Raw genomic sequence first — 72,089 nt, 5'->3', positions numbered from 1 at the left:
TAAAATGAATAGGCATCTAAATGTCAGGATCGGCAATATTCAGGAAATGTCTGGGTCAGTTTCGATCCTGCAGATGTGAAGCCTGCATAACAGCTGGCAGAAGGTCTTTTCAGCAATTTCTTTTAACATGTACACTGCACAAAAAAAGGAGGGGACAATTCTATATCTCCTGTTCTACTGGGCCGATTGACGAAATTCAAATTGCGTTTTTCATACCTTGAAAGCGCGACTTAGGATATAAATTAGATTTATATATAGCATTAATCTAACATAGGTATTTTGACACAAAATCGAACTTTTTCTGAAATGGCATGCCAATTTTTTCCCATATTTCGATTCTATGATTCAAATTATGCCTAAATGCTAAATTTACGGAGAAATTCAAAAATTTATCTTGGCGGATTTTTTTTTGTTTGTGCCAGGAATAATTTACTTGGCAAACTTCTTAATTTATAGCAACCTATTTTCTATTCTTTCTTTTCATTGCAGACAAGTGGAAAAAAAGTCTTCTTTCATACTTTCAATTAATATTAAAAAAGTGCATAAACCACATTTGGCATTATTATCGCTCAAAAAAAAAAAAGATGCCAAAATTCAAAACGCTCCAATATGTAAATTCATGTATAGCAAATTCATCTTAGCAAATTTTGAATAAAAATTTTTTGCAGGTGTGCCTAGAAATACATCTGCTTTAATGTTTAATGTTATGTTAAAAATGTTATTGGTTTTATAATCAATATAAATTTTTTCAAAAAATTTATAAAAAATATTTTAAAATACAAATTTTAAAAATAACTCATAAAAAATGTATGAATTATATTTGGATTAAGCCTAAATTTCGAATTCTGAAAGAAGTAATCAAGTAAATTTAATAAAGAAAGAGATGTTAATAAATATATAACAAATTCGATTAACATTGAGGAGCTAAAATTTTGAGAGCTAATTTTTTAAAAACTACTCGTGCAATTTTTACAAAAGTTGGCACTTTGGCATAATTTGAGTCGCAGAATCGAAATATAGAAAAAAAATTGGCATGTAATTTTTAAAAAAAAAGTCCGATTTTGTATCAATATACCTATATCAGAACAATGCTGTATAAAAATCTGATACATATCCCAAGTCATACTTTCAAGACATGAAAAACGCAAGTTGAATTTTGTCAATCGGCCCAGTAGAACAGGAGATATAGAACTGCCCCATTTCTTTTTTGTGTGTGCAGTGTACATTAATTATTATATTCTTGTTGAAATGTTTTTGAAGTATTCTTTAAATGTGACAGTAGAAAACTACCTTTTAACTCCTCATTGCTTGCGTTCCGACCATGCATTCCATGACGAATATTACTCATATAGCTGCGTTCTGTCACCCAGGGTTTGTACACATTTCTGCACATGGAAATTAAGTACTTTTAAGGTCCTATAAGCAAATCGGAACTGAATAAATTCAATTACAAATATTATCTATGCCTGAACTTCTTTTCTAATACCATCCTAAAAATAAAACTGTAAGTAGAATGCATTATTATTAAAGATAACTTAATTAACATAATTATTAATAAAATTGAGAATAAAATAAACTTTATAAGCCCACCAGTAGCTGAGCGGTAAAGTCGCTGAACACTGGTAGTTCGGTCCGAGGTTCGAATCCCACGAACAGGCTGGCTGCATGGGCGTTTTCGTGGTTTTCCCCATGTATAATATGTATACAAGCCAGTTTCCCTTAGAAAGTCCTCCACGAAGGCATCCTTCCACTTAGGCAGATAGCCCTCGAGGCTATCTGCCTAAGTGGAATATATATCATCCAAATATATATAATCCAAATATAATTCATACATTTGCCGTAATCACACACACACACAAAATAAACTTTATGAAATTTATCAAGTAGCATTAAATATTTTACACTTATAACAGTTGGACATATTTGAAAGAAAAGTGACATTTTATTTATGTGTTACTAACAGTTACCTTTATTTAGGTCTCGTTTTGCCACATACTTGCTCAGTCTAAGGTTTAGTAAATAGCAAGTATATACATTTTATGTCAAGCAGCATAGGTTAAAATGAGAAGTAAAATCATAATCAGCACAATTCATAACAAAAGACTGGCTGTTGTCACCGCTGCTGCTTAGAACAAACCTAAAAGGCCTGATGTTGTAGGCACGGTTGAGAAGTTTTGAAAGTTAGTTGGGCTCTGTCTAACGCAGTTAGTGTCTTAGCTTCATGTAGAGTTCTAGAGGTCTATGTCACGTACTGGGTACCAGAGACCCAATTAATATACACTCTATAACAACAATTATTAAAATTTCAGAACAATTGAATGATTTATTTCAGAGTTGTATAGTTACAAAGTAACAAGCTCAATAAGGTGTTGACCCACCTCTAGCCTGGACACAAGCTGTCACACGGCGTGGCATAGACTGATATGGTTTACTGCAGTATTTCTTGCCAAATTTGCTCCAACTGTAGGGCTAGGTCATCAACATTCCCTGGTAGATGCAGTCGCCTTTCCATCATATCTTAGACATGTTCGATGGGAGAGAGATCTGGCTATCTGGCTGGCCAAGGAAGCGTTTGACAAACTGTAAGACAGTTCATAGCAACACGTGCTGTATGTGATCTGGCGTTATCTTGCTAAATAATGCCAGGGTACTGCGAAAGAAGCGGTAGCAAAACAGGTCTCAGAACGTCGTCGACGTACCACTGTGCTGTAAGTTGATCTCTAATGGTGACCAAAGGGGTCCGGCTGTCAAAGGAAATGGCGTCCCAGACCATAACTCCTGGTTGAGGGCCTGGGGGTGCAATAATGAAAACATTATCGGCATGCTGCTCTGGCCATCTTCAGACACTAATCGATGATCGTCACAACACAGTAGAAAGTGAGATTCATTGATAAAGACTATACGTCCCCAGTCAGCATCATTTCAACCTGAGAGCCCGACAATGTGCAGGCATCAGTGGCAGGTGGCGTACCTGTCGGTACAAGTGTAGATTTCGCTCTATCAGCTGTCTGTAAATGGTCATGGTGGACACTCGTGTGCGGGTTGCGCGTCTGATAGTTGATAGCGATTATTCAGGCACTGTGACAGCTGATCCGACAATCACTCTGTCCTCCCAATCTGTTGTGGCCCTAGGTCGAGCGCTACCATTATGATGCCGAAATCTGCCATTGTCCACCATCTTCTAATCATCGTATCGCTTCCACTCATATAACGAGCGATTCTCAGATTTGCCCAACCTGCCTCTTTCAATCCCATGATACGACCTCTTTCAAACTCTGACAGTTGCTCGTAATGAGCTTGAATCCTGTGGCAAGACATTTTTTTCAATCGTTGAAAGGTTTCCTAAATCGCAATGCAACAGAAATTTTTAACAATAGTTGAAGAACAGCTCCTTCTATAGATCTGCTGGATTTGAAGTTCTGATGTGCTGGAGATCGCACTATTCATTCACTGGACACCAAATTTTAATCATTTGGTTATTTGGTCAAAACATTTATGCATACGAAATTTCAAAGCAATTAGATGGTTATTTCTTAATGCATCGATTTTTTTTAGTGTACTTTAAGGTCCTAATTAAGCCACTAAAGCACCAGAGGTGATAAGTTATTTTGTATTATTTTAAGTCTCACTAGATGCAAAGAATAAGTTTTACATGATTGTTTACATTTTTATGTTTTATCTTGTGACCACGGTAAGAATTAATGAAAGGCAATTACTCGCTTTAATTTTTAAGGGCAAGCAGCTAGTTATAAATAATTAAATTAAGTAGTTAGATAACCTTAGTCATTATGGATTTACAGAGCCACTATTTTGACGAATAGTGGCCCTGTAAATCCATAATGACTAAGGTTACGAATATTGTTGAAAAATACGAATATTGCCAATATTCATATTTTTTAACAAATAACCAAATGATTATTTGTTAAAAATCCGAATATTGCCGTAATACGAATATCACGAATACGAATATTGCCGTAATACGAATATTACGAATATTGCCATCACGAATATTGTTAAAAAATAAATAAAACCACCAGTTTTATTTATTTTTTAACAATATTTGTTAAAAGACCTATTAAAATCACAATATAATAAAATTTCAGTTTAAAATATATTTGATTTATGACATTGATTCTTAGTAGGACAATCACATATGTTTTGTAGCAACAACACTCGAAAAATATTTGTGTCTTCTTAATTTGAAGCTTTATTTTGGTTAATTTATATTGACTTCATTCTCTTTAAGCCTCATTTTTCTAACAATTAGAAACTTGTCAACCTCTCCACAATGTACCTATAAGGGTTATGATCTGGTAAAAGTTACATAGTCCAACCCCCCGGCAGACGTGAAGCAAATTATTCCTTCGTCTGAAAGTAACTACAAAGTCATAGGAAAAGCTGAAATTATATATAACTGAGTAATTTACATAATAACAATGGTACATATCTTTGAAGTACAATTTTCTTTCTCTTTGCGTATTCAGTTTAAACATGTTTCTAGTTCTTAAACATGTTTCCTTTTCATTTTAGAATTTTTGGATTTAATTAAAGATTTCTGTCATTATAAAAAAACTAAATGCATTTAGAATATACAGAAAAAGCTGCTAATTTTATTTCTTTAGTTATATGAACATTCAGAAGACATATGAAATATATATGGTAATGACTGGTTACAGAGCTGGTGTGGCAGAATTTTTAGAATTTAGTGACATATGGAGCAGCAAAATCTAGAAAGAGCAAAAATATTCTTTTAGAATTTAGAGAAGGCAATGGAAGCAGAATTTAGAAAGGCGCACAGCAGCAGGATTTAGGATCCACAGAGATTGCATCAGGTGGGAAAATGCCTAACGCCAGCCCTGTGTATGATGCATTAAGATATATTAGATGAATCTTTTAAATTGTCAGTTTTCAATTTCTTTATTAATAAAAAAATAATTTATAATGGCTGTCCATGTGATAAGATTAGAACCATTTTTGATATTTTCCATACTGTGTTTAGTAAAAAGTACGAAAATCAAGGAAAGATACACATGTTTAGAAAACGATTCTAGTGTCAGAAGTAAAACATTCAAATACTATGCTTTCATTGTTCTCCCAAAAGTAAGAAATTCCTTGCAAACTTTCTGTTAAATACATCTATTACATGTTAATACTATGGAGACATTTTTCATTCTTCTGGGAGCTTCTAGAATCGTGGGTCTGTAAGGCATTTCTCCAGCTTTCTTTGTGTGGTGGTCTGCATGCTGAATGCGTATTCCAGAAGTCTGCAGTTCAATTCCCGGCAAAGGCATTGCATATTTTTCATCTTACCTGCTTCCAAAATGTACCTAATGTCTCTACAGTGGCAACTGAACTAAAAGGGTGGTAAATGATGATTCTCCCCACCCAGGATTTGGCGATCAGGTCCCCTAAAAACCCCTTGTTGCCCTTTAAAAGGGGGAGTATTTAAAAAAGGGGTATTTCTCCTACATTCTTGGTGTGGTGGTCTGCACGCTGGGCACGTATTCCAGAGGTCCGTGGTCCGGGAAAGGCATTGCAATGACTCTACAATCTTGCCTTCAAATTCTTCTAAACTTTCCAAGCTGCAATGTCTAAAATCCTAAAAAACATTACCCCTACCAATTCTGTAACAGCAAAAGCCTGAAATATTTTGGGAAAAAAAAAATCAGAGAAAAAAGTATAAAATTAATTTTACAAAGAAAAGTGATGCACATTCTCAGATTCTGAGACAATTACATGGGAAAATCTCTTACCATGAAAAAATTAAAACGACATTTTTAATTCATTACATAGCTATTTTGCTTTAGCTAAGAACTGTTTCATACATTGTACTTTATCTCATTATACCTTGTTTATTTTTCAGATTCAATAAGTGACAAAAATTGAACTTTATGACAGGGAAAACTGAGAATGTTTTATTTTAATGTTATTTTTTATATATAATTTCAATATATTACCATTATTTTAATGAAATTTATCAATGTTACAATGTTTAAAAAAATCACCAAAAAATTCTCAGATCTTGGAATTAAAATCTTTTTAATAGAAACTGATCTTTAAATCAGCAAAATGTTGATGAGTCACCAAATTTAGAGTCTTTTAATAAAAGAATTCACATCCCAAAATAAAAACATTAAATAATTTTGAAATGCTTATGTTCCACTTCTTGCTCAGAAACTCGAGTATCGCACCATTTATATTAGAAATAGGAGCAAATTATAACTCATTCAAAAGTTAACCATATTTGTCAGTCGAAAAAACAGACAGTAATTTCAGATGGTTTAAGGACCCTTTACGCCGCCGTTTGAACGTAAACGTAGCCTAGACGTAAAGGGCATAAAATACGGGAATTCTGTTCACACTTGTGAGAACGGGTTGTAAGGCGTGGCCAATGAGAGAAGCTAAATTTGTGCATGCGTGGATGTGTCTACAACTTTCCCGTGCTGTTCTTCTGCTCAATTGATTTCGAGCGTTCGCTCTTCTTGTTTTGTGACAGCGAAATCTTCTGTAGAATGCCGCTTCGTTTTAGCTTCGCTCTGATTGGTCGACACTTATCCCAAACTCGGCGTAAAGTTGAAAATTTTGAACCCTATGCCACGAGCCCTAAACCAGATTTTGTGACGTAGCACAGACTGGTTGCCTTGGCAACGGAGCTCGGCTTTAACCACTTATGCCGTTTACGCCCACGTCTGAACGAAGCTTTAAGGACCATACAAACCCTGTCACCCCATTAAGTTTTACCCACTTTTTCAGATTCACCTTGTATACCTGCATACAACCATTTCTGAATCCACTAAAAAAAAAAAAAAAAAAAAGGAGTACCGAAATTTTTTTATGGAAGACATTTTAATTAGAACAGGGAAATTTGTAAGCGTTCTGTGCAGAGCTGAAAAATATATAGAACATTTTTATGAATTTAAAAACTTAGCTAAGTATGAAATCAAATCTTAGATTAAATGTGGACATCAGTGTCTTTATAGCATTGCAGTATTTAAAATTTTTTGAGCCAAAAATTCTCTCAAGAGACTCGTAGTAGAGGAAGAGAATGAGATCCTTGGATTCTATTTCCTGAAATGGAACTTAAGCAGATACCCTTTATATACTTTGCCTAAAGTACATAATCCAAACTAATCCCTATTATTAAAATTATTAATTTATAAATTTAAACAGCAATTTTCAAAAATATACTTAATTTCAGTGAATAAACTTAAAAGATTCTAGATTTAAGATAAATGTTAAACTGAATTAAAATATGATATAGGCAACTACAACAAAAAATGAGAACATGCCAGATTTATGTTTACTCAAAATATTAGATTTATTACAAATATATAAATTTCAATTGATCAAATATTGTTATAAACATACTAGTCTGCATTAAATTATGAGATACTTAATTTTTTGGGGTAAAGTGCAGAATCGCCCACTTATTTGTTTGGCGCTTTTTATAAGAGTAAGAAGAATTGGATTTTTGTCAATTTTCTTTGACTTTTTAAGTGAAAATAGGTCGATGTGTACATGGATAAAGTCAAGGGAGTGTGGAATGTCATTTTTATGCAATTCTGGGATTTTTTTTTGTAAGTGAAAATAGGTCGATGTGTACATAGATAGCGAGTATGTGCAATTCTTAAAAACGCACCAAGCAGTGGGCGAATCTGCACTTTCCCCCTTTTTTTCTAGTAAAAACGAACATGCAAATAAACAGAAAAAAGGGTCCCCCCCCCAAAAAAAAAAAACAATGGACATCAATTTCTAAAACCCAAACTGTATCATTACCTTGAAATTTATAATCATAAAAATATACTAAATAGGAACATTTTTTAAGCTCTTTATAAACATTATAACTCCAACATACATATAATATACATAAAATATTGTTATTTATTCGCATATTCCCTTTTAAAACCACTTCCCTCAATTGCATGCTGAAAGAAAGACAGTTTTGGGATAACCAGACTTTGGTGACTCGTGCACAAAGGATTTTCCTCAGCCTATTAAAATATCGTGGATATGTATGGAGCCTGCAAAAACCTTCAGTTCAAACTAATACTCAGAGAAATGTTCTCTGAAGTTTTCATACTGTTATTACATGTGATATCACTATTACTTTGCCACTGAAAATCAAGATATTCCTATCTTGATTTTAGGCTAAAGGACATGTATAATTAAAACACATTAATATTATTGTCAATTACCTTCAATACATTTCTTTGCATTTTATATTGTTACCCATAAAATGGACCATGATTTTCTTGTAAAAGCCAAGGATTGCTGTTACATGTAAAGACTCATAATAAAAAAAATTTAAAGGTTTGGTTTATTTGATAATGGCATAGCATGCTTGGATTATTTGCCTACAGAAAACTTCTTATCGAAATTACACATGGAAAGCTAGCTAACCCATTCATCTAGAATCGAACTCCCAGCCTTCAGTGGCTTTACTGCTCGGCCACTGGATAGCAGAAAAGGTACTCTTCTGTTATCAGGACCATATTCAGAAATGTATAAGTTCATATATGCATTTATATACACACACATACATTCCTGATAACAGAGTACCGAACAAAAACAAACCAAAGAGAAAAACTATATTTTATCTTTAATATCCATGTTTTCTAATAACTACAACTAATACTAATGGCTAATTATAAATCTACGCGAGTTTACTAAAAAAAGAGAAAGAAAAAGAAATTATAAACTTTTGAAGATAAGAAGCCATAATTATAATAATGACGACATAAAACTTCCATTTATGAACCATTTTTTTCTTACTTCTGAATATAACTAATTCAAAAAGAAATAACTTTACATTTTGAGCAGGTTTTCCATACTAATAATCTGACTAAGTTAAAAAACCTTTTTAGCTATAAATTTTGATAATTTTCTTACGCTCTGATTTGGTGTGTATTTTGAATTATGGCAAAGCACACTAGGGCTATCTGCCTTCGTGGAGGACTTTCTAAGGGAAACTGGCTCGTATACACGTTACACAAGGGGGAAACCACAAAAACACCCCTGCACCCCGTTCGTGGGATTCGAACCTCAGACAGAACTACCAGTGTTCAGCGGTTTTACCGCTTGGCCGCCACTCCGATTTGGAATTAAATTAAAAAGGAGATATTCCTTATACTGAAACAAAATATGAATGCACAAAGTGAAAAATTACGAAGATTTTCATGTTGAACATCATGAATAATTTGACATTAAGGTACAGCTTGAGTATAGGACATCATTGGCGATTTTTGGCTTAGCGCACTTTTTGGGCGGTTGTTTTTCTGGTAACCTAGTAAATTCTAGAATACTTCACTTCGGCAACCCTGTCGCAAGTATCATTGGTACTTACGTATTATCGCAACCAGGTTGACGCTATTCGTAAGTTTGAGTAAAAAAGTATGAATAGAAAGAAAACGTACATTTATTAATTACAGATAATTTTTCATACAGTTTTTTATATTATTTTCTTTTAAAATATAAAATAGCAATTAAACCCTTGCAGTTTCGAATTTGAATAAGTTGCAGAATTATTTTTTCGGCGGAAATCTTTTGGCTATTGCTTTTAGAACTGATTAAAAACGCCACGTACACGTCGACTTATTTTTACTTAAAAAAACATCCCAGAATTGCACAAAAATGGCATTGCGCACACTCTTCACTTTATCCATGTACACTGCTATTTTCTCATAAATTACAAAAATTTGCACAAAAATGCAGGAAAATTTTGTGAATCCCACACATGCTCTTTTTACAAAACTACATATAACACGTAGGGTTGCCAAATTTCGCAATTTATGCGAATTTTGACCTGGTTGCGATAATACGTTAAGTACCATGTCATTTTCTTCGAAGGAGCAAAATATTGATGTATTTAACAAATTTCTAGAAATTATAAGGGACATAAATTGAGCAGAGTATAGGATTTCATTATAAATTTACCATGATTTTGTAAACTTTACTAAATTTCCAGCATTTCTTTTATTTATTCTGAACTCCTGTTTTCAGTTTTATAACTTAAAACTTGCATTTTCAATATTGCTGCTTAAAATATGCCTCCATGTACTTGTGTATTTTCAAACTTTTTTTACTGTTCCTATTTTCAATTTTACAGCTTGTAATTTGTATTTTCAGTACGACTGATAAAAATATGCCTCCATTTATTTATTTATTTTCAGTTTCACTGTTTAAATATACATTCTAAATTTGTATTTAAAATTTTTCTTGCATTCTAACATCTATTTTCAATTTTAACTGCTTTTACAATATGCAATAAAATATAATAAATTTACAATTTAACTTGCCAATATATTTTTAAATATGCCCCTACTTACTTATGTACCTTCAAATTTGCTGTTTAAACATATATTCTAAAATTGTTTCTGGTTAAAACGTGCTTTCTAACTTGTGTTTTCAATTTTAACGGCTTTTCCATGGCTTGATGACGTTTATGGTCGCCAAACCAAAAAATCGCCAATGGGGTCCTATACTCAAGCTGTTCCGACATTAATTTCATGATTTTACAAAACAAAGCTATTAATAAGGTTTCAATGGACTTATGAAATATTAAAGAGTGCTTATGTAAAAATAAGTAAAAAAAATTATTTAAAGCTGATAACTAAATCATAATTATACATAATGAAAATTGTGTATTACTGCTAGAAATAAATATTTGCTGTTTTTAAAATAATGTTTATTTCATACATTATGATTTGAAATAACAATTGCAAAACATTTTGATATAATAAATACCATTCACAGAAACTCAAGAAATTCTTTTTCTAATTGGAATATATTGCAAGATAATTTATTTTTAACATGAATGTTTATTAATTTTCTAAACATAAAGTTTAACTTTTATTTTTCAAAGAAGCATTTCATTGTTATTTAAAACGATTACAAAATTATAAATAAGAAGCCAGATGTAATTTTATGACTTAAAATTAAGTAGTCTTAAGTCAAAAAATTATAATATTATATCTGGTTTCTCTTTTAATGATAGTCACATATTTAGTAATATTATTTCACTAAAATGTCAAAAGTCCGATTGAATTTGTAACACAATAACAATCTGTCAGAAAAATAAAAATTAAGATTCGTAATTATGAAATGTACACCATTATGCAGAGAATAGTATTTTGAGAAATCAATTTTAAAAAATTTCATGATGTTTCATGAAGTGTTCTGAATATTTATACGCAAAAGATGTTTAATCTAATTTCAGGACAAAAGTGTAACTTTCTGAAGAACAAAAATAAAAAGCAAAACTCAATTTTCAATGTTTTTCTGAAAACAATTTGCTTAAGAGCTACTGATTAGTAAATTAAGCTTTCATGTAAATATAGAACATTGAACAAAATGGCACAGCTTTAGTATTAGTCCTTTTGGCAAAAAAAATTTTTAGGGACATTTAGGCACAATACAGTCAAAAGTCGTTAATCCAGACTCGTCGGGACTTCGGCGATTCCGGATTATAGATCATCAGTTTAAATCTCGTAAGATGGCATGCAGAAATTCTAAAATTAAAAATATGAAACCGTAATTTATGAAATAAAGAACAATTATGATCTAAAGGGTATCAAAATTTACAAAAAAAAAAAGCTTAATATTTATTTGTTTACTTTATTAAACATTTCTTTCAATGCAAGTTGTTTAAGTTGCTTCGTTTTATGTGATAACACTTTTTTCTTTAATTCTATAAACAGACATAATTTCTTGTTCAGTTACAAAGTTCCGCAATTGCTGTGCCGAGAATACCGACTAACTTGTCAATGGAAATTTTTTCATTTTCACTAACCTCTCTGTCATATTCTTCATGTCTTTATCCATTTTTTGCAGCAATTCCACTTTTTGTTTGATGGACATCGAAACATACTTTCGTTTTGTACGATCCTTTGGGATCTCCAGAATCGGAAACTCTATTCGACATAATCGAAAGTTCAAGTTTACTTTTATAAAATTGCTCTTACAGTCTGCAAAAAATAATAAGCCGGATCCAATTCGAAGATTAAGGAACAACGCAATCATCATTAACTGAAATAGATAATTAGATAATTTTAGCTTATACCGTCCATTATATGTAAAACGTGCACGCGAAAACGTATTCTGCGCTTGCGCACACGCATATGCGCAGTCGTAAAAAGTCTTACGCGCACGCGTAAACGCCTATGAGCATGCGCAGAAAGTTTTTAGCTTTGAGGTCCGGATTATGGGTGTCGGAATTAACGACTTTTGACTGTATATGAAAAATTATGATAACCCTAAATACTGAGCTGAAAACATACTGCCATTTTTGTCCATGTAACTTTAATGAATTTGGTAGGTATCACAGCTTTGATGGCGGGAGGGATAAATTGCATATTTTTCTTAAAGTTACTTATGTGTTAGGAAAGCACTTAAAATATTTTTAAAAAAGCCAAAATTTGATAGTTAAAACTGATGCTTTTAATGTTACATGCAAGTCTTGACATTTTTTCATATGTCAGCTCTGCATATTATAAACTCTCCCCCCCCCCAAATAAACTCTTGTTGTTTCCTTTGCAAAGGAACCACATGTAAATTTAGACTTCTTGCATGTTTCTTAAAATGGGCAATGATCAAAATCACCATGGTCTAAAAATACTTTTTTTTTTTGCCTCATTTCGTAAATTAGAACTATAGGGATGTGTAATTGCATGAATTCAGACCAAAACCAGATTTCATTATAGCTTTTATAACATTTTTAGAATTTGTCTCGTTGTAAAAAATCTAATGTTGCTTAGATTATGGACTATTATAATTTAGTTATCAAATTTTGTAAATCTCACAATATATATAAGCTGTATATGAATAACCTTCACTGAGTATTATTACTTTTTATTAACAGTATGTTGACATAACAGTCGACTTTATTTTAAATTTTATGCAAATTTTCTACATTACTTAAACATTTAATCTAACAGAAATCTGAATTTTTTGTAATAAAAACTCTATAATAAAAGTAAGAGTACAATTTATATAAAAAATTTTGGTTGATCTTTACAATATGGTAACTGGTAGTTTGGCGACATTTTGGAGGCGATAAAGGTTACTACCTGGCACTTTGGTAATAATGTGAGCAGTACTCAGTTCCGATTACGCATTATTTTGTGTGAGGGAAATGAGAGATCATGGGATATGTCATGTGATATTAATGGACGAATTACGGTTCTTTAATCGGAAAATAACCTGGAAATTTTGTATTTGGTTTTATTCTGTGTTGTGTGAAACAGTGTTCGTGAATTTTTGGATCCCATGGCCGTAACTAAAGTGAATTCCAAATGGGTATTTATGTATGTGCTCATTTATATTTTAAGTAGTGTTTTTGAATTTAATTATATTTAATTAAATGATAGTTATTTTGTGAATTTTATGTTTGTAGGAATTTGGTATACGTTTTAGTTGAAGTAAACGTGCATGGAAATTATTTAAATATGTGACACTAAGTATTTGTAATGGTTGCGGTATGAACTCGTTGGTGACGTGTATAATGCAATAGATGATTTAGAGGTAAAAGTTTTTGGATATTGTATTTTTCGCGATCAGGTAATTTCATATATGTTCTTTTTACCGGGTTTAAAGATTGAGAAAATTATCATGTATTTTCGTGAAATTTTTCTAATTTATGAGAAAAATGCAGTGTACATGGATATAGTGAAGAGTGTGCGCAATGCCATTTTTGTGCAATTCTGGGATGTTTTTTTAAGTAAAAATAAGTCGGCTTGTACATGGTTTAGTGATATTTTAATTAAATGATAGTTATTTTGTGAATTTTATGTTTGTAGGAATTTGGTATACGTTTAAGTTGAAGTAAACGTGCATGGAAATAATTTAAATATTTGATACTAAGTATTTGTAATGCTTGCGGTATGAATTCATTGGTGACGTGTATAATGTAATAGATGATTTAGAGGTAAAAGTTTTTGGATATTTTATTTATTTTATATGTGGAAATGTTCATATTTGTAAAGGGTAAATACTTTTTCGCGATCAGGTAATTTCATATATGTTCTTTTTACCGGGTTTAAAGATTGAGAAAATTGTCATGTATTTTCATGAAATTTTTCTAATTTATGAGAAAAATGCAGTGTACATGGATAGAGTGAAGAGTGTGCGCAATGCCATTTTTGTGCAATTCTGGGATGTTTTTTTAAGTAAAAATAAGTCGGCTTGTACATGGTTTAGTGATATTTTAATTAAATGATAGTTATTTTGTGAATTTTATGTTTGTAGGAATTTGGTATACGTTTAAGTTGAAGTAAACGTGCATGGAAATAATTTAAATATTTGATACTAAGTATTTGTAATGCTTGCGGTATGAATTCATTGGTGACGTGTATAATGTAATAGATGATTTAGAGGTAAAAGTTTTTGGATATTTTATTTATTTTATATCTGGAAATGTTCATATTTGTAAAGGGTAAATACTTTTTCGCGATCAGGTAATTTCATATATGTTCTTTTTACCGGGTTTAAAGATTGAGAAAATTGTCATGTATTTTCGTGAAATTTTTCTAATTTATGAGAAAAATGCAGTGTACATGGATATAGTGAAGAGTGTGCACAATGCCATTTTTGTGCAATTCTGGGATGTTTTTTTAAGTAAAAATAAGTCGGCTTGTACATGGTTTAGTGATATTTTAATTAAATGATAGTTATTTTGTGAATTTTATGTTTGTAGGAATTTGGTATACGTTTAAGTTGAAGTAAACGTGCATGGAAATAATTTAAATATTTGATACTAAGTATTTGTAATGCTTGCGGTATGAATTCATTGGTGACGTGTATAATGTAATAGATGATTTAGAGGTAAAAGTTTTTGGATATTTTATTTATTTTATATGTGGAAATGTTCATATTTGGAAAGGGTAAATACTTTTTCGCGATCAGGTAATTTCTTATATGTTCTTTTTACCAGGTTTAAAGATTGAGAAAATTGTCATGTATTTTCATGAAATTTTTCTAATTTATGAGAAAAAAGCAGTGTACATGGATATAGTGAAGAGTGTGCGCAATGCCATTTTTGTGCAATTCTGGGATGTTTTTTTAAGTAAAAATAAGTCGGCGTGTACATGGTTTATGTGTATGTGTTATTTTGAAAAACGCATAAGGAGTATGGTATTGTGCACTTTTTCCCAATTTTGCAGTGAATATTTGTCATGATTAAGCAGTTTTGTTAGATAAAATTTGTAGCATAAGTGTAATTCGGCTAGTAGATTGTTGGAAGAAGTGTTCAGTAGATAAAAAGAAAAGAAATATGTTTTTACTTCGTGAACACAAAATGGCGGCGGGAAAAAGTAGAGGGTTGCTGTAGGAGAGTTGGTCGCCAAATTTTCGCCAAGCTACCATAATGTAAAGATCAACCAAAATTTTGACTATATGGCAAGAACTTACTGATTTCAATGTCTTTAAATGTAATTATTATAAAGTTTCGATATATTTTTATTAAGATATACTCTTATTCTGTTATAAAGTTTGGATGTAGAGAACAGTAAGCACACTTTGTGCTTACAACATTCTTTTAAAAACAGCATAAAGCAGTTATATTGCCACAGTAGTTAAATAAACTTGTAGCCAAAGGCTATACAAATCAATTTAATGCAAAGTTGGTTCAAAACTTGACCAGCATGGAATTCAATTATCAGCAATTATAATGCAAGACTGAAGACTACAAATCTTATCTTATTTAGCAACCTAGTAATGTGGCCTCGAAATGCAAAACACGGTTTGTTTTATAAACTAAAATCTTTATTTGGATTCTGGTGGGAACACAGATGGGGAAATTAACAGTAAAGATCCCAAACATAAAACAACTCTGGCTACATAATAAAGGAACATTACATTATACTTTGTTCTCTGATTAATTATTCACTACATGAAATAGTGTAATGCGTTTTTGTTTGCATCATATACGAATTATTTATTTTATTTAAATGCTGTCCAAAAGTGAACAGGATTTTGCAAACATATTGACCATATTCTTCAACCTACAGATGCAACACTTCTTCACTTCAGAAATAAGATTTAGAATTAAGAAAATAAGAAGAAAGAACAGTATTTATGAATAGAAAATAAATATATGTGTAGGCTAGCAGAAAAAGGATGCCTTCACAAAGGACTTTTTAAGAGAAACTGGCTCAGATTCACATTACATGTAAGGGAAACCACAAAAGCTCCCATACAGCCAGTCTGAACAACCAGCGTTCAGTGGCTTATCACTCCACAATTAGAGGATTCCAACAATTGTTTGAATCTTTCACAGAAATCATCAGTTATGATAACTGTTGTTGTGTATTATTACCATTGGTAAAAATTTACTCATTAATGACAATTTAATTTTAGCTTTTAAATTATAATCATAAATTATTTGTAATAAATTGAGTGATTAAAAAATACACACTTCTTAATATTTTTACGACTTACAAAATTTAATTCATAAAAAGTATTTCCGACACTGGTACAAAATTTACTCATTTAATTTGATTTCCTTCAATTTGAAATATTTTTTATTTCCTTTTAATAACAGAATCTAAGAAACTAAAGTAACATATACTAGTTTGAAATGCACTTAACCTTTTGTAAATTTCATTACTCATAACATAAAAATTAACCTTTTGTAAATTTAAAATATTAGCTAAACACTAATATAATATAACAAACAAACTACTTAAAATATTAATATTATATTTTGTAATTTAAAATATTAGCCGGCTCTAGTGTAGAATTGGGTGCCCCTTCGATTAGCGACAATTTTTTTCAAATTTCGGCAATGAAACCTCACTTCTGGTTACCATGATAGATTTAACTTTGTTTTAGCTGCCTGATTTTATTTAAATGAAAATAGATTGATGTGTACATGGACAATTTTAAGCCAGTGCGCAATGCCTAGTTTGTGCAATTCTAGGATGTTTTTTTAAGTGAAAACAGATCGATGTGTAAATGAACACAGAGTTTGTGTAATTCTTTGATTTCTTATTTTGATTTTGTATAGCGGCCATCTTGAATTGTGCCTTCCTGGCACCGATCTTAGCGTCAAAAAAGAATCGCCAAAAAACAAGGGGCACCCAATTGTAAACTTTTACCTATTAACCTTTTGTAAATATCATTACTCATAACACAATTACTGCCATAAATTCATTTACGGCAGCGTTTCCGACATTTTTTCCCGATCTTCAAAGCCGGGTCTACCTTGGCGACAGAAGTTTGTCGCCAAATCAAAAAATTGCCAAAAGGACCAATACTAAAGCTCTTCCAACAAAATAAATATGTTGCATTAAAAAACAACCTTGCTTTTTTTGGGGGAGGGGCAGTTAAATTTTCTCAGCAGTTTTTGTTTCAATTTCTTCTTTGGGTTTGACATTAGATTCTGGCTTCATAGCAGGAAAGCACAGAACTTCTTTTATATTGTTAGTGTCTGTAAGTAACATAACAAATCTATCAATACCCATTCCCCACCCACCTGTTGGAGGAAGTCCATATTCAAGGGCAGTGCAGAAGTTTTCATCAATTAGTTGTGCTTCATCATCTCCAGCAGCTTTGTCTTGTGCTTGCAGCTCAAATCTTTTACGTTGGACAACCGGATCATTTAATTCTGTGTAAGCATTAACAACCTCGGTCTTCATGACAAACATTTCAAACCTCTCAGTAAGGCCAGGGATTGATCTATGCCACTTTGACAGTGGGCTCATGATTTCTGGATGATCACAAAGAAAGGTAGGATTGACAAAATGTTCTTCAAGGAAATGTCCAACTAATTTATCCAATAGCCTAGCAGTAGTACGTGGTGGGGGACATTCAACTTCATGTTTCACACACAAATCTGACAACCTTTTATTAGATTCAGGTAAATGAAGATCTTCTGGTTTAGGTAATTTTTCTCCTATGGCTTCTTCCAGACCAGATAACATACTTACTCTTTTAAATGGTGGTGTAAAATCTATTTCATATTCTTCACCTTCAGGTCCATCTGGATGATATGTTATTTTATATGATCCTTTTAAAGACTTTACCATATTTGATATTAAAGACTCAGTTATATGCATCAAATCATTGTAATCTGCATATGCCATGTAAAACTCACAAGTTGTAAATTCAGGATTATGGGTCAAATCAATACCTTCATTTCTGAAAAGGCGACCTATCTCAAACACCCTGTCCAGACCACCTACAACAAGCATTTTCAAATATAATTCAGGTGCAACACGCATATATAAGTCCATGTCAAGTTCATTGTGATGAGTAATGAATGGTTTTGCTGTTGCACCACCTGGTATCATATTCATCATTGGTGTCTCAACTTCAAGAAATCCAAGCTGAGTAAAAAAATTACGAATATAATTTGTAACCTTAGCACGGAATATGAATCTCTGTCGAACAAAATCATTTAAGATCAAGTCTAAATATCTCTGCCTAAATCGGGTTTCTTTATCTTTCAAACCATAATGAAGATGAGGCAACATGTGAAGGCACGGTGCTAAAATTTGAAGTGATGTAGGTATAATGCTGAGTTCACCTTTTTTCGTTTTTCCTGGGTGGCCGATGCATCCAATAACATCTCCTCTTCGTATCCTTCCATTGATTTTTAAAAATTCTTCTTCGGAGGTGTAATGATTAGAATGAGCCATAACTTGGATTTTAACCCCTTCACCTCGGAGATCGTAAAATAAGAGTTTGGCTCCAGATTCTCTTTTTGCATGAACTCGACCGGCAACACTAACAGTAACATCTTTCAAAATTTCGCCCGCATCTAAACTATTATACTGCTCTATAAATTCAGTGAGTGAAATAGATACATGAAATTTATGAGGGTACGGTGATTCCCCAACTGCTTTTAACTGCTCCACAACTTGCGATCTGATCCTGAAGTATTCGGCGGCATCTGTCGGATCTTCTTGTTTTTCAACTTTCTCTTTCGTTTCCGAAGCTTTCAAAAGTTGCTGTTTCTCTTTCTCAGCTTTCTCCTTCGCCTTTTGTTCTGCTTTCAATTGCCTTTTTAATTCATTTTTCGAAATTGACATTTTTAAAGATGACTGTGCACTAACACTAGTGACACGAGTATAATTTAACAGCAATTTCGACCGGAAAAGCACACGGCATGCCATGAAAGAATCATAGTTGTAGTTTATAACAGTATTCGGCCACGTTATTATTAAGCCAGCTGCGCACCGTAAAAAGAAAAAAAAAAGACAGATTAACAACAAAAATTTCAAAGAAATGTTTAAAGCTGAGGAATGAGTATGCATAATAAATTTTTATCAGCTTGCTTAATGTCATCTATGTGTTCTGCTACTTTAAGCCCATTTTATTATAAATTATTTAGAAACATCATGATTTTCCCCCTAAAATATAAAAGGAAACTACTCGAATACAAATACTGTATATTTAGGATATTGCCTGGATTTTTTTTTTTTTAACCTATAGTTTAATTGTAATTTAACTTCAACTTCTTTTGTTGCGATGGATACCAAACTCGAAACCAAACTTTGTCACATGTGGTATTAGTAATCGTATTCAGCTTGCCAAGAACGTAAATAGTGTAGTAAATTATGGAAATAAAAGAGACTGCTGAAAACGACCTATTCGAACAGCTAACTGAATTATGTAGAAAACTAGCCTTTAGGGAAAAGAAGGATATTATTTTGCGCCGTAATGTATTGAAAGAAATAGAAAATATTATAAAGAAGGAAACGATTTCGTTTCAAGAAGATCAGAATGCATTTGAAAACATATTAAAATATATTGTTTCTTCCGTGAGTGATGACAACGAGAGGTGCCGTGAAATATCTGTTAACATTTTAAATGTAATAATTGATCATTCATGTTTATCTGAAAATTTGTTTTCCCTGATTATCGGTGCACTGGCCGCGCGTTTAGGAAAGACAGATGAAAGAGAACCTTCGGAAGAAGTTAGACTATTGGAAGTTCAGTTATTGCATACTCTTATAAAGAAATATGAAGGAGATATTTTGAAGTATTTAAATGATTTAATTAAAATTTTGTCATCTTGTATCGTTGACGATTGTCCTGAAATAAAGAGAAAAAGTTGTGAATGTACTTCTCTTTTAGCTTGTAAACAAAAAACACATTTTCATATGGTATCTTCTAGTCTGTTAAAACCTCTTTTACAAACTATATCTCACCAGCATTTTAAAACAAGGACATTGTGCATTTATGCAGTTGGTAAGATTTTATTGTTCTTTCTTCCTATCTTATTAGCCAAATTTAATCAGCAGAAGAAAAGGGAATTGCCTTGTCTTTTGACTCTCTTTCCCACTCCTTCATGCATATGTGTTTGCAACTGCAAAATCAGAGAAAAAAATAATTGATTGTTAAAAAAAGTATTTTGCTGTTTAGCTCTTATTCTAATGTATTTTTGTAACTTAATGTTAAATTAAAACTCTTTCTGGTAGTCTTCATTTTAAATACAGTGTAAATGGCATTAAAGATGTTAGCAGATAAAATTAAACTAGACTCACAGATCTTTAGATTTTGGGGATGTCCTCATAAACAAGGCAGCAGCTTGGCTGCTAGCTACATTTTTCTGCTTATGTACTTTATTTTTCTAATATTTGAAAAATATATTACATCTTTTCTCTTCATTAGCTAATCATATGTGCACTAATCAGATAATGTCTTGTTCATTTGACAAGGGAGTTAACAGACTGTAAAATCAGATTCTACCATTATGATATTTTCTTGTTGCCAAAGTTTTACAGGTTGATGATATTCCAACAGGATTAATTACTGAGGCCAATTCTCAATTAATAAATAAATAGTCATTTAACTCTCAGTGATCAATGAGTTGTTTCTCAAACTTAAACTCATTATAGTGGACTGGAATCAAAGTTATTCTGTTCCCCCTTTTGTTTTAACATTAAGTTACAAAGTTATTCTGTTCCTCCAATGTGCTCATACAAATATGACTGAACTTTTAAAGTTACCTGTTATTTTTTATTATTATTATTTTTAGATTCTTCCTGAGAAAACTTCTTGCAATGAACTCAGAGACATGGCTAGGATTTTTAGTGCATAAGGGCACCTGAAGATTTGGCACCTTCTCCCATTTGCCAAAATATAGTGGCTTATGGAAATAAAATTATATGGATACTTTACCCAAGAACATATGTCCCACTTTATCCCTCTCTATCTAAGCCATTAACTGAGCTTTAGTGCCATATCAAAATTTCATATAAAGCATTAAACACAGTGTCTTTTTTCTCTTCCTTCCCCTTCTGGTTGCTTTCTGATAGTTTAAACAAAAACAAAAAAAAAGTATTCAAATCTCAAAAGATAACATAGGTATCAGTATTTCTTTTGTGATGAATGCTTTGGTAAAAATCTATAAATATTAAAACATAATTTTATGATCTGTGCATAGAATTTACACATTCTTCTTTTTTATGCTTATATTTTTAAATTGGGTATTATTTTATTCTTAGATACTTTACTTTATATTTAATGTTATATATAATTTACTTTATACCTAGATGTCATTTATTTTTAGAAATTTGTGATTTCATTAGTAGTTTTTCCCTAAAAATTTTCAAATGGAATCTGAGTATTATGCAAAAATATGTTAGCTATATAGACTCGTGAACAATAAGATGCGTTATTCTACATAATTCGCATTATGTGATAATACTTTGGGACAAAAAATACAGCATAAAAACACATACACATGAAGCATTTATTGATCCATTTGCATAATAATTGTTTCTTTGTGACATCTATTGGAGAATAATGCAGTATTTTGTATTAAATCTCTCATTTATGTTACTGAAGACTATTCTAGACAACATGCAACTTCAAATTAAGTAAAAAAATAAATAACTTTTCCAGTTTAATTGGAAGAATACTTCTACTGGCATGTTAAGCACTATGTTTTATGTTTAATGTGGGGTTGAATGATAAGGTTAATAAGTCTTAAATTTAATTTAGGTTGTAATAGCATTTAAACTGAATTATTTCTCTTCTGTCATAGGTTCTGTAATTAGTTTTGGAAGTGCTCAAGATTTTGAAAATGCTGTTACTCATTTGGCGCAGAGACTATTTGATCAGTCTCCTATTGTACGAATGGCTGCCACAGAAGTCATTGGAGATTGGCTTTTGACATTTAAAGACCGATATTCTTTTTTTCATTATTTGATTCCTCTAATGTTGTCTGCCCTTCATGATGATGTGCCAGACATAAGGTATATTATCCACCTGAATGGCATGGCTTTTTGAATCTGCTTATGATGACCTGTATTTAAACAGCATTTACTAGCTAAATTTGAGTAATTACTGGGGAAAATGCAGAATCACCCACTTCTTGGCACGTTTTTAAGAATTGCACAAACTCGGTATCCAAGTACACATCGACCTATTTTCACTGAAAAATATCAGAATTGCACAAACTCGGCATTGTGCACTCCCTTGACTTTGTCCATGCACATGTCGATCTATTTTCACTTAAAAAGTTAAATGAAATTGACAAAAATCCAATTCTTCTTAATAAACGTGCCAAACAACGTTAAAAACGTTAAAATGCGCCAAACAAAACGTGCCAAATAAGTGGGCAATTCTGCACTTCATCCTAATTACTTACCTTAGTCCCTGTTTTCATAAACTTCCATTCATTGAGATAACACCTACATTATTAAAGAAAATTTTAAGTGATAAGCTAATACATACTAAATGATATATTATCATAATTTAAGTACATTATTATATTTAACTTTTATTGCATAGATAAGTTATCTGTGAAGAGTACCATGATACTGTCTCAGGTTGTTTTTTTTTTTTTTTTTTTTTTTAATGTATATATATATAGATCATACACATTCTGAAATGGTGCCACTAGTGGCCGAGTAATTAAAAACCTCACAATACTGGGAGTTCAATTTGGATTTGAACTCAGATAAATGGGCTGGCTAATGGTTAGTTTTAATGATTTTTCCCATGTGTTACATAAATATGATCTAGTTACCTTAGAAATTCCTCCACAAAGGCATCTCTTCCCTTAGGCAGATTGCTCTCATGAGCTTTGCCCTATTCAAATAACGTAATCTAATCCTTCTGAAATGAACAAAAGCATAAAAGCCCCCCCCATTTCAACAATATAAATGGATCCTGTGTCAAATTAAATAGTCTGAGTGCTTGCTTAAAAGATTTTAAACCAGTTTATGAAAAAAAAAAAAAAACAAATACTATCACTATATGAGAGAAAATACATTTTTATAACAAGACATATCTTGGCCAGAATTATAAAGAAAGACCTGCTAACAGAATTAGCTGTGGACATTAATGTACTTTTAATTCATATGTTTAAAAGTTTTCTTAAGTTTCCCCCCCGCCTTCCCTTGTTTGAAAGTTACTTTGACATCTAAAGTGCTTGTATATTTGATTTCTAAAATGAGCTGAATAAAATTAAAATTTTGTAACATAGGTAATATATCCTGATTATAAGACTGTGTGATAGTCATTTTTCTTTCCTTTTTTGTGTATTTTGAAGCAGCATGGTATGTTCTATGCTTCTTGTTTGAAAAAGATTTGCACCAATCATATTTTTAAAGTGAATGTACTTTAAATTTATATAATTTACTAGTGCCATACATTTAGAAATAATAATGCATAAATTCCTTATAATTCCTATTTTATTATATTGAGTGTTAATGTCAAAATTTACTGACCATTTATCAAGTTATACTGAAAGTTGTAGTTTTGTCAAAAGTTTGATTTCTTGCAATGAAATGAGGTGATTGTTAATGTAGTTTCCCACTTTTCCCCATAAAAAGTCAAATTTTTATAGCTCGTATTTTCCCATCTAAATATGAGCTAGTTTCTTGTCTAAAATCCTCTTTAAGTCATATCTCACTTAGATATCAATCATGTAATTTGCTAAAATAAATAAAAAATGACTATGTTCACTCTCCCTGCTTTGAGTAGATATTTTTGAGTAAGCATGTGTCAGGCCTTTTAAAAAATTCTTAAGCAGCTCATATAATCCTAGTCAGGTATATGCTTTATCTGCTTTGCTAAATTAAGTTATGCATATTTTAATTTACTTAATTAAGCTACTTTAAATACTTAAAAAGTGCCTAGATTTTTGGAGGTCAAACCTTTGTCAGATTGCCAGGGCCCCCGGCTTAGCCTAGTTGGGTCCCAGGGTGAAGATTTCTTTGGGGGCGCCCTCTGCTTCACTACTTCAGTAATGAAGAACTGGATTTTATGGAGGCATTTAAATTTGTATAATAATAAACTTTCTATTCAATTTTGGGGCCCGGGACAACTACCCCGTATGCCCCTGCGTTAGTCAGGCTCTGCATGTTGCAAAATATTTTAAATGCTGTGTAACTTCAGTGCATAAACTGACTAGGCATAAAACTGTCAGTTCTTTACAAAAAATCATGTATCCTTAATCTGATTTTTTTATGTGTTTTGCTGAATTAAGTTACTCATATTTCAATTAACTTCAAAATAAATTAATTAAAATGAGTAATGTAACTAAATGTAATAGAATGTTTAATTTCAAAAAGGACTTAGTTTTATGTCTGAATTTAGAGCCAAACTTACATTAGACTGCAATATATGCTGTGAAACTTCAGACAAACAAATGCTGTGCAGTGGCATAACTAGAACTCTTGGACCCCCATACAAAAAATTTTCCTGGGCCTCCCAATAAATTTACTGTGCTTTAAAAAAAATTAAAAGGGAAGAAAAAAAAAAGAAAGAAAGAAAGAAAGAAACGTTTAAAAGAAAAAAAAAAAAAAAGTTATAAGGTATTTTTCTTGCCTTCATAGCGTGCCTTTGTGGTGTAGTGGTCTGCATGCTGGACGCGTATTCCAGAGGTCCATGGTTCGATTCCCAGCGAAAGCGTTACTCATTTTTCACGTCTCCTGCTTCCAAAAAATTAGCTAATGGCTCTACAAAGTATTCCAGGTTAAATAATATCAGAGCTGATTTTAATCCCAAAACAATAACTTGTAGGGGGGAAAAAATGGAGAAATCACCAGAGACATGGAGGAGGTTTTGTTTTGTTGATGTAAGTATTTTAAGGGTCTGCTTCTAGGTAGAGATAGAGGAGATAACTACTTATGACATACTACCCACTATGAGTTGTGTAGGTGAGGTTAGGAAGCATAATCCACCAACTGTATATGATGTTGAACTGGTAATCAAAAAGTTAAATAATAATAAATCAGCTGGACTGGATTTCATCAAGGTGGAGCTTTTAAATATCAATGAAATTAATTTAAACAAAGCAGTCCATTATCCATTATTAAAAGTTAAATCCATTATTAAAAAGAAAAATTGCACTAATATATAGTGTTCTGTGATTCACTCAGTTTATGAACATGACTTATGCAGTAATATGCAAATAATAAATATGAACTTTTATAATGTAAATGATACATTTGTTAAATATAAAACATATTTATCATAAATTTCATAAAGAAAACTACTTGAACATACAATTTTTGTAGAAAATGTGCTTAGAAAGTTTTTTCTCCTTTCTCTTTTCAAAACATTTTTGATACACTAAACTAATTGAATACATGATTTTATAAAAAAAAAAAAAAAAAAAAAAATATATGAATGATAAATTTTTTTCTACTGATTTCTTTTAATTTTTTTGGTCCATACTGCTCTTCTTCTCTAATGTTTTTTCATAATTAAGTGTAATTATAACACTAGTAGCCAAAATTCGTCATTTATTAAAATTTTCTCCTTCTAACCTTCATTTTCACAAAGTTATTTATCAATACCTGGATGTTTATTTTCTCAGCCATGCAAATTTCAGTGCTCAGTAGTGATGGGTTTAGCAACTGATCTTGTCTTGTGTTTCTCAAATATTGTTTACTTATAGTTATGCTTTATTAGTTTCAGTTTTGAAAATGATCTCTCACTCGTAGCTATGGTTACAGGTAATGATTAATACAATATAAATGAATTGCATACTTCTGAATAACTGCTTGCCATGTCATAATATTTCGCCATCAATAATTTAGCTAAATCCTTAATGGATTTCAGTTCTGAAAATATTTATAAATAATAGCTGTTGTACTTCTAGTGCATTAGTAAAGTCTTCTTTATATGTTTTCTGTATTTTTGAAATGTTATTGATAATTTTTGCATTTTTTGCTTTCAGTTTTTTAATGCTGGCAGAGTTTTAGGTTCCAAAAAGGAAAATGTTATTGTGATTTTTGTTATTCCAGTTGTTCTATATTCTAAGAGTATTTAAAATATCAATAGCAGCATTAAAAAAACTGTTACTTTAAAAGATATTTTGGAATTTTCAAACCTGCTATCCTCACATAACTCATCAAAAAATGTTTTGTCTTTATTCTTTTTCATTTAGTTATTTATTATTATTATTATTATTATTATTTTTCTTCATTTTCAAATTTAGTTTCTGTGCCCCATTTATTTGCAATAAACTAAATTTCTTGAATAATATCTTGCTTGATTCTCATATCTTGCATACTGATAGATGCCTTTTAGATGTTGATGAGCGTCATTCAAGTCGATTGATTTCCATTGTAATACTTGAGTAACATTAGTAAAACGTTTTCCATAACAATTATTAAAAATAAAAATTCAAAAGATTCAATTTTTTTAACCCATTTGCAACATCTTTGTCTTGCACTTTCTTTGAAGTTAATATAATTTAATTTAATGTTTTCAGGATGTCAAAGTATCTCATTTTAATTGCTGTCAAAGAAATGATCGTCCAGCCCACCTTATAGGATTAAAATTTTGACAGTAATATCAGTCAGAAAGCAAACTCCATCTTTTTAAACATTTCTCTGAAATGCATGTAACTATTTTGAAGAATTTCAAAATATTTACGTAGCTCTCTTACACCTTGCACTTCATCACTATATATGCCCACCTCCAGAAATTTAGAACTTGTTTTCACAATAGGAAAGCAACAGCCTGGCCATGATTATCACTGATAACTTGAAAGCTGTCTTTTAGCTGAGGGGTTCGTTCTGAGGGGTATCAGAACGAAAGCATACAGCTTTTTTGTTTTGCTTTCAGTTGAAGTTCCGTTGTGTGCAATGAATAGAAGCAGTTTCATCTGCTTCTAAGGGCCTCCTATCTGCATTATATACAAAGAGGACCCTTAAAAACTTTAAAAAGACAGATTTTATTATATATAATCTATGTTTTAAGTCTTTTTAACAGAAAATTTATATTAAAAATTCTTTTTTTCTTTTTTTTTTTTTTTTTTTTTTTTTTTTTTTTTCCCCTCTCAGGAGAGATAATATCTCTCCTGATAAAAGAAAAAATTTTTTTCAATGTCTTAAGAGAAATATTTTTCAGATCGACCTAAGCATCGATATATGTATGTGTATACATATCCTCTTTACTGTGATTGACTTATTAGAGTAGCATAAATTAAAAATGGATTAGATAAGAGACATACTATCTCTCCTGATAAAAGAAAGAACTTTTTCAACATCTTAAGAGAAATATTTTTCAAATTGACCTATGCATTGATATATGGATGTGTATATATATCCTCTTTACTGTGATTGACTTATTAGAGTAGCGTAAATTAAAAATGGATTAGATAAGAGACATATTGCTGCATGGGCGATATCTTATGTGTTGCTTGTAGGAGGTATTGCTAATAGAAGCTTCATTAGAGAAAAAATTGTTATTATACAAATACTTGCTTATATATTGCATATTCAGTATTTCATTCATTTTAGCTTATTTTTTAGATTTTTCAAGGCTGTGAAATTTGATATAAATCAGATATAAGGTTGTACATATATAGACAATATTATTATTTTATTACATTTTTACAAATTTTTATTTTATATTTTTTCAATATTTTGTGGCTGCAGATTGAAAATTTCATAGGCTAAAGACCAAAAAACGGTAAACATTAAAAATTGTTAAAATTTATCAAACTTGACTATGTAGTTAAAAATAAAAGTGATATAACCAGGCTAATAATGTCCATTTCTCATAGAGATAGAAGTGAGCGTATCATAGCTACAGTGAGTGTGTCTTAGGTAAAAACTTAATTTTAATACAATTATTTCTAGAAAAAGTAGTTTATTCTGTAATTTGTTGATGTCATTTAACTGAAGTGCATATATTAGCGTAATATAATACAAGTGTGCATTACATAGGTAAATTAGTCATGAAGTACCATGATACACTATCGATATTTTTTGCTTATCTCATATACATTCTGAAATGAACCAAAACATAAAATACTATTTGATAGTTGTATTAAAAGACAAATTACCCCTTCCGACATACACACACACACACACACATCTTTCTCTTTTCAACAATATTAATGGATTGGATGTGATATCAAACCATATAGTTTAAACACTTGTCTGTTTAGAAGGTTTTAAACCAATTTATAAAGGGAAAGAAATATTAATCACTGTTTGAAAGATTTTTTTTTTTTTTTTTTTTTTTTTTTTTTTTTTTTTTGTTAGAGGCACATCTAGGTCAGATTTATAATAAAATAATTCACTGTAAGTGTCATTACGCTTTTAATGCATGTATTTAAGAGCTGAATATGTTTTAGTTTCCTACCTAGTTTCTGTATTACAAGTGTCTATGTATTTGTTTTTTTAATCATTAACAGAAATAAATTTTATAAATAGTTTAATTGAAATGTATTATATTAATAAGTCTTCTCTTTTGGAAATATATTTTTCCTAATTCTAGGATAAAAGCTTCTGATTTATGGAAAAAATGTGGCGAACAATATCTAAGTGAAAATGAAAATGATTATAAAGATCTCATAGATTTTCCAAGACCAGAACCTGAGAACTATCCAAATTCAGGTTGACACTATATCCAACTACTCAACTTCACTTTGTATTAAAACCATCTAAAATTTCTCATTTTATTTGCTTCTTAAATATATTTTTATAGTAGTAAAATTTTTATAAACTATATATGATATTAAAAAATCAATTATTCTAAAATTTATTCGTGTCATGAATATGAAATACTTCCGAGGTAATTATTTTTATTGTTATTCTTATTAGGAAACCGGCCTTTAGTGGGATGCCGTATTTTAGTTCAAAGGAATCTTCCTAAAATTCTTCCTGCATTGTTGAATGATCTTGCAGATTGGGTTGCAGAAACTCGAATCAAATCTTCAAAAGTTTTGTATTCCCTCATTTTACATTCTGAGGACAAAGCAACAATGCATTTGTCATCTATTATTGAAGGTATTATTTCCATTGCAAAGGATGAAGTTAAAGAAGCAGCTGAACAAGTATGCTTTAGTTACATTTTTATACTCTCATATACGCCCTCGCTTGGCAACAAATTTCTCACCAAATATTTTTGATTACGTTTTGAACCTAAAATATCTCCAAAAACGCGGTTTTCGCACAACCACATTTTGGACACACAATTTAAGCTAAAAATCCGAAACAAAAACAAAAAATTAGATAGCAAAAACATTAATTTTCTAACCAAAAATATTTGACAAGAATCCATGTACACAATGATATGTTTTAACTTAAAAAAACATCACAGAATTGTGCAATCGATGCAGCGAAGGAATCTACGAACTACGAAAATGTGGCTTAAATAAATTAACATAACAACAATACAGTTCAAGGAATACCATGTTAGAGCGTTCTGTTTAAACTTAAAAAAAATATACGAATTGCACAATCTAGGCAGCGAAGGAATATACAAACTATGCACACTTCGCCTTTAATAAATTAACATAACAACAATAAATTTCAAAGAATACCATGTACACAGCATTCTGTTTAAACTTTAAAAAAAAAAATCTACAAATTGTGCAATCTAGGAAGCGAAGGAATCTATGAACTACGCATACCTCGCTTTAAAAAATTAACAGCAATAAATTTCAAGAATTAACATAACAACAATAAATTTCAAGAATACCATGTACACAGCATTCTGTTTAAACTTTAAAAAAACATCTACAAATTGCACAATCTAGGCTTTTGCACTAATCAACAAAATAAACTAAAATAACTACAATAAATTTCAAACATTTCAAAAAAACAACAATAACGACAGAAATTCATACTAAAAAAACAATGAACATAACATTCTAAAAAATAAGAATAAAATAAAATGCACTTACCATGAATGAATGCTTCTTCGAACAGCAGAAATACCAATTTCAAACATCACCAAAAGCATCTTCTCCCATTTCAGAACAACAAATGAAAAATATATAAACCACCAAATAAAACACAAAATCTCATTTCCGATTATAAGTAGGCAACATAGCTTTAACATGTTGTGGCGTAATCTCCATCGTATTTATATGACAGCAAGATTCACTATCCACAAAATTGATAGTATCTTTCACAAATAAATGTTTAAAACCTTCTTCTCCTAAATACTTGTAGAATTTCCAGCCACCCGAAAAAATAGTTGTACCAGGCAAGTGACTAAAATTTTGCCAACACGTCTTTCATTGCATCATAAATCACTTAAATATCACACACCACATGAACCAACTAGCAACTAAAAACACTACAGTAAAATCCAAGTTTTCACTTAAAAAGGGTTGCCATAGAAACTGACATCACCCCCAAAACCATTGCACAACACATATTGCTGCATTTGGAGACCTGAAGACACATATAAGAATAGTACCTATTTTTATTCTATTGTTATTTTTTAAATAATAGCAAATAATTATGCTATTATCAATAGCATAATTATTTGCATAATGATATTTATATTGCATACTTAAAAATATAATGTCTACAGTTAAAAAATTAATAAGCTACTTGTAATAAAAACTCTTAGACTTTAATATTTCTAAAAAAATTAACTTTTCTTAAAATTGGAGTATTACTGGTGTAAATGTGTTTTTAAAACAATGATTGCAAATAGTTTATATATCTAATTTATTTGTTAAATTTTTGATTTGTTACTGTTTTTTGGTTTGTAAAATGTGCATGGAATTTATGCAAAATAAGTATTTGCAGCAGTCAGTTTTTAATGGTAAATGTTTTCTTTTAACATTGTCTTTTATTTGATTCAATTGTTGATTCTATTAATTATGCCGTTTTATGTTACAGTTTGGCTTTTAAATAGTTTATTAAAATATCAGTCTATTTTAAATATAAACTATTTCATTAAATTTTTTATGTGAGACATTTAGTGAAAATAGAATTGTAAATTATTCAACATTGAAATTTAAGACTTATACTACTGGATTCTGGACACTATTCAATGTCATCAAATGTAAATTGCTTCTCTTGCTGGTATGCCAGTGATAGGATTTATCTGGTTTGCACCAATTGGCTCAACTAGTTTTTAAATAATTTTTTTCAATAAAGCCAGTTATTACAACTGACTTATTATATTTTGGCACTTTATTGCTGCTATTTATAACTAACTTTATCTCTTATTTAGACAGTAAACCAGTTCTTACTTTTTTTTTTTTTTTTTTTTTTTTTTTTGTCATTTTACTGTTCTATAGTCTTTTTTTTTTTTTTTTCCTGAGATGACAAAGATGTTAAAAAAAAAAAAAAAAAGAGACAGAGAGAGAGAGAGAGAAAGATATACCAGTCCATCTTCTGTATTCTTCTACTTTATAAATGATTCAACACATTCCTTGCAGAGGGAATTTTTTTAGAATACACTATCTATAGATTTGTTTACTATGCATATTATAGGTATTTTAAGTTTATTGTGCAAAAGCCCTTGCATCTTGGTTCAGTCCCAAGCAATGGACCTGTTACTTGACCAGTTCTCATGGGCTTTCTCATGTGTAATGTGAATGTAAGCCAATTCTCCTTAGAAGGTCCTCGACAAAGACATGCTTCTGATTAGGCAGATAACCCTTATGTGCTTTGCTATATTCAAATAATCTAACCTATTTGTACAAAATCCTGTTTGATGTAGTTTAAATGTATTTTTATGCAACATAAATAAGTCTTTTTCTTCACTATTTCAGACATAATTGTAGGAATTTCTATTTCTTCACAACAGCAAATTTATACTCCCTTAATTTTAAACAAATTTATACCTTTTCAAAAGAAATGTTTAAACTCTCTAGCTTACACTATTAATAAACTTATTATATGTTAATTTTTTAATAAATCATGTTATGTCACGAATTTTAATTATTATTATGTGTTTAAAGTTATTATTATTCTAATATTTTTATTTGTATTCATGTATATTTTAAGCTGGAAAAAAGTATTCTTAAGCTGTTAAGGCTTTATTTAACTCGTTATTCTTGAGTAGGAATTGTAACAAAAGCGAGAGACGGTAGCGAGGAAACACATCTGGTTTATTGGTTTATGGCCTTTTTACTAACACTGGAGGCAGTAGGGTGTTCTGTGTCACCTTTACTAATGGCGTTTGAAATGAAAATCGTCTTGCTTTCGCTTTGTTATAGTTTCAAGTTTGCCTGCTTCAAGACAGTGGGGGGTTGAACTAAGCTTAGGTAATTGGATTCTCGTAAAGCTTAGTTCCGCTTGTTAGTTGTGGGGTCCACTTTTCTCACGTTGTGTGTACAGATGTTTTTCGGATTGCATTGCCAGATTTTCTGGTGTTTGATTCGTCATGGGTGTGTCATTTTCTCAATTTAGATAACGTAAAATTCCGGCATTGGTGTGATTTTAATTTTATGATTTTTGAAAGCTTATGAACTCACAGAGGCGGAGAAACCGAGATTTCCTGGGAGCTTGCACCAGGCTAAAGTTCATTATTTTCGGATTCTGATTTTTGAAGAAGGAAAAGAAAAAAAAAGTGGGGGCTTGACCCTCGCGGGTCTTGCTCTCGCAAGCCGCGTGAACCAGCGAGCAGCAGATATGATTTTCTCTCGGCGTTTAGCTGCTGAGAATTTGAGTTGGCATAAGGCGTAGAGCTCAGAATAGAATTTCTATTATCTTGTTCCAAGAATTGTAATGCAGATTCCCGTAGTGATCCTGATGTGGTATTCCTGGTTTTACTGACTTTGACTTCCTAATTAGATTTTGTTCCAAAGGTGCTCTACGTTTTTGGTGGGTTTCGAGGTTTCCAGAATGAAAGAGACTCGTGTAGGATCCGTCTAAAGTGTGCGATGCTGTTTATTCCGCCTGTGTCAGCTGCGTTGATTTTTTTCCCATTCTTCCATGCTCTGGAATTTATTAATTGTAAGGACAGCTTCAGTGGTGTTTCAACCAAGACATCTTTAAAATTCGCACGATCTGTCTGTCTCCATTGACGATGATTTTGTGAGTAAAGGACAGCAGGAATAATGTGGTGCTCGAGTAAACTTTGGACGCTGGACGATCTGTGGAGCTGTCAAATCACCTTATTAATCAGTTTACAAAGGTATTCCCGAGTAAAGGGAGTGTGCGGTATGGACTTCACCCCGTGAGTGATTTGTTTTTTTATTTGTTTTACTTTAATAATTATCTTAATACTCAAGGAAGAGTCATCATTTTAATGTTTGTTGAAATTTGAGCAATTACTTAAATTAATTAATCGATGTGGAAATTATCAGTGTTCTTAAAGGGAATAAATACTTAAAGTTAGAAGGTGAAATGGGAGAAATACTGGTGTTACTCTTATGATACAGTAGGATTTGATAATGTTAATCTTAATTTTTGTAAGCTGTAATTGCGTGTGACATTATGTGTTATTTTTCATAGTAAAAGTATGTGGTAGGATTACTGATCAGTTATCCATTATTTAGTAATATAATAATATTCTAGAATTTAATAAATGTGTGTTTAAAATTTAATTGTATTTGTGTATTTATCTTGTGTATAATTTACTGTGGTTTGTCATGTCCCTCCATTTGTTTGAGCCGGGAGGCTTTTAAGAAACATGGAGTTTTTATTGAATTTAGGTTACTAATATTTCCTTTTGCATAGGTTACTCACAACGCGAACCTAAAAGTTAAATTGTACTACCACTATAGAATGTTTATAAGAATGTCGATATGATATATGAATGAATTATTTGATTTTTTAATTAGTTTTGTCCGCCACCATGAATTAGTTTCAGTTAAGTTTAAAAAGTTTTAAAACACCCAAATTTTTAGATATACAACAATTATAAATTTATATATGTATATATAGCTATAATTAAAACAGAAAATTTTAAGTTGTAATCAATCATTGATTAATGCTCATTGTTGAATATCTGAAAAATAATTCTCTCTTTCTGCACTTGTTTTATCCAGTATTCCTCAGCTTCCTGTATCTCTTGTGCAGTAAGAGGACCTTCTTCACAAGCACATTTTCTTAGCTTGGGAATAAACTATTTCACCAAGCTGTGGCTCTCAACAATTTTTCCAGACTGCTGAACGTAATAATATTTAATGCAGTTTCTTCTGCTGGAAGAATCACATGAACATAAGAGCTCAAATGTTCCAAATTTTAATTAGTAATTCATATTTATAAAAATGCAAAGAAATTAAAATTATTCTTAAATTAGCGCAGGAGCTAAAGAAATAACAGCTGCACTATAAAATGATTTTTCTTTAGGGTATTGTAAACTTGTGAGGTTTCATTCCTTTATGTTCATAGAAATTGTGTTTATGTTCTTTTTTTAATCTATCTACAATATTTTTAATAAAGTATAATGAAATTTAAAAAATAAAGTTATTGTCACAGTTGATTCAAAATATGAAATGCAATGTAATATAAATTCCATTTTTTTAAGTATGGTACTATCAATGAGTCATATCTTTCAAAATAAACTATTTCATATTGAAGTATATAATTGTGTTCAAGATTTAAGAAAAAAATTGTCTCACAGGATAATGTATGCTTTGTGTTATTTTTTACTGAGTAAAAGTGATGTAGAGTCAGATCTTCTCACCCTGACATTTTAGAAAATTGAAACAATAAGGTTCACAGTTGTCATTTAAGCTATGAGTTATTATTAATTAATTAACTCCACAAACACTCTCTGCCTAAACAGAATGATGCTTTATTGAATGATTTTTATAGGGAAAATAAGCTTTCTTTTATGTTATGAATGGGGAAAACTATGGAAGCACCCATGCAGTAGCCAGCATGCAGATCTGATCCTGTATTGAACTGCCAGTATTCAATGGTCTTATTTATACGACCACTGGTAAATCAAGCAACAGTCCCATACGTGCAGGCTAAATTAAATTACAGGTTAGAAATTTATCTTGCCAAAAAGTACAGATTACACAATGATAATACTGCAGGATTTTTCAAAACAATTTCTCGCATTTTTTAAAAATTATTATTATTAACTGAATCTCCCTGTCTTTTTCTCTAACACTGTAGTATTACGATAAAATTCTAGAAACATTTTAACTATCGTATAGATTCCATTATAGGCAGTTTTTGATTTAAGAAATTATTATAATTTTCACTTTATTGTGATTGTTATTATCATCATTGCTGTTTTTTAATTATATGGCAAAATGTTGGCATTTAGTGACTATATTAATTTAAAATTTATTTTGTTATATAACTTTTTTTTATTTCTCTGTTTTTTAGGCTTTAAGATCAGCTGAACTGTTGGGTTTTTTTATAGATGCCAATCTTCTGTGTGATAGTATCATGGTTCTTATTCATAAAACCCCATCATCTGTACATTTAAGTGTGTTTGCTGCTGTGCTTAGAGGTCACAAAGGAAAACTGTCTAAAGACTGTTTTGCAGGAATTTGTAAATTGCTTTCAGATCCTTTAGTTTGTAGAGTACGAAAGGTAATTTTAATACATCTTATTATTGAATGTTGAATTGTTTTCTAAATTATTAACTGAATGTTATATAATTTTTTTCTTGCAGATTAGTGTGTGTTTCTTATCCAGATCTGAAAATATAAGCAAACTGTGTCTATTTCATTACTTGATGTCTGTATTATTACAAGATTTTTTTTAAATATAAAACAAAGTTGCATGAAATACTATTAATTTTATGGGCATCTTAACTTTTTGCAATGCAGAAAGTGATCTTTTCAAATTCAGAAAATGAAAAAAATTATAAATTGCATATTTAGAAATGCTTGAATTTTTTAATTGAAAAAATATAGGAAAATGGGTATTTTTCTGTTATGCATCTGCCATGCATTTTGACGAGTTTATTAATTGTAAACTCACAATGAAATTGTTAAATTAAACAATCGTTAAATGGGGCTAACTTGGATTGTGGCATGTGTTTGGTTTTTCTTTTCCAGGTGCCAAAGAGCATGGCAAATGCCTTACAGAAATGTACCAAAAATACTATATTAATGCAATTTTTTTTAAATGTTAGACGCTAGAAAATATTGTTTATATTCCAAATTTTTGTATGCCTTTTAATCATGGTCATTATTTATGATTTACTTTTTATTCAATGTGTATTACAATAATTATTAGCTCTTTTGTCCTGGCTGTCATGCAGACATAGCAGCATGAAATGCATTCATTTCCTAGCTGACATGCCAGCGTGACAGAGAATTTTCTTTTTGTGCGAAAGTTTTGGAACCTTTTAGAAACTAATATTGTCATATAGATGAAGTGATCGAATTAAGACAAATGAAGAGGAAAGTATTCAAATCTCAGCTTAAGACAATATTATTCAAACTGAATAAGTAACCACTTACATGCATTTGATAAACAAGCTGGAACATTTTAGATTTGGAAGGTTCTAAAAGACGGAGAACTTTTTTTAATGAATTGAATATAATGGAAATAAATGTAAACAAAAGCATAAATTTTTAGGTGACTTGCCTTTGATCGGTTTCGAACCCTGGACCTTCGGTGTCCGAATCCGACATTTTACCCACAGAGCCACAATGTACTCGATCAGAAGGAACAATTTTCACTGCATTTCCCCCTCTTGGGAAGCAGTAGCATCCCACTACAGTCTGAACTAGCTTCTTGTAACAAGTTTCCTTGAAATAATGTGCGTTCTTCCATAGTCTTGTTGTACATTTGTGCCAAGATAGGGTTTTAATCTCAATATGAATGAGAATATGTGAACAATGCGTTTTGAACTTCATCATCTTATGCTTTGTTCCATACTTTGTACTCAATACATCATGTCAGATAGTTTTCGTGTTATTCAATGTGGTCCAAAGTAATGTCTTGGAAGCTTTTGGATAATCCAACCTTTTATACTGGAGTGAAAAGACCCAGTATCCAGTACTTCTTCAATATTGTAGGATCGACAGGTCGATTTTTTTCATCATATCATTGTGTCATATAGGCTTGCACTTTGAGGATGTGGAGTTTTGCAAGCTATCTAGCTTATTCAGCTCTGTAATCAGATGTTGTCGGGATCTTCAGTACTGGGTGAAAAAAATTATGTCAAAAGGAGGCTCTACCATGAATAAAAAAGAATGTGCTGAATCCCATTGTGTCTTGTTTGGCTGAATTATAAGCAAAAGTCGTAGTATCCTAATTTCTCTGCTCAATGTCTAAATACATGGGCAACATGTTTGCCAATGTCTTGTTGAATCTTTGTGTTAAACCATTGGTTTGTGGATGGTAGGCAGTTGTCAGACGATGAGACATCTGACATAATTTATTAATTACTTGAACAACATTGGATAAGAAGTTACATCCTTAATTACTTATCATTTGGGAGGGGGCACCATGCTTCAGTAGAATTTCTTCAACTACAAATTTGACAATTTCTGTGGCTTTAACAGTTGGTACTGCTCTTGTGATTGTAAATCTGGTTAGGTAATCTGTGCAAACAATAATTCACCAGTTCCCATTTCAGATAACTGGAAAGCATCCAATTAGATCTATTCCAGTTTTGGCAAATAGTATGCTGAGGGTTTTATTGGGTAAGTTATCCTGGTGGAAGCTGTGATGGTGATTTCCATCTTCGGTACATTCGACGGTGTGATACATTTGGCATTCTCGATGGTATATTTTGTGCTCCCATGTAGACCTGGCTGAAACTACTTCCTCCTTATTTGGTTGTACGTTTGGGCAAATCTGAGATGACCGGTGGTTGGAGCATCATGAAGACTTTTTAGAACATCATTACAAAGTTGTCTTGGTACTACAAGAGCCATTGCTGTCCCATGGGATCATGGCTTCTTTTGTGCAGTGTATTATTTTTTATTTAATAATTTTGGTATGTGTCATCTCTCTTGAGAGTTCTAATGATAGACTTAATTGTTTATCCTTTTGCTGCTCTTTTCCGTAATCTGTAATGTCTGCAAGTAAAGAGATGTCATCATTCCTCTGAATTATTGGTTTGACAAGGGGCTTCCTTGGTAGCAAAACCATGTTGAAGTGTTCATAACTCTTTTAGATAGCATTGATGTGATGCTCCTCCAACCTGAGAGTCCACTGTACAAGTCTTCCAGATGTATTCTTATCATTGGCCTGCCAACATAAAGAGTGGTGATCTGTAACTACCATGAAAGATATTCCAGAGATTCAAATGAAATTCTAAGAAAGTCTATTGGCAATACTTTGTTCAAACTCCTGCAAAAATCCTCCGGAAAGACAAATTAGCTAGTATGAATGCAAGGATTGCAACATGGGACTGTGCGTAAATCCCTGCTTTAATCAAAGTGAGTTTTAAATAAAATGTTTATTGTCAACTGTATAATGGCAAAAGTCACTAACAAGGAATAAATGCTGAAAGAAAAAATTTAATGTGTAAAATAAAAATATTTAAACAAGAACAAAAAAAGCTTAAGTATGTGACATATGTAAATAAAAAGTACATAAAGCATATACCACATATATACTTTACAGAACATTATTAAACAATGCATTTTATCATTTTGTAATTTCATAGATTAGGCTTTGTAGTGCAAAACTTTCCTTCCTTGGAGAGATGCTCGTGAAAGCAAGAGCCAGTCCCAGCAGTACATGTGTGTCTGCACCTTTTGTCCTGGAGATAGCTGGTTTTTTTAATGTTTTGTGTTTCATTTAGTCCTGTGAGAATATTTCCATAATAGGCTCAATTCATTTTTATGTTACTTATGCAGGATTCAATATTTCATTATCATACTTATTGTAAATACCACATTAAGTATGAATCAAACTCATTTTGCACTATTCAAACTAAAAATCAGATGTAACTAAAGCATAAGCTAAATAATATTTGTATTTGTATTTACTTTTATTTTGCATTTATACTAATAAATTGCCAGTCTTGATTTCAGGCAGAAGAACAAGCTAATTTATTACTTTGCATTGAAGGACTGCTTACATCTCACAATGAGATTAATCCCATAACCAGTTATCAAATATTCACTACATTGATGTCAGTTTCTGGATTAACAACAAGTGATGCCGTCTCAAAAAAGGTCTGTTGTTTTTATCTATATTTTGATAATTGGTAGGCATAAAATTTAAAAGGCCTAAATTTGATTGAAAATATATTGCATAATTATAGTTTAATGATAATTCTGTTTTTATGTATTTAACATTCATATTTAGTGTTGTGTTCTGCTTAAAACCATATATTCGTTGGTTATTAATTACAATCTTCTTTCTTCAAAATTCATATCCAATTTTCTTCAATTCTTTCTCATAAAATGAATAAGATAATTTGAATTCTTGCAAGTACCCAAATAATGTAGCATAGCAATACAGCAAACCCTTGTTGAATGCAGGGTTACGTCATTAATGTATTGTGCATGAAGCAAAGTTAATTTCTATGAAAAAGTGTGCTATGTGTATAATTCAGATAAAGAAAGTATGCATAATCTAGACAAATCTAAATATTGTTATATTTAAAAGGCAAAAAAAAATGTTAATGGAAAGAATGTTTATTACTGCATAATAAGTATGTAATAAAATTATTATTTTTTAAAGCTGTTAACTTTTGGTTTGGGACAATGACTGATGTAATGCTTTTAAAATTTCATGGTAACAAGCACGGAAGTTTTCAGTGCCTCTTCTGCCCAGAGCTGATGCCAGCAAACATTTAGTGTTGATGAATAACATTGAAATGCATATGAACGAAATTCTAGCATTGAACAAATTTAAGGGAAACAATTAAGATAATGCATATGTGCAAAATCACATTCTCCGCTAAGGTTTACTGTGTATATTTCATGCATCTATTAATGTATAATAAGTAATAGGTGGTAAATGTAATAACATCTGTCACATTATATTTACAGCCAAAATCACGTACTTAGTGTTCACGTACGATAAAGTTACTGCTGTGTAATATGGTATTTATTTACAATGAATGCCAGTTTTGCTTTGTAGTCAAGACAGTAATTAATTTTTTATTACTTTTTTTGTGTGTGTGCATGTGTTTATCAAAATATTCTTTGGTTTTCATTACAGTTTGTTCTCTAAATCTTACTCAACATTTTCTAGTTTCAGTATAAATTATTTTTCATCTTTATTTATTTATAAATTAGGATTTTATTATTAGCATATCTTATAAATTATTAATTTTACATTACTTATTTATTTATTTTTGTGTATCTTCAAGTTTTAAAATTATATTAAAATCATTATTTTTATTATTACAGAAATTATTATTTTTAATTTTTCATAAAACTTTACTTTCAGTTTTACATTTTTAGGTGCTAATAATTTATTATCACTTTGAAACAAAAGATAGAATATTTTTAAATTATTGCAACATTACATGTACTCTTTAATATGAAATTATTATTTTACATTGTGTGTTTATATTCATTATGAAATCACATCTTTTTTTTAACATGAAATTAAAACATATTTATATTAAGAATCTGTAATATTTTGTAAACAAGAAAGGTAGATTGTAATGCAGAATTTGAAAACAAAAAGGATGCAATGTGTAAAGTATGTGTATTATTGTTTATTTTTAAATAAAATTAATGAGTTTTCAAGACTTTAAATACAATGTTTAGGTCATTCTGTGATCCTAAGCATACTAATATTCAAAGACTTCTTGTTAAAAAAAAAAAAAAAAAAAAAAAGGCTCTGTCTGTTATTGAGTCTATTCCAATTTCTGATGCTAATTTTGATATCACATTGCAACCTTTAAAGAAATGTTATTGAAATAAAAGAGAATTAATTAGCCATTAAGCCATAAAATATTTAATTTGCCTAATGTTTCTGATGCAGCTATTTTACATTATGCTGATGTAGTGAATAAATGTGTATGTACCTTGAGAACTCTTAAGCTAGAAGCCTCTGATCTTTCTAATATTCTTTTTGTTTATCTGATAACTGAGAAATTAAATAAAAACATAAAATTTTGTTGGGAACAAACTTTGAAAAAAGATGAATGAGGTATATCAGGTAATTAATAACCTGAGTTCTAAAAGACCACACTAGCACCAATTCAGAACAGTAGAAATCAATCTAAGGATTTTAAGAAGTTTTCTAATTCCAAAGTAACTTCTTTAGTATTGAGTAAAAGCAGTTGGGTATTATGCAAAGGAGATCATTCTCTTCACAAATGGGGTAGGTTTCTAAACTTAAGTGTCCAAAAAAGAATTAAATTTGTTAAGAAATACAAAATTTGTTTTAATTGTTTATCTTTTGAGCCCCATTTTGTGAAAAATTGTCTACTTTAAATGAACATATGATATGTAAATTGCTCCATCATACTGTTCTTAAATTTGATCGAAATCCCAAAATTAGTGAAAATAAAACCCTAAACAAAATTTCCCATTCTCCCTCAGGGCTGAAGTTTTCTTACTGAGGAATTAAGAGGTAGTACCGAGAATAAAGAGCTAAAGTTAGTTAGACTTAACACGAAAATCGAAGTCTTATATCTTGGTTCATTTAACAGTTTAATGAGTGGTCAAGTGGAACTGAACTTTATCCCGCCTTTTGAGTCAAACTCTTAATTTTGAATGTAGCCATTCGTGATTTCAAAGATAACTTTAGATAAGGTGTCACTTCTTTCTAACATTGCGGATCATTTTTGATGATCTAGTCTTGGCTGATCCTACGTTTTATGAAGGAAAACTTTTGTATTTTGTTAAATGTAAATGTATTCTTTACTATGCTTAAGGGAGACATCATAAAGAGAGGACAATCATTGCTCTTTGAAGTTTGTTCTCAGTTGCATTGGATGATATCTGGGAATAATCTTATAGATGACTCGAGTCTTACTACCACTTATACAGTGAATAATTTTCACTTGACTACTAATGAATTAGTTGAAAAGTTCTGGTCTTTAGATTCATTCCTGAACTAAAATGTATCTCTAGTGAAAATCAAGAATGTGATGAATTCTTTAAAAAAACATACTTCCTTGATCAAAGTAGTCGTTATGAAACTATCATTCAAAAAACCCCTTCAAAGTTGGGCGATTCGAAGGATCTTGCTGTAAAGAGATTTAAATCTTTAGAGCAAAATCTCTGAAAATCTCCTGATACAAACAAGATGTATGAAGAATTTACGAAAGAATATTTGGATGCTGGGCACACAGAACTAGTTTGTTGTACAGTCTCCAGACCAGGCATACTGCATGCCACATCATGCAATAATTAAGGAATCTAGCTCTATGAGTAAAATATGTGTGGTTTTTAAGGCTATTAGTAAATCTTCATCAGGAATATCTCTTAATGATATATTGATGATAGGTCCTAGAATACAACAAGAACTATTTTCAATTTTCATAAAATTCAGATGTTACCCTGTAGTCACAGCTGAAGTCATGAAAATGTTAAGGCAAATTTTAGTTAATGAAGAGGACGAAGACATTCAAAGAATATTTTGGCAGAACATTCCCAAGTGAGCCTATTCAAGAATTTTGACTTAATACTGTCATATATGTCATTGCCTCCGCTCCTTATTTGGTTACTCGCTCTTAATACCAACTTGCCTATCATGAGCAGAATAACTATTCTCTAGCTGCGAAGGCTGTGCTTCAGAAAAACTTTTTTTGTAGATGATTGTTTGTTGGGTGGTTGATGATTGTTTGCTTTTTTTGTAGATGAAGGTGCTCAAGATATAGAAGAATGCAGAACCCTAGTAAAGCAGCTCTTGCAAATGTTAGAACATGGAGGATTTATTCTACTTAAATGACCATCAAATTATGTTACAGTGTTAGAGAATATACCAAAGAGTTGAGAAATGATTCTGGGCCTATGAAAATTCAAGACGATAGCTCAATCAAAATTTCAGAAATTAATTGAATCTCAATGAAGACTATTTTTAACTTTTCCATGTACAATTCCTGAGAAAAGTTTGCACTGGAAGAGGTATCCTTTCTGATTTAGTGAAAATATTTGACCCATTGGGTTGACTTGTTCCTTGTATTATTTATGTCAAAATCTTGAAATAAGGACATGTGGAAACTCCATTTATCGTGGGATGAGCCTGTTAGCGATGTGATTGCTAACAAATGGAGTTTCCAAAAAGATTTCCATCTTATTCAACAATTAAAAATACCAAGATTTGTTCTGATTCTTGAAGTAAACTATACTGATGTTTTTTTTTTTTTTTTTTTTTTTTTTTGATTCCTCTGAAAAAGGCTACTCTGCTGCTATATATTTATGTTCACTATCATGAAATTTGGACATCAAATCTCACTCTCAGCATCAAAAGAGTTGCTCCTCTGAAGGTGCAATCATTACTTCAATTAGAGTTATGCATCGCAGTTTTGTTAGTGGATTTCCTAAAATCGGTGTTAGAACATTTAGAGTTTCCTATGCATAATGTACTGGCCTGGACAGATTCAACAGTTGTACCATGCTGTATTTCTTCAGAATTATATTGCTGGGTTACCTTTGTCTCAAACTGCATTGCCAAAATAGAGAACACAATTTCTAATGTAAAGTGGAACAATATCAATGGAAAACTGAATCAAGCTGATTCAGGTACCAGAGGAATGTTCTCAGCCATATTTCTGAATTGTGAGAGCTAGTTCCTGAGACATACTTGGTTATATTAACATGATTTCAAAACATATCCTGACAGTGAATATCTGTGTGCTGATGTATATCATGAAAGAGTTCCTAGAAAAGGAAGAAAAACGTGCATTTCAGAATCTTGTACAGTAAAGAAAAATGATATTTTTAAATGGTATTTGTCTTGATCAAAATTACATCGCATAGTTGTATTCATTCATTTACAACTTAGATTAATTTACAACTGTCATAACCCCACCAAAAATCATTTGAAAAGTTTACTGACAATCAAAGAGCTAAGATTACCTACAAAAATAGTTTTGGTGTCTCCAAATGTAAAATATGTTGACTTAGTTCTGATCAAAAATTAACAATGACTAAATAGGAACTGTGAACAAATGACCTCACTGAACTATAATTTTTTAACTAATTTTTTGTTAATGTTTATTCTGCATACTTTAACTGTTTTGTCTTTTTTGAACCCTTAAGGGCCGTTCAGACTGGGGTTTATCTGAGCTAACGGAGTCAGTTCCATGTGTCAACTAGCTCTGCTATACCTGGAGCTCAGATTTTTCAACTCGTTGCCCTGTGGGGAAAAACTGGTTTTGGAGATGGGTCGACTACGTCAGATGTCTCCTTTAGCTCATAAACCCCATCTAAATGGCCCTTCAAAGTAAGAAGTTTATTTTTATTTATTTTTTTTTTATTTATTTTTATTTTACCAAGTGAATTTTTAGTGTGTCTTGAAGTCACAGTAGATGGCACTAACTCTTCATGATTTCATTTATGGTTGTCATGGTAATGAGCCTTGTTTTGTATGTATTAGTGTATTTTATTTAATCTTGCTGCTACTGTGTAAAATTGCAACTATAAATATTGTGATAGGATGTGGATGACTTTTCTTCAATGTTAAAGTGTTATCATTATTAAAGTTTTATTACAGTCCATTATCTCATCTTGTGAACCTATTTTCGTAATTAGTAATGTTATGCAGGAAAGTAAAGAAATTCGGAAATTAAGAAAATGATAAGTTTCCATAATTCCAATACCAAAAGATTATTAAAAAGGTTACTGATCATGCCAAGCAAGTGACAAACAAAGATTATTTAATTAATTAATCAGTTAGACAGGATTGCCACGCTACCTGGAAAACCGGGAGAACCGGGAAAAGTCAGGGAATTCGAAAATTGACCAAAATATTCAGGGAAAAGTCAGGGAATTTAAGTATTTTTGTCAAAATCTGGAAAAGTCAGGGAAGTTCATACAACGATCCCGCCAAAAAAAGCGATTTTTGCGCCGACGTCGGAAGAGATAACTTTTTTGGCGAATTATGTATCACGTGAGTGTCATTCGGGTAGCTGGCATAGAGCCAATTTTCGCAGCTCCAATTTGATTGTCTTTTAGAAAGGCAAAGCAACTTTCCCGCAACTTTTGGTTTCCAGTATTCTCGAGAATCGCATGTGCAGTGCATGAACTAAAGAAAGTACCTGTTCTCGTATAAAACAAAATGGGTTTAATCCTAGTATACAGTATAATGGAGGTTAGAATCAAAGAATATGTATTGTAAAGAAGGAAAACCTCTCTGCAACAGACGTGGCTCTGTTCCATCATAGAGGGAAACAGCTGTGCATGTCTGATATCTGTCGCCAAAGCTCGAAACCGGTGTCGAAGTTCGAAGGTCACGTTATCAAGAGTTCATAAAATGAATATCGTTTAAAACTTCTTTAACGACTTGCGCTAAAAAGACGTGCCACGCACGTCGAGATGCTTTTGTCTCAAACCGTGAGCGACGTGAACACCACGTCGATAAGCATTTATCGCAAAAATGAAAATAACGTGGTGCACACGTCGCCTAACAACGAGATTGTTTATTTCTCGAGTTACAGCTCTGGATTGCACTCGCAGATGCGGAGCGGCGTAAATGAGACACTTTACCGCTTGTTATATTGTAGCGCACGGCACCGCAACCGTGAAGTTTAGTCTTACCGCAAGTGTTTAAACTCTAAAGGAAAAGAAAATATTTTTTGGCGCAAGTAAATTAATTCATGGATTAGTTATTTTCAGGGGAAAAAAAAACTACGAAAATCCGTTTTTAAAATTATTGCGTGGATTTTTCGCAATAATTTTAAAAACGGATTTTCGTAGTTTTCTTTTTGTCAAAGACCGTTTCTTCTTAACACGTGTTTCTCAATTTCCTGTACACATCGCGGAGAGGGAAATTCTGGCCGCCAGGTTCCGTCGCCAAATCCCTTGGCAAATTTTCTCTCCGCATTCTAACGGCGTAATAGCATTTTACTTGTATGGAACGTTTTCTTCTTTACATAGACGTTCTTTGGTTAGAATAATAATGGGATTTGGCGACATCATGATGCTCAGTAAACGGGTCATTTTGGTCTTGGCGACAATTTTCAAAATCGTGCCAAAGCCTTACCGTATACTAGAATTTTAGCGCAAAATCTTTTTAAACTTTTTTTTTTTTTCTTTTTAATAAATACCTTGCCATTTTGCAGTAAAATAAAAAAAATAGTAATCAGTCATCTAGGCTAGCCATGTAATATAACTATATTCGCTAAAATATCGTTGATTATTCTAATTCAATTTTTAAGTAATTATTTGTATGTTATTCATATAATTCAATGTTGCTTCTTCCCTCTAAATTTATTTATTATTAGTAAATAATATTTCCAAATTTCAGGAAATTTTCTCTGGCATAATCCTGAAATTAATTATAGCAGTATGATGACATACCATCACGAAATTTAATGCACATATTTTTTCCTTATGTATGCTGCGAAATAAATATAAAATACCTCAATTTATTAAAATAGATTTCTTTCTTTCGTTTAGCTGCTGAATGTCTGCAAAAAAAGCCTTATTTTATTCCAGATTGGGAAGATTCTAATCTCAATCTTCAGTGGAGAAAACAAAAACTTTTATAATTAAATTTGTGTTTTCAAGTGTTAAGGTGCCTTTTAAGAACATACCTCAAGCAAATTAAATTTACCTAAAGTCTAACCTAACTTTTAGCATTGCGTTGTGATTTATAAGGACCGGATTAGCCTCGTGTTGAACTGGTGATGATCATGAGTAATAATTAAATAAAACGTACATTTGTTATCCAATGTATATATCTTAAATTTTATTAAGTTTCTTAAGTGGAAAACTAAACAAAATTATCAAACAAAGTGTACCAAGAATAATTAAGAATAAATGTCCTCTGGAATTTATTGAATAATTAAGTGAATTTGCTACACAGTACAAGTAATACCATAATTAATTTACCTCTAAGCACAGCCAACGTACATTACGCGGATAGACTGGAATTTTCTTGAAACACACCTGGAAAACCTGGAAAAGTCAGGAGTGGCAACCCTGGTTAGAAGTGGTGGTGAACTTTACCGTAGAGAATAATCTTTTTGGATTTTCATCCATGTAGGTGCAGTTGTGTACACTTAAATTTTTCTTGAACAGCCATTGGCTAAAATAGCTCACATGCTGAGAAAGCGAATGTCTGCCAAGTTGAAATGCTACATTAATAAAAGGGTTTTTCCCTTGCACCCTCTTTTTCATGATCTGCGGCCACATCAGAATAAGTTGGATAGGACATATATTTTCCTCTCCCCTTCCCTGAAAAAAAGTGAAATTATGTCTCATTTCCCTTGAAATTGATAAGAGTTTAATTCAAAATCTACACGAAACTTAAGTTGCCTAAACAATCTAAGAAATATCTTACCTAATTTTAAGAAAGTACATCTGTTTTTTTCCACTATCATCAATGTACATATATAGTAAATTATAATGACTTTTATGATTGGCAACCAAAATTTAGACATATTTTGATTTTTTCTTTTTTTTAAATAAAATAAAATATATTTTTGCTATACATTGCTTTTTAAGAATGTTTCTGTAAGCTATAACTATTTCTGTTTAAATTTTTTATTGAATTATTATCTATAATTTGGAGAATAATTGTATATTTTGAATAAAACACTTCAGTTTTATAGGTTTGTATTATCCATCTCAAACACTTTCTTGCTGCAAAAATTTCATTTTCAATCCATTTAAAATTATTTCTTTATTTCTGAATCCTCTATGAAGCATTTTATAATCAAGAAAATAATTTTTAATAGGCTGCTGATCTTATGGAAGGTTTAGCCAATTTACAGGAATGCTCTTGTATAAGCTTGTATAAAATGCATTCTGTTTCATTATTGAAGATTATGACAGCCAACAATGAATTATGGACTTACCAAAATCCAGAACTGTTCATTTTTGAGTCTTTGGTGCAATCAGGTATATTATTTATTGCTTTTTAAAACTAAAGATTTTAATATTGTTACATACTACATATTTTTGTAAATGTCCTTAAATAACTGGGATAGAGGAACGGGAAACTTTACCCAAATGAGTAACAGTTTTTACAGGCAATATAAAATAGCTCCAAGAGGGAAAATAGAGATAAGGTGAAATCCTAACATGTAGCTCCCTAATATTTCCTAACATTATTGAGCAAGATGTTGAATAGCAAAGCAGTTATGTCACTCATTGAATTAAACTAAACTGACTCAAGCAGCCTCAAATATGACACAGGAAACATGCACATGTGTGTATACACACACTTGTGTGCAAAATTAAGTGAATTTGCTAATTATGTTTATTTTCACAAAAATCAAAGATAATACTTATGCCACTGAAGGATTATGCAAATAATAAGAGCCAATACTTAGGCACATACATGCATATCTGCAAAGCTGCGATTGTGGAGAGAATATAAGCACATGAGAGGTTTATATATATACTCGTGTGTGTATGCTTATATACAGACATACTCGCGTGTGTGTGTGTATGCATATATCAGATGTGATAAAAAATATTGTGATTGGTACCATACACTCAGAAAGAAGGCATGCAGAAGAAAGTCACCTGGTACAGATTGGCCTTGGTTTATGCTATAGTGTTATAAGGTAGTTTCTCCCTTCTTCCCACTTGCCTTCATTATGCTTTTTTTTGGTTTACTTAAGCATGCTAGGGCTATCTGCCTAAGAAGAAGGATGCCTTCGTGGAGGACTTTCTAAGGGAAACTGGCTCATATACACGTTACACATGGGGAAAACCACGAAAACGCCCATGCAGCCAGTCCGTTCGTGGGATTCGAACCTCGGACCGAACTACCAGTGTTCAGTGACTTTACCGCTCGGCCGCTGGTGGGCCGCCTTAATGATGGAAGCATGCTTGTGTGTATTCAGGAGGTCCGGAATTTGAATTGCAGTGCAGGCAATGCGGATTTTTTCAGTTTCATAACATAAAAAAAAATTCTAAAAGGCAGCACTAACTTAAGTTTTATTCTAATCTGCTTGCTTGTTTACTAAATAGTGCTTTGAAACAATGACTAAAGATCCTGTCATTGTATTCACCATAGCATAGAATATAGATCAAATTTTACTCAAAGGTTAATTATACCTGTGTAGAGACATATGCCTAAGACTTTTGCCAATAATAGATGTTTACTTCTCTTGCCCATTATAAATTCATGGATCTAACCTGGACTTGTATATTTAGATCATAAGGATAAGTAATGACAACGATTGCGATTTCTAAGTTTTTAAATTCTAATTTTGATTTTTAATTCCCTCTTTCAAAAATATCCTTTTTGAAAGCCATAATCAGTCACAGTTTTTACAGACATTTATATATTTTCTTATGCATTTATAAAATATTTGAATATAGATTTTTGTTTAAATATTGTTCTTCTGATTATAAAAGGTTCACTGAAATATGAAATAACATGTTATAGGAAATCTTGAAGAGGAATCAATTGAGTTAATCATCCCAGTTTTAACTAATAATCTCCATCCAAGCAAAGATGCTAAACTCCGTAGCAAAATATTGTCACTGTTGATTGAAATATTCAAAACATTCTCAGCCAAAGATGAAAAAATATCTGATAAGATCATGGATTTAATTCATGAAGGATTATTCCCCAACCTAACATGGGCACCTGGTAAAACTGCCAGTACTCTAAGGACAATAGCAGGAGCAAGTCTGTATGAAATCCTCAGCAAAAATTGTCTCACTGATGCCATGGTAATTGTCATACCCTAACCAAATTATTTATTTTTTTGTGATATATATATATGCCTTTATGATATATAATATAATAAATTATGTCCCGTTTTTCTGTTATTTGTTATTTTTTCCCCTGTGACTCAGTCTACCTTAAATTTGATTTATTAAATTATATTTGATATTGTAATAAATATATTATCTGGATTAGCATAAGCATTCCAAAATGAAAATGGGTACGTTGAATAAAGCTTTAATATTCAAATATGTTATTCTAAATTGTGTGTTGGCATATGATTTTTTTTTCTTTTTAGCTTGAAAATATTTTTTAAAATGAACATATTGGTTCAAAATGAAGTATTTTCTTTTTTCCCTCAGTTTAAACCTATAGCAGACGAGCTTCTTTCTATTCTTGCTACTCTTGCAGATGATGATGAAACATCTAATAGACTTTTAGCAGGCAAAATTTTTGAAAATATTTTACCGAAACTTCACACTTGTGTTGACGAAAACAAAATACATGCAACATGTCACGAATTTCTGCCATGCATGGATGATGAATCTGATGATATTAGAATGCTAACTAGTAGCATTCTTAAAACATACATTACATCATTTCCAAAAGATTATAACTGGCAAATGTATCGAGCACATCTGAAGCATATATATGAAACTGCTGTTATCCATATGGATGATAAAAATGAAAAGATTAGACTGAGAATTTTAAGTAAGTTTTAAAATATTTTTAATATAAAAGGAAATTATTTTGTTTAATGTAATACAGTACAAAGTCTGAGATCAGAAATCATTCCAAATTTTAGAAATTTTCAGATTTTAGATCATCAGTTTAAATCTAGTAAGATTACATGTAGAACTTATATAATTAAAAATAATTTCTTACATTCATGATCTCGAAAAAATAAAAAGTCTCAATATTAAATATTTTTTTATTTCATTGAAAGTTTTGTAATATAAGTTGTTAAATGTTTGAGAAATTTGGTTTTGTTTGTTAATTATTACTTATACATTTTATAGAGGGAAGTAATTTCTTGTTCAGGTACAAAGTTTCATTATTTGAATTCTAGAACTGCCACGTTAAGAATTCCCATAATGAAATTAATTGAAATCTTTTCATTCTCAATAACCACTATCAATTTCTTCACAGTAGGTGACAATATTTTTCACATTTAAAACCTACCATATGTTTTGCCATCTGCTGATTGATGATTTAGCTATTGCCATTACAGCCTTCTTTCCTGCAGTTTAAAAAAAAAATTAGGGGATTATGCAAGGTCCGTATAATACGATCATTCCAGTTATTGGATTTTGTACTGTATATATTACTTATCCTGTGAATATATATATTAGTTCATAATTTTCTTAGATGTTTAACTGAATTTTTGTTTAAAATTTATTCAAGGTATGATCTGTTTGCTAGTTATATATATATATATATATAGTATATATGTATGTGTGTGTGTGTAAGATAATCTTCTTCAATATGGGTCTAATCACGCATCTACAGTGTTCCTTCATTTCCTTTGCTTATATATATATATATATATATATATATGTGTGTGTGTGTGTGTGTGTGTGTGTTATGAAGCATATACCTGAACAGTTTATTATATTTTAGAGATTGACTTTAAAGAATTTCAAATAATAATTCATACATTTTATTTGTGAGCATCTTTTGTGATCAGTAGTAGCTTCATTTTCTCATCAGCCTATTTAGATTACTTGCATTATAAAGGGGGATTTCAGAATTTCTGTCCTCAAAAAACAGATAACCAGACTATGAACTGACAGCAGCATTTTCATATTATTAAAATTATAGATTTTGAACATAAACATCAGACTATAATATATAATATTGAGAATATTATTTGATCTAAGTAATTTCCTTCAAAGCATTCCAATAATTGTGAAAATTTGTGCTTTGGCATTATGACAGCAATGGTATTAAAACTGCTTGACTAATTCTTTTATGCATAGAAAATTATCCTGCTGTTTCAGAATATTCTGAATTGGCATTCATATATCATAATATCACTGCTGTTATTATAATAGGCCATATACCAGAAAACAACTGCTTGCTTGACTTTATCACTACTGATTCTTCCGCCTTCGGGTGTGGTGCGTAGCACCTTAATTTCTATAACTATCGTGAAAGGCCTTAGGGCACATTTTGATTTACTGGCAAAAACTCAATCTAGTTCATGCCAGTAGCAAAGTGATGATCCATGATCCACATGTCAGAAAGACTGTTTTTAAAGTAAGATGATATATAATGAAAAATGTAACCTCCTGTAAAATATCACACAAATGACAGGAATGTAAGAGAATGAGCAAAAACTTTCAAGTATCTCCTTAACTCTATAACCCATATAAACATACTTTTGCTTCCCAAAAATCCCCTCTCCCTTTTTTAAGATGTTACAGAAATGATAACAGTATAAGATTACTGTTTTAAAATTAAAATCTTTTGAAAATTTTTCAAAAAGAAATCATAAAAATTTAACAAAGATAATGTTTATCTGTTGAATTTTATATACATATAATAAAATAAAAGAAGAATGATAAATATAAATTTTCCATGCTTTTCAACTTTGGGTATTCACTATTACAGTTGATGAGGTTACATTGGAATATTAATAATAAAAATTTATAGCAATATTTTATCACTTCCTCAATGATGTGGTACAAAACATATTTCATTCCATGGAAGTGAAAATAAACATCAGCTAATCTTTCAAGGAGAGCATAAAATGTCTTATCTTCAGTTCTGTAAAAAGACTACCTTGCTTCAAATTCTGCTCTGATTTCCCAAAATGAAATGGAGTAGAATGTCATTGTTTATGCCAGGGCTATATACTTGTAATCAAGTGTTAAGTATAAAAAAGTCTATCTAAGTATAACAGTTTTTACCACATTATACCAGATAAATTATTAAACTCTATTTTAGTTTGCGTATGTAGAAGAATACGAAAAGATTCCTTTCCCCCTTTATTTACGCACTAACATTTTATTAATGTGCATTTTTCTTTATTGTACAATTTTGCCAAGCCTATTTTTATTCTGTATAAATTTTCAAAATTGTTAAAAATATGTTTTTCAGATAGTAACACTTGTAATCTAAAAAAAAACCTAAAAGGGTACAAGAAATTCAGAATTACTTCTTGAAGACCTTTCAATATAAAATTCCTCTGTATTTTGCTGTGAAGTAATACAGATTGCTGATATTATATCAAAGATTGTCTTACCTCTTTCTGAATGTGAAAGAAACTGTTTAAAAACTTTAACTTTTTTGGAAAGGAGAACAGAATGCAAGTTTTGATATCAACTGTTATTTTAATTCCAAAGTGAATCAAATTTTGAATTATAATTTTTTTTAATTGCAGGCTTTCTAAAAGAAGTTGCATTTGCTGCTCCAGATCTTCTTTTAAATGAACTGGAATCTAAAAAATATATGATGGAAGCAGGAGATCTCTGTGATAACCTTACTGAGCATATTAGAAGTTTAAATGTGACAGGTGTTTAAATTGCTAAAATCCCAATATTTTATGTAAAAATTTCTAGATAAATTTTTTTTCATTTATTTAAATCTTTTGTTTTTACTTAATCTGAACATGGTACAAAAACATTAGATATTTAAATTAAAATTATATACATAAGGTTTGTTATGTTATGTATATTGCAAGAAGTTTCCATTGCTTTTCATGATATTTAAGTTAGATAGAATGTTTGATTTATTTATTGCAACAAACTTTACGGTTATACATGAAAACAAACATCAATCCGATCTTGTGTATAGCTTTTGTGGAAGAAACGATAGCAATTTACTGTGGCTAACAGATTGATGATGGTAAAGCTGGAAAAAAAAATAATTACTCCAAATGTTGAAGCAAACACTAAGTCATTTTAGAATATGAATATGAAAGTGCCGTAGATGGAGAACTCTGGTCAATGAAAACCATTGTACATGCCACGTAGGAGGTGCCCTAGTGGCGTAGTTGTGCCGTCTGGTGCAGAAATTTCCTGTTGGTTGAGAGTAGGTATTTAACATGTATACTGCTAAAAAAAAAGGGGGGGACAGTGCTACATCTCTCGTTCTACTGGGCTGATTGACAAAATTCAAATTGCGTTTTTCATGTCTCGAAAGCGCGACTTAGGATATATGTTAGATTTATATATAGCACTATTCTAACATAGGTATTTTGACACAAAATCAGACTTTTTCTGAAATAACATACCAATTTTTTTTCCATATTTCGATTCTACGGCTCAAATTATGCCACAATGCCAAGTTTTGTAAAAATCGTACAAGTAGTTCTTAAAATATCAGCTCTCACATTTCGAAATTTAGGTTCGTTCCAAATAAAATTTACCCATTTTTTTGTGTTTTATTTTTTAAATTTCTATTTTTAAATAATTTTTATTAATTTTTCAAAAAATTTTGAATTATAACCTATAAAATTTTTACCATCATCTTAAAGTAGGTGTATTTCTAAGAATACCTGCAAAAATTAAGACTTTTTTATTCAAAATTTTCTAAGATATACACGAATTTACATATTTTCGCGTTTTGAAATTTGGCATCTCTTTTTTGAGCGATAATAACGCCAAATGTGGTTTATGGATTTTTGTTACAGTGAGTTGCCTCAGCTATTTTTAACCTTAAATTTCAAATAAAATTTTATGGAGAATGAATTTTATGAAATTTTTCCCTCCATGATGCGTAATAAATGTTTATTAATACTATATGAAAAGCTATTTTTTTTTTTAAATTATAGATGATATTATTCAAATTTTTAACTATTTTTTTAAATTTCTCTCTTTCTTCCTTTCTTAAAAAAATATTTGTAACAGTAAATTTTTATCTTCGGCGTTTTATCGTCTGCTACTTTACTTTAACTTCGTTTAAATCGAATTGTCTAAAAGTGAGAACTTTCATTTGATGTGTATTTGAATTTTATGAAAATATTTTATGACATTAACTGCATAATTTATTTCTAAACAAGCTGTTGCTTATGAAGTGGCTGATACTATCATCCACATTTTTAAAGCACAGTATATTTTTATAGAAACATAAGATTTAGAATAATCATTTTTATAAGAGTCAAATTATAATATAAACATACAACCCTCTAAAGACCGAATTAATGGAAGTTCAATGGTTATGTAAAAATGATCTGCAGCTACTTAATGGCTGGATAAGTCAGCAGGTTCTGTGGACAAGTAAGAATAATTATATAAAGGACACCCAACATTCTGGATTCAATTAACAACGAGAGTACGATGTTTATTGAATGAATTTAACCTATTAAGTTTTTAAACATAAAAAATCAACTAATTTTTTATACTAAAATGTATTTTCATTATATCCTTAAAATTCTAATTTAGAATGTAATTGTCAAGAACTGAATTCTAATCATCAGTAATATAATAACTAATTATTACGGTTATTAATAAATCCTTCTAATAAAGTAATTGCAAATTTTTCAAAAAGCTTTCTGTCTGAATGCAAATATTTCTAATTTTATATTAATCAAGATTGCACGCGATATTATTTATTTGCACTTCAATTCTTACCGTCAGCTCAATTATTGGCGCCGCGTCTTTCATGTTACTCCCGATTGGCAAGCTACCTGATTTTTAATGAGTATTCGGGTTTTGCTAGTAACTTCACTTGGAAATCGCGCTTCAACTAGGTTAGTTGGTTATTTGAACATAGAAAGAACATGAGAGCTATGTGGTTAAGATGCTTTCATAGAGAACCTTTGTAAAGGGAACCTAGAAAACTACGAAAACCAACTATGTAGCCTGGCTTAGACTTCGCAACAAACAATTAGTATTTAACAATCTTCAAATGCTAGGCAACTGATGAGGCTCCAATTTAATATTTCATTTGTAAATATTTAAAATATTGTTGTATTATTAGACACAAAAAGCTGAATTTAAGTTTTGTTAACTCTTGGTAAACTACCAAGCCGTAGTGCAAATGAATATTCAATTTCTTTTGCAATAATTGTATTCACTTAATATTCTTGGAATATGAGCTAAAGAAGGAATGTTCTCGGAAGTTTAAATAGGAAGAAGTGTTTAAATCCAGTGATATTAGGTTTGTCTTACAAGCTCAGGTATCTAAACGATTCTGCAATTGCCCGAGTAGTTGACTTGTAAATGGCTGTGAATTAAGCAGATGACTTTTAATCTTACGTTATTCAGTCAGAAAACGTATTCCAAATGTTTTGTATTGCATGATAATGCATCTTTTCATTATTCAATAACCAATCGGAGAACCGCTTGTGCTCCGAAAATAAGTATGTGTACTCAATCGTCCTGCATGTTCTTCAAATTTGTCTTCTTGTGATTTTTTTCCTTTCCCAAAAACTAAAGTTGCCTCTTAAAGGAAAGTTTTTTGACACTGATGAGACAAAAGGAGTATGACATCTACTTTTAGAGACATGTCAAAAACAGATCTCTGCAGGCCTTCTCTTCCATTACATGTTGTGCATTCAGACAAAAAGTTGCATTCAGTGTAAATTCTATAATCTATTTTTATTACACTCTGATTACTTTATTAACATACAGTGAATATATACTGTTGCGTGCGTACGGGTTCGTTACGAAATGAATGCACAATTCCGATGAAAAATGGACAAAATTTATTATAAACACAACAAATATGCTTAAATTTCTTCAGATATTCGTCCAGTATTACAATAGCTCACAGTAGTTATCTTTTAACTACTCAATTCTAAACAGCTAGAGAAAGCTAATCCGCGAATTCGCTACAGTCAACAAGAGCAGTTTTCTAAACAAACTCTTAAAACAACAACAAACTAACTGAATTGAGAGGATTTCCTCCTTTTCATAAGATTTTAAATCGCACGCGAGAATTTTCTGGAATTTTCTCGAAATGATATATTTATTTATTAAATGTTAAATGCACGTGCTCTTGTATTTTTAATTTTCCGGCTTAGCTTTCCTTTAATATTTGTCACGCGCTGCTTTGCACAGGGATAAAAACAATTTAATTTATAATTCAACTAACATTAGCTATTTAAATACAAAATCCGTAACAATACTAAACTTTTTACTTCAGCTTCAGTAATTCGGAATTGTTGTCGGAACTAGGACTTAGAAGATAAGTCAAATTAAATATTTCGATAATCCAATAAATTCAAGGTCGAAGTTTCAATATTTTATTTTCGGAGGAAGGGGAAATTTTTTTCAGTTTTGGCCCATTATCCTAAGTATATTTGCTTCGATTCTTTATTTTTTCCATAAAAGCGAAAATCCTACGCATGGTATACATATAACGCATAGCTTCAAATTAAACTTTAATAATATACAGGGTGGTTATAATTAAAGGATCAAATGTTATCAAACTTGGTAACCGTGTAAAGGAGGTCATGGGAATTTATTTTCCGCGAAAAAAAGGAAGTTCGAAACCTCACCACCAGGGGGAAAATGGCGCTGTATGCAATATTGTTAAACGAAATATGGGTCGGAATCTAATTTAACCTTTTGTTACACGGATTTAATAGTATGTTGTATACCCTTAAGTAAGCAAGCAAATTACCATTTAAAGGCGTTAAATTCGATAAAAGTCGAGTGCGCCATCCGTGTAAGTGAGAAATTCGTCCGTGGAAACCACGAATTAGCGATTAGAAAGTGTGAGATCGCAAATCACTCGCACAAGTGCGTACAATCTGGAAATCGTTTTCTTACAGATCGCTAATTTGTAATTTTTGAAGCCTGAATTCGGCTCTAAAACATGAAGATACTGATTCAAAACGCTTTTAATCGATTTGGGCTAAAGAAATCCCTCATGTTATCTACTCCTACTTCATTCGATTGCATAGTAGTCATTCCACACCAAACGGTGTGGAATGACAGCTAGTTTCGTAACTGAACAATTTTTCTCTGAATAGCAGTCGACAGCTGGACTACTGTGATTGCAGCTCGCTTAGAGTCAATGTTAAAATGTTTCGTGATACATAAACTGCAGTAACGTGGCATTTTAGATACTACGATTTTATGCACGGCTGGACCCCACCTCACATGTGTCGCACAGTTACTTAGGCAACATTTCACGAATGAACGTCTTATAAGCCGACACTTCCCCTCTTCCCACCAGACCTCAACCTCTGTGACTTTTGGCTATGGGGTTATCTCAAAAGCACTGTTTATGGAGATAATCTACACAATTTGGCAGAAATGAAAAATGTGATACACCGACATGTCCGTAACATTCCTCCTGATAATCTAAGAGCTGCTGTTCAGAATGCAGTAACAGGATTTAACTTGCTTTCGGAAAATGCTGGATGATATATTGAACATGCTTTGTAACACGTTTCGGAAACGATTAAGCACATTTTAAACAGATGTTTTCATGTCTCATTTCATTTAACAATATTGCATACAGCGCCATTTCCCCCTGGTGGTGAGTTTTTGAACTTTCTTCCCCCTACCCCCGCGGAAAATAAATTCCTTTACACGATTCCCAAGTGTGATAACATTTGGTCCGGTAGTTTTCCTTTTATAACCATTTTAAAGTGGAACTTTAGTTACGTATAACCACCATGTAAATTAAACTTTAAAAGTTTGACAGTTTGGTTCAAGTCCCAGCTTTAAAAATATATATATAAATATAAATTTTTATATTAATCCTCTTAGAAAGAATGTTTTAAGTAGCTAATTTTTCTCTCGCGCTATAGATTGTATAAAGAAAAATTATCTTTAATATTATTTAGATTGTTTCAGTCGATATAAGAATCGGGTTACTCGGTAATACAGAATAAACACTGTTTGACTGTTTCATTTCTTTGTCATTTAGCAAAAAATATTTTAATTAAAATATTTATTCTTTGGACTTCGCTTATACTTTATTCATAGTTAAAATGACTAGAAAATGAAAAGCAGTCTTCAGCTGAAACGCAATTCATATTTAAAAAAAATTGACAAGAATGCAAAATTTATGGAAGACTAGCAATCGAAAAATCGTAATTGTGAGCACTGAAAATAACTGTAAAAGGAAAGAAGAAAATTAGAGAGAAAAGTAAGCAAAAATTTGCTGGAAAATTTGGTTGTCAGACATACCAAGTTATTTAAAAAAGTGGGACGCTTTTGAATATACTTTCAAGATACTTCAAAGAATTTAGGTGTTCAAAGAGAAAACACTTGGACGTGTACACCAGCAAATACCATCAAATGAGCTTATGTTAACAGAAAAGACAAAAACGACATCATTGCAGATTAAAGTGAAGAACGACTTGTTTTAGACTATATGGTTGTATAAATTTAAATTACGTTATAGAACATCATATCGTATCATAAACGGAGAATCCCATAATTTCTCAGTCGAGTTGTTTGAAGATCCAGGAGTTTATGCAGTGATGTATGTGGATGTCACCTAAAGACGTATTTTTTTTCCTCCTGATGAAACATCGGCCGAGCGGTAAAGTCGCTGAACACTGGTAGTTCGGTCCGAGGTACGAATCCCGAGAACGGGCTGGCTGCATGGGCGCTTTCGTGGTTTTTCCCATGTGTAACGTGTATACGAGCCAGTTTTCCTTAGAAAATCTTCCACGAAGGCATCCATTCCCTTAGGTAGATAGCCCTAGTGTGCTTCGCCATAATTAAATAAACCAAAACCTCTTGATGAAACCAGTCTTTCCTTTCATCTCATACCTTCAAAATGCTTAGCCTCTAAAGACTGATAAAGGCTCTGACCAAATACTGACGAAATGGATTATTAAGTTACGGCAAAGCAGGGCTATCTGCTTAAAAGGAAGGATGCCTTTGTGAAGAAGTTTCTAAGGGGAACCAGCTGGCATACACATGACACATGAGAAAATCCTCAAAAACGCCCATGTAACTAATCCGTTTACCGGGATTGGAACCCCGGAGTGAACTACCAGTGTTCAGTGACTTTACCGCTCGGCCGTTTGTGAGCCTTTATGAAATGGAAGGCGATAACTTTATTTAAAATGATTGTCAGAAATACCAAGATGTTTCGAAAAGTTGGATGCTTTTTAATATACTTGCAGAATGCCTAAAGAAAATGAGCAAGAATGAAGCAGAATGCCTGTAGAAAAAAGAGAAGAAAAAAAAAAATTGCGTAAAATTTAGTATTTGTATTTTTTTTTTAATTTGAAACTTTTTAATCTTATGATATTTGATTCTTGCGATTTCAAAAATAAAATATTTGACTAAAATATGAATAACGTTTTAAGAAACCAAATGTAGGATAAAATTGTGTAAAACAATGGGCACGATGATAAAACTGTTTAAAGCAGTGTATGCAAGTCATCCTAAGTTAAAATGTCGGTTATACATTTCTCTTATTTATATATATCTTTTCGGAACGGAACATTGAAAAGCGTGTTAACTGTGCATTACTGTATTTTCTCTTTTAATATATGCAGTTTTCAAACGCATCGTAGTCTGGGTTACAAAGTATTCTTCCGAAAGAAACGCAATTCAAATAAATAAACTCAAATTCTGGAAAATTTATATTAATAAATATACTTAAAATGCTCAGTTCGAATGAATAAATAGAAAATTTTAAAATATTTATCTGAAGAAACAATGCAACACTAACAATTAAAATAAAAGTCTAAAAATTTAAAAATTACCTAAAATAGTAACTATGACTAGAAATATAATATAAAGAAAACTATTTGAAAAAAAAAATAAATAAACGATGCACTTTTGATTTAAACTACGCAGTTCGAATGAGTAAATAGAAATTTTTAAAGCAGTTATTCGAACGAAACCATAAAACTTAAACAATTAAAATGAAATTCGAAAAAGAAAACAATTGCTTAAAATTAATAACATTTATTTTTAAAAATGTAATATAAAGAACATTATTTGAACGAAGGAACGATTGGGTCTTTTTTTCCGCTCACGCACTATCTAAAAATGGAAATGAAAATAGGTTGCCACAGATTAAGAAGTTCGCCAATTGAACTAATTTTGGCGCAAACTGAATAAAAATCGTCAACATAAGTTGTTAAATTTCTCCGTAAATTTCGCACCAAATTTTACAAAATTTATTTTTTTAGGCATAATGAGTCGTAGAATCGAAATATGGAAAAAAATTGGTATGTTATTTCAGAAAAAGTCCGATTTCGTGTCAAAATAACTATGTTAGAGTAGAGCTATATATAAATCTAATATATTTCCTAAGTCGCGCTTTCGAGACATGAAGAACGCAATTTGAATTTTGTCAATCGGCCCAGTAGAACGGCAGATATAAAACTGTCCCCCCCTTTTTTTAACAGTGTTAATAATACACTGGGTCAGAGTCTAAGTTAAGTGGTGGGACTAATTTAAGAGCCACACATGATTTAGAATAAAAAATAAAATAAGTGGGAAGGAGGGAAAATAACAGAGAGCACTAGAAGAATGTATAATAATTGCATTGACCATAAAAAAATTAAAGGCAAATGCATAACTATTGCATGAAATTTAAAAAGTTGCTTTCGAACTGCCAACATGCTGGTCACCAGTCTTGTTATCTATCGATTGAGCTAGGATCGTCAAGTACAAAGTGACAAAAAAAAATTAAATTAATCTAACAAGGGAACATTCCCTACTCATCATCACCGATTTTGCTCAAATTTATAGGACATGCAGGGCTTTGCTAGAAATGAAAGTACTCCAAAGCGTTTAGAAAATAAAAATGTTGACGCAGCTTTCCTTGCACCGTATAAGCCATTTATGTTAGCATGTTTGCCAAGCAGCGATTACCGTATCGGTAATAGCTCTGACTAGTAATTCGATGATCGTGGGTTTAACTCTCCGTGTGGAGACATTTTCTATCTTTTTCTCAATTTTTACATTATTCATTTTCCATTTAAGCAAAGAGATGAATGATTTATTTATTTATATGTAAAAGGCATATAGGACGTCATTTTTTTAATGAGCACATAATTTTAGAAAGTTTGGAGTGTGCTAGATGCAGAAATAATTATTGTTTCCCCTGTTCCTACGATAATTATCATCCCGATATATGTAAATCATAGAATATCAACGAATAAAATTTTGAATTTTCATGTACAAAGTCTTTTCTTATTTGCTTTACAATCCCTTGTTGAAAAGTCAGAAATCCCAATTTTTTACCTTTTCTATTCCTTTTGCGTATAAATAAATAAATAAAATAAATTATTCACCTCTCTGCTTATTTGGAAAAAGAATAATACAAAAATTGAGAAAAAGAAAAAAAAAAAAAAAAAAGTCTCTACACGGAGAGTTGAACCCATGATCATCGAATTACTAGTCCGAGCTCTTACCGCTATGCCAACCGCTGCTTGGCAAACATGCTAACGTAAATGGCTTATACGGTGCGCGAGCCACATCAATATTTCTATTTTCTAAATGCTTGGCCATCTGGAGTTTTCACTTTGGGTACTTTCATTTCTAGCCAAGCCCTGTGTGTACTATAAATGTGAGCGAAATCGGTGATGACAAGTAGGGAAATGCCCCCTCGTAAGTCAAGAAACATTGCTCTGGTTTTTTCCAGTTAATACTATCATAATAATCATAGTTAATTTGGGGTATTGATTCATTATTGATTTTTTTCAGTATTGTTAAAGAACATTTTTGCACTTTTCGTCACAAATTTGACTTTATTTTTGTTACTGTATTCATCATGAGTAGCACTGTTTCTGATAAACCATTCTACTGCCTATTATTTGCTTAAGTGTAGTATTTTACAGTACTTGAAGTTTATGTATATTCGTTTTGCATGCGTAAGCAAATGCATGCGTACTCGTTTTGTATACGTATAAACTGGACAAGCATAACTAATAATGGGATATAACATGTCCTCATCCATAAGTAATTTATTATCTGTAGATAAAACTGAGTTTCGGGAAATTAAGGAAGGAATGGTTTAGCTTTAGAAGCCCGGAATTCGGAAGTAATATGTGTATTGTGGAGTTTCTATGTGAATATTTGGTCTGAAATAACTCCAAGGTATTTGACTTGACTAGGCTGTGGAATGACTGCGTTGTACATAGTAATATTTTGATCCTGATCCAGGTTTCTTTTTCTTGTAAGTAGAATAGCTTTTACTTCTTATCCACATTAATAGCAAATTTCTATTTGTGAAGCCAGAACTCCTACACATGCATATGTTGTTGTAATGCTTGAACGTCTGACCTCAAAGATGCATTTTAAGTCATGATCATTGCGTCATCAGCTTAATTGGATAGTGCTGTATTTATTCTGTGTGGAATGTTGCTCGCATATATTAGAAATTTATTTGATCCAAGTAAACATCCTTGGGATACGCCAGCAAAGATTTGCCGGTTGAGTAGAGTAATAATTGTTATAAAGAACGTCAAAATATCTATCCTTAGATAAGCAGCTGAACAATAAAGTCAATGCGTAAGATAATAAGCAAAAAAATAATTGTGCGGACCAAGCATGTGTTCGTGGAAGAGAATAATGTCAGGGCTATATTCGTGTACGAATTCCTTAAGTTTTTTTATTTTTATGGAAGAAACCATTAGCGTTCCAAGTAACATTTGTTAGAGAATTGTAACTGTTACTCACTGACATTATCATTAAATTCAGTAAATATTTCTAAAAAAATATGCATCTGATAAGTAAGATTAACACATGTCCTGAGTTTGATTATGATAATTTTTCAAATATGTTATTCATGGCAATCAGTTCGTTTTTACCAAATATTTGATTAATTTCAATTATATAATTAAAAAATTCGAAGTTAGAAATCTGACTGAACCTTGATTATTGGTTTTAGTGTTAAATTTATTTCTAGTAGACGTGCTAGCAGTCATGATATTTTGATGTAATGGCTGTGCAAAGGTGACTAATACAGGAGTGCCAGTAGTTTGGCTGTTTTCAGCATTAGTATTAGCATTTTGATATTTTAGTATTTGAGAGTAACCAATACTATGGTTTGTATTATATAATTCTCGCGCTACTCAGCTAGAGGGCACTGTGTACGTTCTAGTGGTCAGTGGCAGGCAGAATAATAAAGGTGTAAGACGTAGAAGGCAGAGATGCGTAATGTTCTCAACTATTCGATTATTGTTATAGCTTTCTTGTTGATAAATTTTGTTGTTATTTTCGAAAGACTATTCTGTGCGACATTAGACATACTAAACCATTAGATGCAAAACTGGTGCACAGTATCTGGGAGGGAATATCGGAAGTAATTGACCGTTGTTTGATTATAATTGTGAGAAGTTTGGATACTTCACTTGGCCGTTCGATAAGCTGCACATTTCTGTATCCCTGACTATGGAGGTATGGTCATTTTGAACTTACAAACTCGGAGTTAATATGACTAAGCTTTCGAAAATAATTGAAAAGAGAAGTAGCGTTCGTGATAGTGTTACTAAACTAGTTAAAAGAGTTTAAAAGCAGAATGAAGATGCCGAAGACTTAAATTCATTATGAGAGTGATTGGAACTATTAGAAACGAAACACCAGATTTTGAAAACTGTGGTTTAGAGGTAGACTATTCAAAAGAATTTAAAAGTAAATTAAAAGGTTCCAAAGAACACGATGACAAAATATTGTCTGCTAATATGGAACTAAATAGCAAAATTAATGCCTTAAAACCAGAAAATGTTCAGCGGAATCCTTCAGTTCTAGTATTTCGGAAACCAACGTAAAATTACTAAAGTTGGAAATCTCGCGATTCTCTGGTGATTCTAGCAAATTTATGAAATTCTTAAATTGTTTTGATAATGCAATAGGTTCAAATAATTCGCTTATAAAAAATGAAAAGTTTTAGTATTTAAAACCCCTATTTCTGGTCTGCATTTAATGATGTTGCTGGTTTGGAATAAAATGAGAAAAACTATCAATTAAAATGTCAGATTGTGGGGAAACGTATCAATGAAGATAAAAATTCAGGCTTATTATATGCCTCACAAGGCAGTTATTAGGAATGACAAAGAAACAACTCGAGTTAGAATTGTTTATGACTGTAACAGTAAAGCAAATGAAAACTATAATTCTTTAAATGGGTCTAGAGAGAGTTAATCTGCATGCAAATTTATTGGACATAATTCTTTAATTTCGGAAAAATCAGGTTGCATTTTGTAGAGATTTAAAGAAAGCTTTTCTTATTATAGAAATTGCGGAGGATGATAGAAAAAAGGTAGATAAATTTTTGTGGTTTCCAAAATCGGTGGGGGATTCAAACCAGACTCTTCATTTAAATCGTCTCCTATTTGGTTGAACGACTTCGCATTTTCCTTGGCTTGAGTTTTTGAAATTTCACATTACGAAATTTAAAGAATATCATCCGAAATGTTATGATTACGCTGAATACTTTTCTTTATATTAATGATCTGTGTTACGCAACCAATACCGTTCAAAATGCTTATCAGTTGACTTATGCTTATCAGTTGACGGCAATAGAGATATTGAAAGAAGCGTAATTTCATTTGAGGAAGTTAAAAACTAATTGTGCAGAACTGTATAAACTTTGGGATAAAAACTGATAAAGGGATAAGTTTCTTGATAGTGAAACGGGATCCGATTAAGGATAAAATTAAAATAGATATACAGATGTTAGGGATTCTATTGATTACAAAGCGACACGTTCTGAGACTTATTTCGTATGATCCTTGTGGAATGATTACTTCCTTTGTAATCACAGTGAAAATTCTCTTTCAAGATATGCGAAAGCGCAGTCTAAAATGGGACGAAGATTTGCCAAGTGACTTACAAAATAAATGAAAAATTGAAGAACTTGAATCAGTATCTATTGAAGGAAGACATTTTGAAACTGCAGAAATAAGTAACGTTTCTCTTCATGTGTTTTGTGACACCAGTCCTAAAACATATGGGATTGTTGCTTTCCTAAGGTACGTGAATTACGGTGGGTAAATTAAAGTGAGCTCTATCATGTCAAAAAGTAAGGTTGCTCCTTTAAAAACTTCCAAGATTAGAATTAATGGCAACTGTCCTGGCTGCGCTCTTAGTAAATTATTTACAAGGTCTCTTTCCTGATTTCGAGAAGCAAATTTTCGTATGAAGCGACACTCAAATCGACCTTCATGGTTAAAGGATCATCTAAACAATGGAAACCATTTGTCGCCAACATAGTGACTCAGGTGCATTTACTAAGCCCAGAGTGTTGAAATCATTGCAGTGGCTCCGACAATCCTGCAAACTGTACTACAAGAGGAGAATTGTCTAGCAGGCGAATTGCCACTTTTAGCAGGTGGAGGATCCTGACATGTTCTTCGTAGTGGTCAGACAGAGAAGCGGTTTAGATAACCAGCTCACTCATAGCCTACCCAAGATTTGTTACATAGTCTTGATGACATTTGTGATGAAGATATTTTAGTGTAAGTGCTACGTAATTCGTTACGTTTCAAACAATGGCTAGCTCAGAAAGGATTCATAAGTCATCTACCCGATGAATTAACAGCTATCTTATCATAAATAGAGCACTTCAAATCTTTTAAACTTAAGGAAAAAGGTTTATTTATACTTAAGTACAAGTTAAAAGAATAGGAAATATCTATCTAACTACATCGTGCAAACATCGTCCTTAGCTTTGAACCGAAACTCATCGTTTTTCCCTGGCGTCCCATGACGTCAGTCTCTATCAGGCCTTTGATTCGTTGGCGTAGTGATGCCATTCCCAACATCCTCCACCCTTTGAGTTGCTGGATAGTTACTCAAAACATTCAAGTCTATCAAGTTCAATCTTAGTGGCATCTTAACAGTTCCACCAGGTCGTGTGCTTATAGTCTTATGTCGTGTGCTTATTAACTGTCACATAGATTATAAGCATCAGTGGGGTCCGGAGATCGGGTGGATCTGAAAAGAAAGGGGGGGAACAGAAAAAGTGAAAAAAAAATCAATGTCCATCTGGCGAATGTTAACTTTGTGCACCACCAGTTCATCTGATCAGCAGAGTTGGCAGAATAATGGTGCCTTCATGGCGTGTTTTTCGTACTTCAGAGGGATGAACTTTCGTTGTCTCATAACGACCGAAGAATTTGGGACGAAATTTAAGTCCAAAATTCAGTCGAAGTCCAAGTTGGATTGGCATTTGATCTTCAAGTTTGTATTTGCAGACAGGTTTTCGACGTTTCCTATACTGTCGTATATTTGCTTGCTGTAAACGGAGGAGGTTCCATTGAGCTTCAATGCATAATGCAGCCTTTTCATCATTTTACTGTGGCAGTAATTTCATTTTCTTTGAAGTCCGTTTAAATTTTCTTCGTTTATACTTCCAGGCTCTTTTCTGGCGTTTCTTTGGGCGTGAAGCAGCTAAAGAATATGAAACAGTAATTTTTCTTCCATATATTTCAGCATTCTTTGTTGTCTCAAAAGCTTCAACTGCATCTTCTTCCTGTATGTAACTGATAATAGCATTTGGATGTGCAGGTGATAAATTCAGAGTTATTTGAGATGCTTTTGGAAAAAGTTTGGCAATTTGAGAAATCGTAGTGTCAGCTGAAATGTCAGAGATAAGTATTTTCCTTGAATTATGTTTCTGTTCTTTGGGAGTTTCTGCACTTTTTGGAGGTGTTTTCTCGTTTCCTTGATCAGCATATCCTTGTTCAAATTGATTCAGTTGATTTTGCACAGTTTCTTCATTATTCTTCACGATTGGATCATCATCATCATTAGCTTCATTGACTGTCATCACCATCATCGTCGTCGTTGTCATCATCATTAACATCAACATCATCTTCATGAGGTGAAAAATGCCCCGTGTCAATATTATCAGGTACCTTTTCAATTATATTCAATTTTTCCCATTCCTGGAAAATCATAGTATATTTTCCTAAAAAAGCTTTAACTTGAGCTTGCTGGCCCATCCTTTTATGCCGCTTCCAAGTTAAATCTTTGTCGGCAAATCGGCCATATCAAATTTAAAAGGTAAACAAAGTTCATATCTACCCGTCCAAAAGAATTTTCACATTAAACTTTTTCAAAAACTCTAGAATTCTAAATTCCTTTTTATTATTTTCTATGGGATCTGAAATACCTATGGATTCTAAAGACCATAAATCTTTTATCGAATAATTGCTAACATACAACGAAATTACATTCAAAACAGTATCATCATTGCTATCCCCAAATGACTCATGCTTCCTAGTTAATACATGTCCTAAACAAGTCTCAATCAAAAATAATTTCAACTGCAACAGAACAGATTTATGAGTAAATTAAGCGTCGGCAATATTCGCTCCCAAACGCAGACCGATCTCACGATCTGAGGAACCCAAATCAAACAAACTAACGCCTCTATCTTTCAGTTCATTATTAATTTTACTATCATTCACTTTTGGCACTGTGCCACAAATTTTGCTCTCTGATAGTGCTTCGGTTTGAAAGGAAAAAGATTCACCTAATGCCGAAGGGTCCGTGACATTTAGCCGACGGGACACTTAACCGACACCAGTTACATTAGTCGACAGGACATTTAGCCGACACGGACACTTAGCCGACATGGACACTTAACCTACAGGACATTTAGCCGACACGGACAGTTAGCCGACAGGACATTTAGCCGACAAGGACACTTTGCCGACAGGACATTTAGCCGACACGGGCAGTTAGCCGACAAAATATTTGGCCGACACAGAAAGTTAGCCGTCAGGACATTTAGCTACGGGATACTTATGTGTCAAGACATTTAGTCAACAGGTTACTAAGCCGACAGTGACGTTTAACAGACACGTACCCAAAAATGATTTAAACTATTAATTACAAAATTTCTCGACTACTCAATAAGTTCAATATTCAAGTCATTTTTTTCACTTATCAGTAAAATTCATTTTTCGATTCTTAAAGATTTCATATGTGCTATTAATTATTCAGTTAATTTAGCATTGTTTGATGTGTATCGTGCTGTTTGGTGTACATTGGCCAAAGTGAAAAAGCGCTGAAATTTCTCGAAAATGAATAAAACAAAACCTTAAAGAATATTTTACTACTAAATTAAACATTATGCACTAGTTTAGGGCTATAAACATTAACCTAAGTAAGTATTTTAAGCAAGAGGCGTGGTTAATAAAATGTTACAGAATTTTTATCTCAAGAATGGTGGCATGAACTGCAAATTATAGAGGTCACAAATAATTTATACCTTTGCTTGTCTTAAAAATTCACTTTTTTAATTGTTTTTAATAATAAAATGAAATATATTTGCTAAACTAACCCTCACCACCATATGTTTCCATAAAAAGTATAATTCAAGAATAACAATAATTTTTATTGCATTATTCAGATTTCTCATGACAGGGAAAGGAAATTTCCTTAAGGTCAGTTTACACCTGTCAAAGCGGCTCGGAGCGAGTCGCTCGTTACGATTACTTTGACAGTGTAAACGCTCACTTCGACGGAGTAGAAACGTAGGGGAGATGAGTCAGCGCTTCCGTTTCTACTTTGAACCTGTTGAAAAATCTATCCGGGCATTTAGTCCGAGCAGCGTTCGCAGGGACGTCGTGTCAGTGAGTTCTATAATGCCGAGATGTAAAGCGATAGCCAAACCATGGCACTTTTTAATGCATACGCATCTTATGAAGTGTTTTAGGGAACACTTCACTGCTTCATTAAGATGTTGCATACTTCTATAATTATGTGAGCTTATATTCGTTTTTCTACAAGCATCCTACATGATGATGCAATAAATATATGATATTATAAACTATAAAAATAAAAATGGAATTATGAAAAAAATAAATAGATCTGTTTTATTGTGGATATTTAAATTTCTTGCTTTGTATAAAAGCATTCTGGGCTATAATTCGTTACAATTCAGCTTGGATGTGTGAGTGTACTGAAGGTGTATTAAAGCTTATACAAATTATGCTAGATGAATTCTAATCTTCTTAAACTATCCGTTTTAGCATTTTAAAAGTAAAATATAATCACTATATTTAACCATTATTAATTTTGCTGATATCACTTTGTGTGTTGTCCAGAAACACAATTTAAGTAGGATTCAAAAGTAATAATTTGAGATAAATATCTTCCTGTTGGAACTATGTCATAATATACATATTCTTTTACCTGTGGTAATATATGTAATGCTCCTAAGTTTTTTGCTACTTATTTATTTAAGATTTTCTGAATAATTAGGTAGATATTATACATTTTACTTCTGCCGTTGCTTTGAATAAATATTTTATGTGTTAATTTTGCATTCTTCTGTAGAAATAACACAGTTCCAGTCAGAACTCTGCATAATTAATTACATGCACAGAGAGCTATTGATTCTGTGGATTCTGGATGAATAAATATATTCTCTCTATTAATAAATAATAAAACACATTATTACTTTTACATTATTTTGTAAATGATTAATTAGATGTAAATAAACAGTTGTATATAGTAGAAAAACTTCGTTAATTTGAATTTCAGTAACCACAGTTGACTAAATAACTTCTCTCAAACTGAGTTTCGTTTAAATTCTTCTATCTGATATGCAATAACGTTTTTGTAACTTTGGACATTCTCGTCCGAAATTCATTTAATACTTCATTTGATACTCCTAATTCATCCCGGCAAGCTACCCAGTCACGTACCCATTTCCTTTTCTTCTTCTTTTTTTTCCCCCTCGCAAGAGCAGAAATTAATTCGTTTGAAACTGCTTCCCAGACTTCAAGCACTGCAGCCAAAGAACATCTATGTATGTTCAATGCATATTCTTTCCTGCAGCTGCCATGTCGGTATCCATTTCGTAAACAAACGGAGGCGAGTTGTCAGTCCACTCTGATTGGTGTAAACAATCTATCAGAGTACAAGTCCGTTCACTCGGTTCGAAACGCACGGACGAGCGACTCGCTACGAGCGGCTCTGACAGATGTAAACAGGCCAAACGATTTTGTAAGGGAAAGAATGTAACATGATGTGATGTGTAAAATAGTAATGAAACGTAAAGGTATTAAAAATTTGAAACCATTTGGAAAAGCGAAATTGGGAAATTAATATCATTAAGTAAACAAGAAAAATTATTAATGAAGTGAAAGTGTTCAAAAGAATCCAGTTGATTAAATGAAGAAGCTTTATGGATAATTTTTGAAGATCTCGCATTAAAATATAATTAAGTGACCGCCGTACTTAGCTAAAAAAATTGTTTTTTCCTTTCGAAATTTCATTCATATTCCCTGACGAGAAATTTCAGCGCTTTATAAAGGAATGCCTTCGTGGAGGACTTTTTAAGGGAAACTGCCTCGTATACACGTTACACATGGGAAAAACCACGAGAACACCCATGCAGCCAGCCCATTCACGGGATTCGAACTTCGGACCGAACTACCAGTGGTCAGCGACGTTACCGCTCGGCCGCTGTTGGGCCCGTAAGAAAGCGTAGGGACGATCTGGCTTACTTTAACACGGAAACCGCTGGCGTTTGAATCACATAACTGTTTTTAATTATTAAATGTGATATGTTGTATAAGTGATGAGATTATGAAAGTCCCAGTTTTTGCAAACATGATTTAACATATCTCATAAAAGCACTTTTTACTGCATTTTGCGCATTTTTTTCAAGCGTAATTCTTGTATAAATTTCTTTACTTTAATAAAATGGTAAAAATTCTAAACGCTCAACTTATGAACTTACTTTTGTGTACAAATAAAGTAAAATTAAATAATACTGATAGCATATGATGCTTTGAAACAAATAAGGTAAAATTAAACAAAATCTGATTCTTTGATTTTTTTGAGCATTTTCAGGCAGTAGTTTTTAAAATTATTATAACATAACAAGAGTACCATTTATTTGATTATATGATCATTAATTATTAACATTGCAAGATTATTATTTATTTTAGTAAGTCATAAAATTCGGAGCATAAACTTTTTTGAGTGTAATGAGAGGGAAAACAGGATAAACTTTGGAAGCACTCAGCAATATAATTTTATATTACTCCCAAAGGAGCGTTTTTGTAATGGTTTGCGTGTTACCTTTATTTATTAAACATCATGTTCTTCGCAAGTAAACCACATAAAATTTAATTCAAGAACAATATCACAAAATATTTGAAAATGACATATCTTTAGAATTTCCGCGCTGGAGATTGTTATTTTCTGTACAGGGTTGCCATTGCTTGCTTTGCACTCGTTGAGTTTCTTAATCAAAACTTCGTTAAAGTTACAAAATATCAAATGGATTAAAACAAATTCGAAATTAGGCCGTCCAGGTGCCCATGTTCGCGTGAAGGATTACGTTATTCAAAATTTTATGATTCTAAATTCTGTTATTTTTTTCACAGTGCGGGAGAAACATACATGCATTCATGCAGATTCTTCATTATTTAAT

The 72,089-nt window shown here is 31.6% G+C and overlaps 2 protein-coding genes across 2 annotated transcripts; one reads left to right on the top strand and one right to left on the bottom strand.

Moving 5' to 3' along the window:
• Positions 1 to 12,426: 12,426 nt before the first annotated feature.
• On the bottom strand, positions 12,427 to 19,138 carry LysRS (Lysyl-tRNA synthetase). Its single transcript, XM_085816733.1, has one exon. It carries the CDS (start codon positions 19,107 to 19,109, stop codon positions 17,319 to 17,321), a length of 1,791 nt encoding a protein of 596 aa, XP_085672859.1. The 5' UTR covers positions 19,110 to 19,138; the 3' UTR covers positions 12,427 to 17,318.
• A 330-nt stretch (positions 19,139 to 19,468) lies between these two features.
• Dnaaf5 (Dynein axonemal assembly factor 5) lies at positions 19,469 to 53,396 on the top strand. Its single transcript, XM_035351433.2, has 10 exons — positions 19,469 to 20,187; positions 21,989 to 22,199; positions 28,693 to 28,811; positions 29,019 to 29,251; positions 35,457 to 35,666; positions 39,077 to 39,220; positions 47,860 to 48,022; positions 49,524 to 49,813; positions 50,171 to 50,519; positions 53,194 to 53,396. Exons 1-10 carry the CDS (start codon positions 19,554 to 19,556, stop codon positions 53,331 to 53,333), a joined length of 2,493 nt encoding a protein of 830 aa, XP_035207324.1. The 5' UTR covers positions 19,469 to 19,553; the 3' UTR covers positions 53,334 to 53,396.
• The last annotated feature ends 18,693 nt before the right edge of the window (positions 53,397 to 72,089 follow it).

This window comes from Stegodyphus dumicola, chromosome 1 (genome assembly GCF_044657685.1).
Source record: "Stegodyphus dumicola isolate Sdum_Otavi_A_Nest chromosome 1, ASM4465768v1".
Taxonomy (NCBI): domain Eukaryota; kingdom Metazoa; phylum Arthropoda; class Arachnida; order Araneae; family Eresidae; genus Stegodyphus; species Stegodyphus dumicola.
Note: the sequence above shows the minus strand (reverse complement) of the source record. Positions and strands in the feature narration are given on the sequence as shown.

Bases quoted from the DNA above. Each gene is read 5' to 3' on its own strand.
- LysRS (XM_085816733.1), bottom strand. From the start codon at position 19,109: ATGGCATGCCGTGTGCTTTTCCGGTCGAAATTGCTGTTAAATTATACT.
- Dnaaf5 (XM_035351433.2), top strand. From the start codon at position 19,554: ATGGAAATAAAAGAGACTGCTGAAAACGACCTATTCGAACAGCTAACT. The intron at 22,200-28,692 runs GTATATTATCCA...TCCTAATTCTAG, and splicing joins GATGATGTGCCAGACATAAG to GATAAAAGCTTCTGATTTAT. The intron at 49,814-50,170 runs GTAATTGTCATA...TTTTTCCCTCAG, and splicing joins ATTGTCTCACTGATGCCATG to TTTAAACCTATAGCAGACGA.